The following is a 72,089-nucleotide window of genomic DNA, read 5'->3' on the forward strand; positions in this document are numbered from 1 at the left end:
CTGGTTGGCCAGGATCTTCTTCAATGCATCCTCAATGGAGGAAGGAATCTCAATAGTAGCTGGCGCTCCCTGTGCTTGTACAACAGTGGTAAATGTAGACAACTTGGATGTCACAACTGACATCCAATTGTTCAAACTGGCAAGGGAATGGGTGAGCTAGTTTGCGGTGAACCGGTGAGTCTTTGATGAAGGAACTACCAGGTCAGCTGCAATAGAAGGACCAGCTGCTAACGACGAACCTGGAGGCAATGCCTCATCCGTAGCAGGAATGATGGAAGGCTCATTGGGCTGCTCAATGACCGCTGGCTCCTCAGACTGGCCAGGTGTTCAATCCACGCGGACCGCACTGTTTTGGTGCGCGGCCGCGTGGGACTTTGTCAGAGACTTGGTACTTCTTGGTCCTCCAGTGCGGACCGCACAAAAATGTCACGCGGCCGCGCTGGGTCTTCTGGGTCTCAGCCTTTCAACTGCTCACACCTACGCGGACCGCACTGTTTTGCTGCGCGGTCGCGTAGGCCATATTCAGAGACTGACCATTTTTTTTTGCACATTTGCCCTGCACTGGTTCAACATTATCCCTGCAACACTTCACAAATTATCAGCTCAAAAATCCTACTCTTCAACAGAAAAACAAAGAAAAAGACATGGGTTGCCTCCCAAGAAGTGCCTGATTTAACGTCGCGGCACGACGCGTGTTACCATCATAGTCATTTCAAATGAAAGAGCGCACCACGTGGTTGTCATCAATCTTTCCCAAATAGTGCTTGACACGATGCCCATTGACTCGGAAAACTTTACCATTCTTATTTTTGAGATCAATGGCACCAAAGGGAGTTACACCAACCACTTCAAATGGGCCGCTCCACTTAGACTTCAGCTTGCCCGGAAATAACCTCAACCGGGAGTTGAAAAGAAGAACCATGTCACCAACTTTGAATTCCTTCCCTCGGGCATACTTGTCGTGAAGGTACTTCATCTTGTCCTTATACAAGGACGAGCTGGAGTAAGCATGAAACCTAAATTCATCAAGTTCATTCAATTGCTCAACCCGGAGATTTGCCGCGACATCCCATTCTAAGTTCAACTTTTTCAGGGCCCACATAGCCTTATGTTCCATTTCTACCGGAAGATGACAAGCCTTCCCAAACACCAACCGATACGGCGACATACCAATCAGAGTCTTGAAAGCTGTACGATAAGCCCAAAGAGCATCATCCAATTTCTTCGACCAGTCGGTCCTATTTGCATTGACAGTCTTGGACAAAATACTCTTGATCTCACGGTTGGACACCTCAACTTGACCACTCGCTTGGGGATGATAAAGAGTGGTCACCTTGTGGTTTACCCCATACTTAGCTAGCAAAGAGTCAAAAGCCCGGTTGCAAAAATGACAACCCCCGTCACTGATGATAGCACGTGGAGTGCCAAACCTCGTGAAGATACTCTTTTTCAAGAACGCCACCACACTTCGAGCTTCATTATTTGGCAAAGCTATGGCCTCAACCCATTTCGACACATAATCAACCGCTACCAAGATGTAGGTGTTGCCACAAGAACTAACGAATGGTCCCATAAAGTCTATCCCCCAAACATCAAAAATGTCAACCTCTAGAATCGTGTTAAGGGGCATCTCATCTTTCTTCGAAATCCCTCCGGCACGTTGGCATTCATCATATCTTTTCACAAAGTCACCGGCATCCTTGAACAAAGAAGGCCAATAGAAACCACAACTCAACACTTTAGACGCTGTCCTCGCCCCGCCATGATGGCCACCATAGGGCGAAGAGTGACAAGCTTCCACAATACTCAATTGCTCTTCTTCGGGAACACACCGGCGAATTACACCATCGGTGCAAATTTTGAAAAGATACGGCTCATCCCAATAGTAGTCCAAACAATCCGCTTGAGCTTCTTCCTTTGGTTAGAAGAGAGCTCATACGGAATCACACCGGTAATAAGATAATTGGCAATGTCGGCAAACCATGGCATGTCTAGCATTGAGACCGAGAGGATTTGTTCATCCGGAAAAGCATCATTTATCTCAAGGTCATCCAAAGGCCTCCCTTCCTCCTCCAATCGAGACAAGTGGTCTGCCACTTGATTTTCACTACCCTTTCTATCAATAATCTCCAAATCAAATTCTTGAAGAAGAAGCACCCATCTCATTAACCTCGCTTTTGAGTCTTTCTTCGTTATCAAGTACCTAAGGGCGGCGTGATCGGTATGAATAATCACTTTGGCCCCCATAAGGTATGGGCGAAACTTCTCCATGGCAAAAACAATGGCAAGTAATTCCTTCTCGGTGACCGTGTAGTTCCTTTGAGCTTTATTCATTGTCTTACTTGCGTAGTACACCGGATGGAACATTCTGTTGATTCTTTGGCCCAAGACCGCCCCCACCGCAACATCACTAGCGTCGCACATGAGCTCAAAGGGTAAGCTCCAATTTGGTGCGGTAATGATGGGGGTAGTCGTCAACTTTTGCTTTAGAAGCTCGAAAGCCTCCATACATTTCTCATCGAACACATATTTTGCATCTTTCTCTAGCAATTTACACAACGGGTTAATTACCTTAGAGAAGTCTTTGATGAATCTTCGGTAGAAACCCGCGTGTCCAAGAAAACTCCTCACCCCTTTGACAGAAGTAGGGGAAGGGAGCCTTGAGATAACCTCAATTTTTGCCTTATCAATCTCAATCCCTCTTTTTGAAATTTTGTGACCCAACACAATTCCTTCTTCTACCATAAAATGGCATTTCTCCCAATTGAGAACCAAGTTTGTGTTTTCGCATCGGGCCAACACACGATCTAAGTTTTGCAAGCAATCACCAAATGAGTCCCCAACCACACTAAAATCATCCATGAAGACCTCCAATATGTCCTCCACCATGTCGGTGAAGATTGCCATCATACATCGTTAGAAGGTCGCCGGTGCATTACATAATCCAAATGGCATTCGAGAGAAGGCGAATGTGCCATAAGGACATGTGAAGGTTGTCTTTTCTTGGTCTTCCGGGGCAATGAGAATTTGGTTATAGCCTGAATACCCATCCAGAAAATAATAGAAAGCCCGGCCCGCAAGACGATCAAGCATTTGGTCCAAGAACGGCAATGGGAAATGATCCTTTCTAGTCACCTTGTTCAACTTCCGATAGTCCATGCATACCCTCCAACCCGTCACAGTACGAGTCGGAATAAGTTCATTGTTGTCATTGGTCACCACCATCATTCCTCCCTTCTTTGGCACACATTGTACTGGAGAAGACCACGAACTGTCAGAAATTGGATACACCACACCGGCGTCAAGCCACTTGATGACTTCCTTTTTGACCACCTCTTGCATGGCCTCATTGAGTCTCCTTTGATGTTCAAGAGACGGCCTAGCATCCTCCTCCAATATTATCTTATGCATGCAAAACGCGGGGCTAATGCCCCGAATATCTGCCAAGGTCCATCCAATCGCCCGCTTGTGCTTTTGAAGAACCGCCAAAGTGGCGTCAACCTGCACGTTAGTCAAGCAAGAAGAAAGAATAACCGGCAAAGTGAAATTAGGACCAAGAAATTCATACCTAAGGTGAGGAGGAGTGGTTTCAACTCCAACACCGGTGGCTCCTCAATAGATGGCTTGGTGGGTGGAGTTTTGCGGTTTTCAAGATCAAGAGATAACTTTCTCGGTTCATAAGAATACGAGCCCATGCCATGTAATGCGTTCACACACTCCACCCTTCTAGCATCATCATCAACATCCATGTTCAATAGCACGGCCTCAAGTGGGTCCTCAACATTTGCCATTGCGCTTGTGTCATCCACTATCACCGCCGTGACAATCTCAACAAACGAGCACACCTCGGTGCTATCAGGTTGCCTCATTGATTTGCATACGTGGAACACCACTTTTTCATCACCAACACGGAAGGTCAATTCTCCCGCTTCCACATCAACCAAGGCCTTCCCCGTAGCTAGGAAGGGGCCTTCCAAGAATGATAGGCACCTCGAAATCCACTTCGCAATCCAAGATCACGAAATCGGCCGACAATATGAACTTATCAATACGAACAAGGACATCATCAATTATTCCCAAAGGCCGCTTCATTGACCGGTCCGCCATTTGAAGCCTCATAGAAGTTGGACGAGGTTGTCCGATTCCCAAGGTCTTAAAGACCGAATATGGCATTAAATTGATACTTACCCCCAAGTTACAAAGGGCTTTTGCAAAGTCGGCACTTCCAATGGTACATGGGATAGTGAATGCACCGGGATCCTCAAGTTCCGGAGCCATAGATTGCACAATTGCGCTCACTTGATGGGTCATCTTGATTGTCTCATACTCCATTGATCTCTTTTTTGTAACTAAATCTTTCATGAACTTTGTGTATCCCGGCATTTGCTCGAGTGCCTCCACCAAAGGCACGTTGATAGTCAAACTCTTCATCATTTCAATGAATTTCTTAAATTGGTTGTCACCCTTTTGCTTGGCCAACCGTTGAGGATAGGGCGAAGGAGGTCTAGGCAAGGGTGCCTTGGCTTTTGGCACCACCGGTTCGGGCATATCAATGACGTGTTCCCTATACGGGTTCACGGCCTCTTGAGTCTCCTCCTCACCCTCATCAATTTCAATTCTCACATCATCACTTGCACTTTGTTCAACAACATCCTCAACTACCAACGGGATCTCATCATTTCATAACTCATCTTCATCTACCGCAACTTGGTTTCCTCTTGAGGCATGCACATCACCACCTCTTCCACTTCGCGTTGTCACTGCCATCACATGATTATTGTGCCCACCCTTGGGGTTTACTACCGTATCACTTGGTAGAGCACCTTTTGGACGAGTATTTAAAGACTGAGAGATTTGGCCTAATTGCACTTCCAAGTTCCGGATAGATGTGTTATGCGAAGCTAATTGGGCCTCAGAATCTTGGTTCTTTTTCATCATTTGCTCGAACATGCTTTCAATTCTCCCCATCTCGCTTCCGGACGAACTCAGACCTTGAGAAGGAAAGGGAGGCTGGTTATTGGGTTGTTGATACATTGGGGGCCTTTGAAAGCCTTGCCCCCTATTACCTTGTCCACCATTGTTGTTCCAACCACCTTGACCACCATTGTTGTTGTTCCAATTGTTGTTCCCGTTCCAATTACCTTGATTCCCCGAATTATTGTTCCCCCAATTGCCTCCTTGATTGTTGTTGTAATTCCAATTGCCACCTTGTTGATTGCCCCAATTACCTTGGGGTCTCCATTGTTGATTCCCTTGATTACCTCTATTCCCTTGATAGTTGTTGACATATTGGACTTCCTCACTTTGGTCATCAAAACCTTCATTCGAATATCTATTACCATCATTGTTGTTGTCATATTGTTCACAATTACCTATAGGTTGTTGTTCTCTTTGCCTCCTTTTCAACATAGAAACACCTTCCATTGCGTTGACGTGGCGCGGGTTTTGGAAGCAGAAGAAGAATTAGTAGCAGGGTATCAAATCGAATATTCAGGACCAAACACCTACTAAATATTAAGGTTGAATTTTACTCTTATTTTTACAGCTTCATTGCACGTGAATGTACACAGTTTTAAGGTTCGTTTGTCCATAATTTTTTTTCTTTTTTCCAAAAATATGTTTGACTATGAAATTGTGTAAGTTTTTTGAAGACCGTTTTTTCAATTTTTTTGAAATTTTATTTTCCCTCTCACAAGATTATAATATTTTTTCAAGTGAAATGTATATTTTAAATTTCAAATATCATTTTTAGCTTAACTTCAAATACTATTTTTTTCAAAAATTATTTTTATGTTTAAACGCCTACTATCCTCACTTGTAGAATTTTATTGGGTTGTTATTATTGTATGTCCAAACACCTACTAAATTTCACCAAGTACCTCCAAAACGAAAAAAAGGATTTTTTTTAATATTCACCTCAACCTCACTAGTCATTAAACCAAATCAGTAAACAGTCGCAATTCACATGGCAGAAGCAACCACCAAAATTAAGAGCTCATTTTCCATATCTAATCAACTAACTAAAGTCATAAATTTCGCTTTCTTTACCCCAATATCTTATTGGTTTTCCTTATTTGTGTGCCCCATTAAACTTTCTTGTCTATATATGCATAATTTAGGCAGAACTAGAAGATGAGTTTCACCAATTTGGCAGCTCTCTTTTTTCTTGTTCTTGCCTTGTTCTTGTTCTATAGATACACTTCTTTTTCTTCCCCTCAAACTATGGCTGAAGGATCCCCCAAATCCATTTATGATTTCACTGTCAAGGTACATACTTTTTGGGGTTTCTTAGTTCTTTAGTTTTCAAGTCTAATTTTGATTTTTCCCCTGAAAATTGAATGAAGATCCAATTTTTATTGCATGATTGCTTTTGAACTTGAACTTTATGACATGAATTGAGCTGAAAAATGAAGCAGTGAGGATTCATATAGCCGAGCCCGACTTGTTTGGGACTGTGTAGTTGTTGGTGTAGTAATTGCTTTTGAACTTTGGATTTGCTGTTATCTGGTCTTATATTTGTATTTCCTACTTTTATATTTTATCTTTTCATGAGAAGTTGCAGGTACTGACTCTTTGTTTTTGTTTGTCCTAATGTGTACTTTTCAATTTTATAATCCACTTATTGTGAGTCTAGTTTGGATTTTGTAAAGTATTAGATTTCATATAGGAAGAATTTGGACTGGTAATTCAAGTTCCTGCTGTTTGGTGCTATATGATAACTTGGGATCTTCAGTCACTTATTAGGAATTTGAGATGGAATGTTAAACTAGTTACGAGCACAAGTCTTACCTTTTGGCATGATAATTGGATGACTTAAGTACAATTAGAAATTTTAATATTACCAGAATTCAATAGGCTTGAGTATTCAAAGATTAGCAAATTATGAGGGAACTTTTTCTTCTTTTATTTCTTAGAGCATGGTTTTGAAGTTGCTAATGAGATTGAGAATGCAGGATATATTGGGAAATGATGTACCTTTGAGCAATTATAGGGGAAAGGTTCTTCTTATTGTCAATGTTGCATCAAAATGGTAAGTGAAGTGATCTAGTTACTATTCTCGGGTGTTTCTTTGCGTATTGCTTGATCGCTGTGATCAGGTGTAAACTTTTAGAACTTGGATTCCATTTAGAAGTGTCAATTTCTTTGCTAATTAGACTTATTACGACAAGGGAATAACTGTGATTAGATTGAGTTGCTCCAGGAGACTGAATATATAAAATATTATTCTGCTATTGGGCGTATTTAAGTTTTATTGTGCAATGTTGATGTTAATTGGTGCAAACTCGATGTATTTTTTACGGGTTTATTTCTGTATTCTGATTAATATTGTATTTTGCGAGTTGGCAATTTCCTTAAGGATGTCTTTCTAATTTTAATCTTTTAAATTTATTTTGGTCCTTGTGGATCCTTTTATTGGCTTGCCTTACTAGAGAAGTTCATAGCCGGTTCTCTAAACTTCTTGTAACTATTTAACCGTACAGTGCATGTTCAAGAATGCACCAACAAAAATTTGGTTTTAGTGTTCGCTTTGGCCTGTCTTGGCTGTTAATGCTGATTGGTAACCACATATCACAATGTCTACAACTACATGCGCAGGAGTAGCTTAAGTTAGTTGAAACTAGCTGCCTCATACTGTTGAATAAGAGAATTATAAAATTTGTTTCTCCATGGTGAAGTTGATAAGTGCCGCTATTTCTTTGGTCAATAGTAAAGTTTATCGAATGCATGCCTTTTGAAACTGTAGAATAATAAGAAATACAAATCTAAGTTGTTGTCTTCTCTGGCTTTGTTGCTTTAGTGAACTTTAAAACTGTGTTAACTTATGCCTTCAATTACTGCAGGTCTGTAATTTAGAGAATAAAACGGGGTGTTTGTTAGAGGCAAACTTTCCAGCTTTAATTGTCTTAGTTATCTCTCTTCCTTGCAGTGGTTTAACAGATTCAAACTACAAGGAGCTGAATATTCTGTATGAGAAGTACAAAGATCAAGGTTGGCAAGTCATTTTTACAAGTTTGTTTCTTCAATTTCAATCTGTGATGAAGTTTTCTGGTACTAAACCATATCACGTGGTCAGAAACATAATTATAGAAGTTTTATTTCAGGATTTGAAATTTTAGCATTTCCTTGTAACCAGTTCTTGTGGCAAGAACCTGGAACAAATGAGGAGATTCAGGAAACTGTATGCATCAGGTTCAAAGCTGAATTCCCTGTATTTGAAAAGGTAAAAGCTACTGTATGATAACCCAAACGTGTGTAGCTAAAATCATGCGCCAAAATTTGATCACGCCCAACTATGCCTTATAAAAAGGACTAAGCGGTCGTTGCAAATATAATCCGGTTTACAAGTCCGGAGTCGAATCCCATAGAAAACTAAGTCGTAGCTACAGTTGTTCAATATCGCTAAGAAACACAAGTCCAAACAATTTCCTAAATATAAAGATTATAATGTTTATTTTTATCTAATTAACTAACAAAAAAAAAAAAGCAGTAAAACTATCAATTAACAAGGCTAATGATTGGAGACAAGATTAAGGAGGTCTATAGTTATGATTTCCCCAATTGTCGGAATCCTTTCCGCTATGTTTTCTATAAATTTGCCTAAGTCTTCTCTACCAATCATGAGCACTCTGACTGTCGTAACTCTCTCCCGAGTAATTACCACAATTTACTAGACATATTCTCCCGAATTACGCTAGCTGGCATTAAGTACGGCTCACTCGGATCGCACCAAGGTTTCGTTATCCCTAATCCCACTTTTAAACCCTCCGTATTGATCCCTCATATACGCTAGGAGTGATGTTGTTCAACAACTACCTAAATATGCACTCTCTCTCCCGAGTAAAACACACTAAATAGGCACAGTCGATTAAGAGCTTTTCAACCAACCACAATATAAACGTAGTCGAACAAATAGAGAAAAATCTACAACAAATCTATATTAACGTAACAGGAAAATCATCCTTCAATAGGTTCTATCAAAACCTTAGATAACAAATTAGCTAGTCATAATAGTATGCATAACTACAATACTAGAATTCATAACCAATAATGGAAATAGGAAGAAGGAAGTGAAAAACTCGTAGAAGAATTCTCCGCCTTGCTCCTAGTGTATTCTTGCCTCCTTAGGTCGAATCCCCGGTCTCCTTAGCTTCCTTAGGTCTAAATTATGTCCAAACTCGATCTCCCTCGACCGTCTTCTCTTCTCGGTCTAAATTCTGTCCAAGGTGACATTTTTAGGTCTATTTATGTGTAGGAAAAGACCTAAACGTGTAGACCAAGTCCTAGTCAAACCAGGAGACGAAATAAGTTTTCAAAATTCGAACTGGACCTGTCCCCAAGCCTAGCGTCGCCAGCCTAACGCCAGCCTCAGCCTGGCCTTTGGCTGGCCTTTGGCTGGCCTTTGCCTGGCCTCTCATTTTCACTGTTCTCGAGCACATTTTCAACGTTTAAGTATCCCTTTTGTTCTACTTTCATCTCCAATTCACCTACACATAAAATAGACTCCATTATGTGCAAATAAAGTGTAATTTATCATTAAAGCATATAAAATGCAAGGCAGATAATGTGCGAAACTATGGAATTATAGCCACACATCAAAGGCTTTCTTGCTTCTTAACTTGATCACCAACATTTTGGTTGCTTAATTTACATTACTGCATATAAGTACAGTCAGACCTCTCTATAACAACATTGTTTGTTCCAATACTTTTTGGCTTTTATAGTGAATGACTGTTATAGACAAAAATTATTCAAGAATTACTTTTTTTTCCTTTTTAATGTTACATATAAAAGATAATAAAAATTATTCAAATTTAAAATCTTAAAAGATATGCATATTTCACTAATTAAATATTAAAGAAAGCTAATACGTTTTTAATAATCCATAACTAGACGTACAAAGAACTCCAAGGCAAATATTTTAAAGCTACAAGAAAAATAAATTCTTTATTGATGGAAGAACTTTGTAATTGTAGCTTGTTTCGTAGATCCCATTCTCATACTAGCGATATAACGTTGGAGTTAGCGCAGATTTGTGTCTAAACTTTCACCAAAAGGATATTCGATAGTTTTTCCTTGAAGGCAATCTAAGAGCTTAACTGTTGAATCTTCTATCTAAATACTTTTTGGCATTTGTCTATTTGGAAAGATATTATATGCACATCTTCAAATCTTATGTATTATGCAAGATGAAAACTTTGTCAATGGAAAAAATTGCACGCAGATTTTTAAAATTATTATTAGTAATCTTAGAGATTCCATATGGCTTTTATAGAGAGGTAGTTTTACAAAGTACGCTCTGCTATAAATATGCATGTTGCTGTTATAGGTAAAAAGCTGTTATAAAGAGATAAAAATTAACTTAAAAATCGGTTTCGAGGAAAACTTGACTTTTATAGTGAATGACTGTTACATAGGGATGTTGTTATAGAGAGATCTGATTGTACTTTTTCTTTTTCCCCAACAATATTAACCTCTGAAGATTCAATAATTGAATTTTTACCTTCTGATCAATTTCTGTTGATGCATAGTTGAACCATACTACAATGTGAATGTCACACCCGGATTTTCCACCCTCTGGAGTCGTGATGGCGCCTACTAGTGGAAGTTAGGCAAGCCGACCATTTGAACAAATTACCTTTTTCCCATTTTAATTCTTTAACAAGTGTGAATCAACAGTTTATAAACAGCGGAAATTTAAAACAAGCGGAAGAAACAATTAAACCATTTAAATAATTCCAACATGATTTCTTAATCAAAAACTACCCAAGACTGGTGTCACAACTCCACAGACGGTCTGAGAATTCTAATAACAAGGTCCGAAAAATAAATGCAACACTGTTTCTGGATTACATAAGTGAAACAGGAAGAAAAGATAGAGGGAGACGCCAGGGCCTGCGGACGCCTGCAGGACTACCTTGGATCTCCGTATGGACTGAAGGCAGCCACCCAAGCTAAGGTCCAAAAGCTGCTGCTCCGGGATCTGCATACAGTGCAGAGTGTAGTATCAGCACAACCGACCCCATGTGCTGGTAAGTGCCTAGCCTGACCTCGGCGAAGTAGTGACGAGGCTAGGACAAGACTACCAAATAAACCTGTGCAGTTAAAGCATATACATATATTGCAAGTAATAATAAAGGAAACTATCAGTTAAAGATGGGAAGGGGACATGCTGTAGGGGAATATCATTTGCCAACAGTAACTCAGGAGGAAAACATAAAAAATAATTTAAAATTCGCAGCAGAAGGAATAAGGAAACAAAACAAATCAATATCCACTTTTATCCTTTATTGTTGCGGCGCGCAACCCGATCCAAATCATATATAACTGTTGCGGCGTGCAACCCGATCCAAATATAATGTTGTTGCGGCGTGCAACCCGATCCAAATATAATATTGTTGCGGCGTGTAACCCGATCCAAATATAATATTGTTGCGGCGTGTAACCTGATCCAAATATAATATTGTTGCGGCGTACAACTCGATCCAAATATAATATTGTTGCGGCGTGCAACCCGATCCCAACATACAATTCAACACCAAACACAAAAGAGTCCCAGCAAGGGAACAATAAGGAAACAACAATATCCCGGCAAGGGATTCGACAGTAAGAAGTAAATACGTCCCGGCAAGGGAATCAGCTATAACTAAACTTGTGCCAACATTTAACTTCACAAAGAAACCTCAACTAGCACCAATACTCAACCATAGGCAATTTCTACGAGAATAATCATAATTCTTTCCCAACACAGATAATCAACAACTTAAGCATTCGTAGTACTTATTAAGAACACAACAGTTTCAATTTAAGACTCACGGACATGCTTGACACCAACGTATAGATACTCGTCACCATGCCTATACGTCGTACTCAACGAATAGCACATACTCCATCCGTTCCAATTTATGTGAACCTGTTTGACTGGGCACGGAGTTTAAGTAAAAAATGAAGACTTTTGGAATTTGTGGTCCTAAACAAGTTCAAATGGGGCCCAGAGTATTTGTGTGGTTATAAAAGCTTCTCATTAAGGGTAAAGTTGTAACTTTAAGCTAAATTGTTACCAAATTTAGAAAGGGTTCATTCTTTTTGGAATGGACCAAAAAGGAAATAGGTTCACATAAACTGGAACAGAGGGAGTAGCAAATAGGACACAATTCCTAATCCCTCAAGCTAAGGTTAGACCAAACACTTACCTCAAACTTTCGTGGCCAACTCAAGCCTCAAACATCGCTTTTCCTTTAGAACTCGCCTCCAAATTACTTGTATCTAATCCAAATTAATTTAACTAACATCAATAAATGCTAAATGATCCAATTCCAAGGCTATATTATAGGTTTATCATTTTTCCCAAAAAGTCAAAAATCGACCCCAGGCCCGCTTGGTCAAAACACAAGGTTCGGACCAAAACCCGATCACCCATTTACCCACGAGCCCGAATATGTAATTAGTTTCGAAATCCGACCCCAAAATGAGGTCTAAATTCCAATTGTTCAAAAAGCCCTAACTTTACCTAAATTCCCAATTTTCTACCATTAAAATCCTAGGATTTTAGATAAAAGTTGATGAAATACATTAGAGAGTTGAAAGAAATCAATTAGTGGACACTTACTTATGATTTGGGAAGAAAATCGCCCTAGGCCTTCCATTTTTGGTGAAAATTTGAAAGAGAAAAGGCTGAAGTTTATTTTAAAAGACTTCACTGCCCGACTCTCGCACCTGCGGTGCTTGGGTCGCACCTGCGCAAGCGCACGTGCGGAAAATTGACTGCTTCTGCGGAAATGACTAGGCCCGCTGAGGCCGCACCTGCGATAGGGGATCCGCTCCTGTGGAATCGCTTCTGCGGAAGCTTGTCCGCATCTGCGAGAGGGCTGGACCACATCTGCGGCCCTATATGCGCACCTGCGAGCTCACACCTGTGGTGCATGACTCGCAGGTGCGGTTACACCAGAACTGATGCAACAACAGTGTTTTTCCTAAGTCTAAACACCCCGGAACCTACCCGAAACTCACCCGAGCCCTCGGGGCTCCAAACCAAACATGCATACTAACTCAAAAACATCACATGAACTTATTCGTGCGATCAAATCGCCAAACTAACACCTTTAACAACGAATTTAACATCAAAATCCAAGAAAAATCTCAAGAACACTTAAGTTCCAAATTTCACTACTGAGGGTCCGATTCACGTCATTTCAAGTCCGTTTCTTACCAAATTTCACAGACTCAACTTAAATCACATATAAAACCTGTACCGGACTTCGGAACCAAAATATGGGCCCGATACTATCAAATTTCAAACACATTTCATTTCCAAAAACTCGTAAATATTCCATAAAATAATTTTTTTTAAAAATTCATTTCTCGGGTTTGGGACCTCGGAATTCGATTCCGGGCATACGCCCAAGTCTCATATTTTCCTACGGACCCTACGGAACCGTCAAAATGACGGTTTCGGGTCCGTTTACCCAAAATGTTGACCGAAGTCAACTTAAATTCATTTTAAAGGCAAAATTCATCATTTTTCACATATTTTCACATAATGGCTTTCCAGCTACGTGCCCGGAATGTGCACGCAAATCGAGGTGAGGAAAGGGGAGGCTTCTAAGGCCTCGGAACGTAGAACTTACTCGTAAATTAAGTGATGACCTTTTGGGTCATCACAGTGAACCGCGTAAACTGCAAAAGTTGTGCCTTGTCTCTGTCTTTTATCTCTCTTTCTTCTATAAGCCTTGCTCGGGAATTACCCATGGGACACAACATAACTCAAAAACTGTCCTAAGATGAAAACTCAAAACTATCCCCCTTTCTCTTCGTAGTTATGTTAAATGTATGTGTCTATAATACACAGACATACATAAGATGAATGAGGTATATAATGCCATACAATCCACATTAAGGAAATTTTTTAATTCAACAGGTTGATGTGAACGGGGATAATGCTGCACCACTTTTCAAGTTCTTAAAATCAGAAAAAGGCGGTTTCCTTGGAAATGCTATCAAGTGGAACTTCACCAAATTCCTTGTGAACAAAGAAGGAAAGATTGTGGAACGATATGCACCCAGGACACCTCCTCTTCAGTTTGAGGTCACCTAAACTGTTTTTCTTTTGTTCATTTATGTTCTACCTTTGCCTGTCAGTACTGGTCATTAAGTGTTCAGGAAATAAAAGGAAAATCTTTTCTTGTCTTAAGTGGTAAACTGTTACTCGTATTTTCGAGGCTGATATGGAAAAATTTTTTCTCTACATCTCGCCCAAATTTCCATCATGTGGTATACTGCAGAAGGAACATAATAAAGATTTGCGGTTCATGAGTATTATGGTTCTTTAGATAGAAAAAATAAATATATGCAAGAAGCAGATTGAAATAAATATTGCTGCAGCTCTTTTTTTTGGTCTGTTACTAATTTCTCTTCTCATTTTACAGAAAGACATACAAAATCTGTTGGGTTCTTCTTGAGCATCCAGGTCTGCAGCTTTCTTCCTCCCCCCTCCACCCCCTCCCCCTTTCTTTTTTCCTTCCTAATTTAGAAAAAATGGCAAGTTTGTATCCTTATTATGCATTGATAGATACGCTGTGAATAGGCATCATAAACCTCTAACATCATACTTGTTGAATTAGATATGAGTACATGCAGCGATGTAGGTAAATCCAATATACTCTTCTCATCATTATTCCACCGAATCTTTACAACTTTATTAGAAGAAAATGTTCCCGACGATTTTTCAATTTTCAGTTTAGCATTTAATAGTTGCTTTGAAATGTCCCTGGACTTCCCTGGCCCTCTTGAAATTTTCCTCGTAAACTACTTGCGCATGAAACAATTTTCGTAGTCAATACCTTTTTTATTGCACACTGGTTTATCAAAAATTGGATTTCTCGTGTTGGATATTTCCCCTAAACTACATATGCATCTGAAACAAACTAGAATTTTGAGAGAAGGTTGTCTTCTACTATTAAACCAGTGCTGACAAATAAATTAGACTCTAATTCAAAGAACAAAAAACACTCTTAGAATTTACTTATTGTGTCAAAATAGTCTTATGGATTAGTGTCTGACCAGGAAACATGATTTTTAGTAGTGCTGATCTTCATTTGCATAAAGTGCTATGGATTTTACCTAAGCTAACAATTATATTCTGTTTTATCTTTCAGGACTATCGAAAAAGAATCTGTTCTTTCTATAAGGCGAGTGTGAGACTCCAGCATATGCATTGACCTTTAGTTGGAAGGTTTAATTAGTTATATATTTTTTTCATCTTTCCTGCCCATGAGCTTGTTCAACCCCCCCCCCCCCCTCAATTCCACCCTCAAAACCCCCTTCTTTTGCCTCGTTGATGTACTTTGGTTGTGTAAACTCCGTTCTTCACATTGAATTTGTGAAAATAAAAGTTGCAGTAAATAGATGGTTGGAAGAAGCTTTGTAAATAAAGTATATCGACATATAAGCATCTAGCCTCTCTACCTTGATAGGGTATGGGTATGGGTATGGGTATGGGTATGGGTATGGGTAAGGGTAAGGGTAAGGGTAAGAGTAAGGTCTGCGTACATACTACCTTCCTCAGACCCCACTTATTGGAATGCACCGGGTATGTTGTTGTTGACATATAAGCATCCAGTGATGATCTTAATAACAATTGTGTCTGCAATAGCTAATTGGAGTATTATACGTAGTGCTACACGTCAAGGTGCCAAATATGAGGACGACCTCATGCTCTAGAAACGTGAATAATATCATGTGGCCACCATCAAATGATTTGTTAGAATCGGAATAAGCTTTTTGCCTTTGGAGTAAGACTTTTTTGCTTGTTTCTTTGGACGTCTCACCCCCAACGTGTGAAATATGCTTTATACTCAACCCAATGATTTATACTTTAGGTTCAAGTTGCAAAAAGTTATTCGACTCAGAACTTCATGCTAGTTTTCTTTTTGTTCCGTCTTATAAAAGCTTTCCAAGTAGTGTCCATTCACTTTGCCATAGGCATCTAATGAATTTATAGAAAATCAATCTGAAAAGAATATTACTAAGCAGTAGGTCGCTGTTGCTTATGCGACCTACCTTAATTTTTTATTTTTATTTTAAAATCTCAAAACTAACCTATCTAATCGGCCCTTTTAAATAATAGACATGTGTTATAGTCTAGTTCATGTTTTAAGGATATTGTTAAAAATATTTACTCATAATCGTAGTGGATCTAAGAATATAAGGAGATTAATTGATTGTTTACTTTCATCAACAGAGGCAAGAGGGCTTGCTCCAATGGCCACACCTACAACCTCAACATTGTGGGTTCGAGTTATTATTTAAAGGAGCAATAGCTCCAACAAAGGGGAATCAAAGGAGAGTGGAAATAAATAAAAAAAGAAAAAAAAATCCACAGAAAACATCTCTAGAGGATTGTTTCTTAAAAGTTACTATCTCTAAAAGATCAAACACAAACACAATTCATTCTAGCATGATCTGAATTTCCAGCCTCCGTGCCATCGCACTCAACACAATTCGAAAAAAATAAGAGAACTACATTGATGATTACAAGACTCAAAGATTAACAACAAAACCAGCAGCTCAGCTGCATAACATGAACTACATTGATGATTGGGGTCACGCTGTTGGTTTACTGATTCAAAGTCTGGTACTCAACTAATCCAAGGTCTCAAAGTCGTTCATGAACGTAGGCAGTAATGACTTCGAGTTCGGGATTTTACCACAACCGATTTGATTTATTGAGTTCAAAATCTATTATTTTATACTTATTTAACGGATTGATTCGGAAAATCCCATAAATAATTACTACTATTAACTATTCGGAATATCACATAAATAATTACTACTACTATTAACTACATCCTCCCCTGTTCATGAAGGGTCTGTAAGTACTCTTGGAACTCAAGAGTGGCAAATCCAATTTTTAAAGTTGCGGGTTCTAAATTGAAAGGGTCTGTACCAGTTACAAAATTTTTAAAGTTGTGGGTTCTAAATTGAAAGGGTCTGTACCAGTTACAGCATTCCTGTATAACAATCATTCACTATAAAAGGATTTTTATGTTATTTTTATAATATATGATCTCTATAATAGCACTTAACTATAACATCCAAAAAATATCGGAATAAGCGCGTAGAAAGTTTTGACTTCATATATAAGATTCGACCAATGCACTGGTTCTGCCAAACTCGCTGACTATAGTTGGATCTGCAACTGGCACAACAGGAGAAGAAATTGATTTGTAGTCTAACCAAGAATAATTCTGTGTTTAATCAACCATACATAGTAAACAAAATTGAAACATGAAGAAGAATTGAGATTGATTTTGATGTAATGGTTTTTCACTTCAAACTTTCAATGTACTGATGATACAACAATGATGATACACAGGTTATAGGGGGGTCAGATTTATTCCATGTATTGTTGGTTAATCATAGATCTGAAACATCTCTTCCTTCCTCTTCATGTAATATTCTTCTACATGGCTTTACCCATCATTGGACAAGATTCTTTTTTTCCATCTGTCTCCAGGTAAAGCTTCTTGGCCCTGTGGCCATAGCACCCTTTTCAAGATCAGGCATTCCATAGCATGATATGAAGAAATCAACCTCTCATTTCCCTCTGATCTCTGCTTTTTCTTCCATAAACTTGTTGACTTCATCTTCTCTTCTAATTACACAACTTGACAGTGCAGGCAACAGCTTGAGCCCAGTATTTTAGCCTTGCTTTCACATCTTCAGGATCATCACCTGAGGTAAGAAAAAATGCCTTGAGAAAGTACAAGGTGGAGTACTATGTTCAAGAAAGAACAAGAATTGAGCAACAAATTGAGAGATTTCATAGATATATGCAAGACCCAAAATCTATCTAGGTACTCCAAGAAAGAAACAGACACCAAAAACAGGATCTTTTTTTGTTTCAGTTTCCATTTTGGGATTCTGAGGAGAGGGTGTTCCGGAAACAACCTCTATGTCTGATTAAGGATAGAGGTAAGGTATGCGTATACACTACCCTCCCCAAACTTTGGGATTCTAAGGTATGTTGTTGTTTAGTTTCCAGTTTGGGATTAGTCCTTTTGTTCCAGAAAAATACTATGATCAGGCCGCAGATAAAGTTAAAAGGAACAAAAGATTCCTGAATCCAATACCAAAGACTACCTTTTTCTTTATAAAAATTGAAACTTTTTCATCTTGTAATTCCAATATGTGCTTCTCAATCTAACTAGACAACAACAGACCCTTTGCCAATTCCTATTATATACACATAATTCTGAACAAATAAAAAATTCCAAATACTAGGAAAAAAGGGAACTGAAATTTAAAGGGGTTTTTCCAAAAAGAAGATAGAAACTCACCAGGACTAGAGATCTTCCAATTAGCAACATGACCAGATCCAGAAGAAGCAGTATCAGACATAGAATCAGGACACTTCTGATGTTCATCAATGTACTTTTGGCTCATTGAATAACAAAGTTCAAGAGCTGGTAAAGTATTACAAAGCTCAGGAATTTCCTCATAACTGAACCCAAAACCAAGATCCAAACACCCCTTTAACTCCTCCAAATCATCATCTGTTAAACTCTTTGTCCTCCCTAATTCATCTTCATCTGAATTTTCTACATACCCTTCAAGAAAAACTTGGTTTTTCTTCTTCTTATTACTTCTACTATTAAGCCATATTGGCTCCTCAATATTCTTGAACCAACCATTTTGTGGGATATTATTGGTATTTTCATCATCTTCTTGAATCATCCAAGAAACTTCTTCCTCCATTTGATCTTCCTCAAATTTAGATGATGGCTCAATACCATTATCATGGAAAAAGCTTTCATATGACCTAGATCTTGAAGATGTTAAATGAGAGAAAGTTTCCATTTTTCTTTTTTCAGTCTTTTTTCTCTCTGTAAAGAGTAATGATATGTGAAGGAAGACTCAGCTTATAAAGAAGACTCAATAATGGCCAGCTGTTTATGGGGTGGATGCACATAGGTCATTATGTACATACTACATGAAATTATAGACCAATATGCACATGCACATCACTTCAACATTATTTTGTCTAGAGTATATTAGTTTAGACTATACTTTATTAATTAGCTATATTATTATTTGTTGGGCTCTTTTTTTTGTAAAAAATGAAGACTATAATTTCCTAGTAACTGGTAAGTTTGTATAGAAATGACATCAGGTAGCCACTCTATTAAGCTGCTATTGAGGAATTAGCTAGTTTGTCTTTAATTTCAGTTTTTTTATTTGATTTTTCGAGAACAAAAATATCTTAAATTGTTCTAAAGTTAAGATTTTTAGTTTATAATTTCAAGAGAAAATAAATAATGGCTATTCTCTAAATAGCTTTCCCGAGAATGACTATTTGTGCGCTTGCCTATAAGTTTGTTGTATTTAAGAAGAAGATTTTGGAATTTATTATCTAATTATTTTTTGCAATCCAAATTAGAAAATGTATAATTACCTGTTAAATCTGTTCTATTAATTAATAATCCCTGCATTTATTTCTTAATTATTGCACAGAATCAATCATTAAAATTTTCTTTAAAAGATTTGCATAAATTATTGCGTGAATTATAGATTATGTAATCTGATATCTTTTCTAAACCAAGTAGGTACTAACTAGTCCCTCCATTTTATTTTATGTGAAGGAATTTATAATATGAGGATTAAAACTCTAAATTTTCAATATGAATTCATGCATAATTTCTTAATTTACATGCGGAAAGTTTTCTTAAAAAGTACCGGAAGTAGCAATAATATAATTTTTTTTTAAAATAACATTTGAAAGTCGTAATTAATTAAACAAATTATGGACTTCCCAAAGAATAGTAGTGTCACATCAAATGAAATAAGTGGAATAAAAATTTAACTTGGACAAGTAAAGTGAAAAAGCTAACAAATTAATTAGCTTCTTTACTTATTTGAAAAGTATTTGAGTAAGTTGAAAATTAAAAGATTGTTCTTTTCTTAGTGTTGGTTGAATTTTTCAAAAAAAAGCCTTTTGAATCAAACGCCACCTCAAGTAATCCCTTTCCTTGTTTCAACTCTTAATAAAATCATTAAATAATGAGATCTCAAAAACTTTTAAGTAGGACATTAAGTTAATTTCACATTAAATATATGATTACTAAAATAAGAGGTGTTTAGGTGGTCCATAGGAAAATGGCCAGCTGTGCAATAACAAGAAAGTGACAGAATTAAAATTTGAGGACACGTTGGTGATAATTGATGGACCACAAGACCTAAATGCTGGTGCCTTACTTTTGTATACTTTTTTGCATAGAATATGGTTGAGTTGTGGGGCCCGAGAAGAAAAGGACGGGAATGGGACCCACCCACGTTTACCCATGTTAGGGCCGGATTAAATTTGAATTCAGATCAGGAACATGACGGACTTGTGTAATAGTCCTCACGATTCCATCATGGCAGCGAACCCGAACTGAGCCAATGCCAACTATTGCACAAGTTGCATTATTGCCCATTACTACGGTTCCTCCACTTTTCTCGTAGCTGCTAAACCAGTCTTTTCGGAACGTCATATGCAGAGTACAAGCAGAGTCTAACACCCATTTGTTTTCATAACTACTATTATTATTACACGATGTTGTTAGTACATAATCATTATCAAAATTATGTACCTGTTCAACTGTAGATGCACTCGCCTTTTCCTTGGACTTTGACATTGGGCAATCTCGTTCAAAGTGCCCCTTCTTGCCACAACCCCAACACTCTGTATTCTTCTTGTTCACACGAGACTTTGATCTGTGCTTTGATTTGGTCTTTCCCTGTTGGCTAGTCCGGCCTCTTACAAAGAGGCCACTTGCCTGGTCATCTCTATCTCCTTCAATGTGCCTCCGCACATCACTAGAGTTAAGTGCCTGCCGCACTTGCTCAAGCTTGATAGGCTCCTTGCTATACATCATTGAATTCTCAATATCACGATATCCTGAAGTCAATGAAAATAGCAAAGCACATGCAAGCGTCTCCTCCTCCCTTTTAATTCCTGCAATCTGTAAGTCCATGACAAGTTTATTAAACGCATCTAAATGATCTTGTAACGAAGTACCTGGCCCCATCTTAAATGTGTGAAGACGCCGTTGTAACAACATTCTTGTTGTCACTGATCGGTCTTGGTATAGCCCTTCTAGCTTTTCCCACAACTGTTTGGCCGTCTCTTCGGTACCCGTACTCACTTCACAAAGCACGTTAGGTGCAAGGGATAGTTGGATTGCACTCAATGCATCCCCTTCAATCTTCTCCTTGTCGGGAGCTGATATATCCGTAGGATACTTTCTGTCAATAGCATGGATTGAACCTTCCCTCCGCAGTAACGCCATCATCTGGATCTTCCAGATATTGAAGTTGTTGCGTCCATTGAATCTATCAATTTCAAACTTCATGGAACTCATATTTGCTTGTTCTTTCTCCTTGGATCGTTAAAGAATCCTGTCGCTCTGATACCAATTGTTAGCGGAAACGTAAAAGAAAGAACACAAGATTTAACGTGGTTCGGATCAAAATAATCCTACGTCCACCAGAGAACAATTGCCCTTTTAATATTAACAAAGGAAGGGGAGATTTCCCAATTACACTTAAGAGAATTTCTCTCTTAACTCTCTACTCACTACAATGTATTGTATTATTTTGGGATGATTTCTACAAGTGAAGGAGTGCATCTATTTATAGAGGTAAAGACCTCCTCTTGATGTCATTGGTGACATCAAACTACCTCCTCTTGATGTCATGGGTGACATCAAAGGAGGAAGCTTCCTCCTAGCATCCACACCAACTCTTTCCACCAACTCTTCCAATTGGCATGCCATTGTTGACTAAACATAAACCAACATTTTCAGCATGCCATTGTTAACTAAACATAAACCAACATTTTCAATCTCCACCTTGGTTTGCGTTTCGAGCGTGTGAACAACTCTGGCCAAAACTTCTAAGCTTACTGGGCAACCCCGTTGTAAGAAACAAGAAGAATCAAACCATTGTTGAACATACCACCTCCACCTAGCAACTGTTCTCTTCGGAGTTGCATCAGTTGATGCACACCCCCGCCAAGTCCTTGCAGTGTGCAAACTTAGCGAGCGGGACTATCTTGGTCAACATGTCTGCAGCATTATCGTCTGTGATAACCTTCACGACCTTGATAGTTCCCTCATCAATAACATCTCGAATAAAATGAAATCTGACATCAATGTGTTTAGTGCGCTCATGAAATCTCTGATTTTTCATTAGATGAATAGCACTCTGACTATCACATCTAAGAGTTGATTCCAGCTGAACCAAACTCAATTCCGCTACTAAACTTTTCAACCAGATAGCTTCCTTTACCGCCTCCGCTGCTGCCATGTATTCTGCTTCTGTCGTAGACAAAGCGACAATCGACTGCAAAGTCGACTTCCAACTGACGGCACTGCCAACGAGGGTAAAGATGTATCCAGTTGTGGACCTTCTTCTGTCAAGATCTCCTGCATAGTCAGAATCCACATAACCGAGAATTGAAATACCTGTACCACTTTTTCGAAAGGTAAGACCAACACCAGAAGCTCCTTTGAGATATCTCAATATCCACTTGACAACTTCCCAATGCCTCTTTCCTGGGTTGGACATGTATCTACTTACCACACTTACAGATTGAGCAATATCTGGACGTGTGCATACCATAGCATACATAATACTACCAACTGCACTGGCATAAGGAATCTTTGACATATGCTCCACCTCATCCTCGGACTGAGGCATTTGTGACTCTGAAAGTTTAAAATGAGGAGCTAATGGTGTACTTACAGGCTTGCACGTTTGCATATTGAATCTTTCGAGAACCCTTTCAATATACCTCTTCTGAGAAAGATGTACAACATCGTCTTCTCTTGAAATCTCCATACCAAGGATTTTCTTTGCAGCTCCTAAATCCTTCATGTCAAATTCCTTACTCAATAGTTTCTTCAAAGCATTTATCTCTGTAATGTTGTTAGCAGCAATAAGCATATCATCAACATACAACAGTAAATAAATCATTGAGTTACCAGACATCTTCTTGTGATACACACAACTATCAAATGCACTCCTTGAGAATTCATGTGTAGTCATGAATGCATCAAACCTCTTGTACCACTGTCTAGGGGATTGCTTCAAACCATACAAAGACTTCTTTAGTTGGCATACGTGATCTTCTTTTCCCTCAGCTAGGAAACCTTCAGGTTGATCCATATAGATTGTCTCTTCTAGATCACCGTGTAAGAAAGCAGTTTTGACATCAAGCTGTTGAAGCTCCAAGTCAAATTGTGCAACCAATGCTAGTAGCACGCGAATTGAGCTATGCTTCACGACCGGAGAGAAAATCTCATTGTAGTCAATTCCCTCCTTTTGGCTGAAACCTTTTGCAACCAATCTCGCCTTGAACCTAGCATCTTCCACTTCAGGAATTCCCTCTTTCTTTCGGTAGACCCACTTGCATCCAACTGTCCTCTTCCCCTTTTGTCTTTTCACTAAGACCCATGTCTGATTCTTGTGAAGAGACTCCATCTCTTCAGTCATGGCTAACCGCCATTGTGCGGCATCCTTGCAAGAAGTTGCTTCAATATACGAGGAGGGCTCCAGATCTTTAATCTCTTCTTGTGCAGCTACGAACGCATATGCAATCAAGTTTGCTTGATTTATAAGGCGTTCCGGTTCTCGTGTCTGCCTCTTCTCCCTCCCCTTCGCAATTGTGTATGGTTCATTGACAGCAAGTTCTTCAACGCCTACATCTTCTGACTCATCTTTAACCTGAGTCTCTTGATCCTTTTCCTTGGCAAGCTCCACCGGAAGCTCCACCTGCTCGTTGTTCTTGTTTCCTGAAAACTCCACGGAAACTTTACGGGGATCAAGTATAGAGGATTCATCGAAGGTGACATCTCTACTAACTATAAATTTGAGTAAAGACAAACACCAAAGTTTGTACCCTTTTACTCCATCCACATACCCTACGAATATGGCCTTCTTAGCCCTTGGTTCAAGCTTTCCTTCATTAACGTGATAATAAGCTGGACACCCAAATACTCGTAAGTATGAATAGTTAGAGGGTTCACCTGACCATACCTCATTCGGAGTCTTAAAGTCAATTGCCGATGCTGGAGATCGATTGACAATATGAGCAGCAGTGTGAACTGCTTCAGCCCAAAATACTTTGGACATTTTGGCTTGTAGGAGCATACAACGAGCCTTTTCAAGAAGAGTTCTGTTCATTCTCTCGGCAACTCCATTCTGCTGTGGGGTATGCCTGACAGTCCTATGTCTTGAGATCCCATGAACCTTGCAGAATTCATTAAACTCTTCATTGCAAAACTCCAAGCCATTGTCTGTGCGAAGATACTTGATTTTCCGCTCCATTTGATTTTCAACCAAAATCTTCCACTCTTTAAATGCTTCAAAAGCATCACTTTTTGCCTTCAAAAAATACACCCAAACCTTTCGTGAGAAATCATCAATAAAAATGAGAAGATACCTCTTTCCGCCCTTCGATGGAAGTTTAGAAGGACCCCATAAATCTGAATGGATGTAGTCTAGCACTCCTCTTGTCTTGTGTTTGCCAGTGCTGAAGCTGACCTTCTTCTGCTTCCCTAGAACGCAGTGCTCACAGAAGTCAAGCGTGCTGATCTTCTCACCTTCCAAAAGTTTACGATTGCTCAACATCTCCAGTCCACGTGCGCTCATATGACCCAGTCTCATGTGCCATAGTCTTGCCTTGTCATCATTAGATAACTGCACTGTAGATGCATTTGCAGAGCCAACAATGGTGCTTCCGGCCAATGTGTAAAGGCCGTTCTCCAGCTTGCCTTTCAGCATGACTAAAGAACCTTTAGTCACCTTCATAGTTCCTGCTTCGCTCATGTACCTGTAGCCTTGTTCATCCAGAGTACCCAAGGAGATCAAATTCTTCTTCAGATCAGGAACATGACGGACTTGTGTAATAGTCCTCACGATTCCATCATGGCAGCGAACCCGAACTGAGCCAATGCCAACTATTGCACAAGTTGCATTATTGCCCATTACTACGGTTCCTCCACTTTTCTCGTAGCTGCTAAACCAGTCTTTTCGGAACGTCATATGCAGAGTACAAGCAGAGTCTAACACCCATTTGTTTTCATAACTACTATTATTATTACACGATGTTGTTAGTACATAATCATTATCAAAATTATGTACCTGTTCAACTGTAGATGCACTCGCCTTTTCCTTGGACTTTGACATTGGGCAATCTCGTTCAAAGTGCCCCTTCTTGCCACAACCCCAACACTCTGTATTCTTCTTGTTCACACGAGACTTTGATCTGTGCTTTGATTTGGTCTTTCCCTGTTGGCTAGTCCGGCCTCTTACAAAGAGGCCACTTGCCTGGTCATCTCTATCTCCTTCAATGTGCCTCCGCACATCACTAGAGTTAAGTGTCTGCCGCACTTGCTCAAGCTTGATAGGCTCCTTGCTATACATCATTGAATTCTCAATATCACGATATCCTGAAGTCAATGAAAATAGCAAAGCACATGCAAGCGTCTCCTCCTCCCTTTTAATTCCTGCAATCTGTAAGTCCATGACAAGTTTATTAAACGCATCTAAATGATCTTGTAACGAAGTACCTGACCCCATCTTAAATGTGTGAAGACGCCGTTGTAACAACATTCTTGTTGTCACTGATCGGTCTTGGTATAGCCCTTCTAGCTTTTCCCACAACTGTTTGGCCGTCTCTTCGGTACCCGTACTCACTTCACAAAGCACGTTAGGTGCAAGGGATAGTTGGATTGCACTCAATGCATCCCCTTCAATCTTCTCCTTGTCGGGAGCTGATATATCCGTAGGATACTTTCCGTCAATAGCATGGATTGAACCTTCCCTCCGCAGTAACGCCATCATCTGGATCTTCCAGATATTGAAGTTGTTGCGTCCATTGAATCTATCAATTTCAAACTTCATGGAACTCATATTTGCTTGTTCTTTCTCCTTGGATCGTTAAAGAATCCTGTCGCTCTGATACCAATTGTTAGCGGAAACGTAAAAGAAAGAACACAAGATTTAACGTGGTTCGGATCAAAATAATCCTACGTCCACCAGAGAACAATTGCCCTTTTAATATTAACAAAGGAAGGGGAGATTTCCCAATTACACTTAAGAGAATTTCTCTCTTAACTCTCTACTCACTACAATGTATTGTATTATTTTGGGATGATTTCTACAAGTGAAGGAGTGCATCTATTTATAGAGGTAAAGACCTCCTCTTGATGTCATTGGTGACATCAAACTACCTCCTCTTGATGTCATGGGTGACATCAAAGGAGGAAGCTTCCTCCTAGCATCCACACCAACTCTTTCCACCAACTCTTCCAATTGGCATGCCATTGTTGACTAAACATAAACCAACATTTTCAGCATGCCATTGTTAACTAAACATAAACCAACATTTTCATATTCTTCATTAGAATATTAAGCTAGGTTTGGATTTTTCAAATTAGAATATTGTGGTATCTTTAGCTTGAATAATATATTCCAAATTAAAACATTATGGTCTGTTTAGTTAGAATATTGTATTCCAAATTAGTATGTATGGTAAATTAGGTTTGGATTGTATTCCAAAGTAGAATATTATGATATGTTTTAGAATGTATGGAGGTATAGCGTGTAATATTTTTGGGATATTTGATGTAATTTCAAAATTTAGGTATATCATGAAAGTGAGTTTTATAAACGGGTATATCATGTAACTTCCCCTGGATTGAATGAACAATTGTGTGAAATTAAAAAAATAGCCAGATTTACATGTGGTAATTGAAAAATAGCCACAGTTTTAAAAGTAATCAAAATTTAGCCACTTTTCATGTAAAAATAAATTTGAACGAAAACATTGTTCAAAATCCGGAAAAAATTCCAGCATAATATACCGGAGTTCGAATTTTTTACATATGAACTTCTAGCATAATATACTGGAGTTCGAATCGTTTACATGTGAACTTCCAACATAATGTACTAGAGTTCCAGCATAATATGCTGGAAATTCATACAGAGGTGATCCAATCTCCAGTATATTATGCTGGAACCTTTTGTGTTGCAGTAAAATAGTGACTATTATTCAATGACTTTGCAAATGCTGGCTATTTTTTAATTCTCAGTCCGAAAACTGGCTAGCCCGTGCTATTTGCTGTGTCAAAAACAGGAAAGAATCGAAGGGTTTGATTCGTCTTTGAAAAAAGCTACTAATTATTCCACTATATATATTTTCTTTCTATATCGTGCTGTTTTTTCTAAATCTTTTTATCAATTCTTTACTAAATTAATGACAGACATTGAATAATTTTTCGGATAGTGCTTTTCGCATTTATGCCATCATAATAGATTGCTTAGTATTTAAATTATATATTTCCCGAAGCATTTAAATTGTCAGGCTTCTCAACGACTTGAATCATTTATTTTTTTGTAACGTTATAAACATTAAATAAAACCCATAGTCTTAATGGTATTATTCGATTATCAATAAATTGTGAAGTAAACACACCAAAAAACTAACCGTTTGAATTTTGATAAATCGTTGTTGTTCACTCCTTTTCTGTGCATATATTGCATGTTGTTACTTAAGGTGTAAATCGTTCAATTTTTTATTGTCTGATGATAATAAGCCAAAGTTATTATAACCTACAAAGTTCAACTGAAATATAAGTTGCAATATTTCTTTTTATATTTAATTAATGACATTTGCTTTCATTAGAATGATAATGAGTTGGGAACATGTGTGGTTCCTAATGAGGATAAAAAAGCATATAAACTTTTCTATCCAAAGGACCTATAAATCGCTTTCAAAAAGTTTTGAGGATAAACTTTTCTATGGTTTTTTCATGTGAAATTAAACATATCCAAATATAAGGCTTCTGTCTTTTGTACCTCGTCAGAGATGCATGTGGGTCTTCTTCACTTTGGCAAGATTAGATTTATATGGGGTAGATATATAAACAAAAAATTAAAAAAAAAAAAAAAAACAGAAAAGCTAATAGAATTATTTGGTAAGCAATGATTATGTTTTCAGATATGAGTTTGAAACTTAGGAGTTTAAAGTGCAGGCATTTAAAACTTATGAGTTTAAAATTTTAGTCCTTCTAAGTCACTGAAATCTAAATTAATAGTAATTTATACATATTTAATTGATTTCTTAAAATAAATATAAATTTGGACCAAAATTCCGTCAAACCCTGATCTTTATTTTTATATAATTAACCATCAAATATCCAAAATTTACTGACCCGACTAAAAAGAAAAACGCTTCATACCAATGGCTTTTTCTTTCATAGAGCTCGAACCCAAAATCTCAAATTAAATATGGAGAGATCTCATCCATCACACCGCGCTCCTTGATAGTCATTTCACTGATCAATAGAGTAATGACTGAGAAAACTTCTTCAAATAACGAATATAAGTTGCTAAAATTAATTTGTAAGGTTTTGATTTTAATATGTTTTCATGAATACATGTACAGATTAATTACTTTAATTAATACGATTTCTTTTTATCATTCTTTTTATAACGACAGGTGACTAGTGATACATCATTCTATATCAGGAAAAGCAAGAAATTAAAAAGAACATCTTAATATAATATAACAAAACGATTTCTCAGATATAGTCAATGCAGAAGAGTAATATAGTAATATAGTTTCAGAAAAGTACTCAACCAGTGGAGAACGTTAACTGTCCATGCATGGGTTTCTTGCTATTGCAGTTTGCATAGACCACAAGCTGAATCATGAATTAAAATGCTACACGTCTATATGCCCACAATTATGACATCAAGAAATAGGAATTAAAATAACTATGTCAAACGTGACTAATATATAGATTGGTCCATATTGAATCAAAACATGTACTAGAGGTGGATTCAGGATTTAAAGTTTATAGGTTCCTACCGTAATCTCAAATTAATATACAATAATAACTGAGTTCACAATTAAATATTTTATATATTTAGTGAATTTCTTAATAGAAATCCGGCGTCAAAGCAAATTATAGGGTTCCCAAGAATCCATGCACAATGCTCTAGATCCGTCATTGCTACAAAAATTTTCCCTTTTCTGGGGCCTACTGCATATATGAATCCAATACCTACACAAAATTGTGATACACAAAAGGGGTCGATTGGTTTGAATTTTAGGAGATATACTCTACACATAAAAATCAGCATATTTTTTTAGTACAATATTTAGTTGATATTTAAGTAGTTATAATTTTTACATATAAATCAGCATTGATTAATACAACGTTTAGCTGCTATTCTTCATAAAAAATACTTTGGGCTAATATATACTAATACATGAATTAAAACAATAAAATATCCAAACTAACCCTCATATAATAGTATGAACATTATGTTTAAAAATTAAGCAATACTTTTGATTTATAGAATATATACTAATATGTAATATATCAAATTAAACAATCAACGAGAAATAGTTTCTACATATACTATCATTGTATTACTAACCGTATATTACAATTTTGACATTACAAATTCTCGCATTATATAAATATTAAAACAAGAAAGTTACCATATATAATTGACATTATGGTTATGCCAAGTAGCAAGCTAATAAATGTCAATAATATATGGTAACTTTATTCTATATTTGACTATTATATATATCTAAAATTTGAATTAAAAGATAATTTTGAATTTATAGATAAAGTTTTAAAATTCGAATTTAAATTAAAAATAAAAGTTATCTTTTTTATCATGTTATCATAGTTAATTCGGTTAATGATCATATGCAATCATGTTAGGAACTTTTGTTATTTTTCTAATTATTTAAATACTACTTCGCCTCTAGAAAAAAAAAACTACTCCATATAACTATAAAACTCTTTCACATTTAAAACCCTATAAGTATAGTTCTTTGAAACACTGTAACGAGATTTGAATAAAACGAATTTCTTTTAAAATAAATGTAATATATAGCGTACACGTCTATGTTTATCCAAATAACTAAAAGGAGTTTACAAAACCAAATAAAAGTTTACTTACATATATAAAAAAGTAACCATACATGCTGGAGAAAGAAACATCACAAAATCAGTCAATATTAAAAAAAATTATTTTTTTTTCTTCTTGAAGAATATTTGTTTGAAGAGTCAATTTGCATAAATGGACATAAAACAAATAACAAAACTTTGGTTATAAAATTGCTATCATTAATTTCAATTTAGCACATTCAAGGAATTGAAGGGTATAAGCTGAAACTCCTTTATTTAGCTGTAGTCAAGCCAATATTGAAAGGGTATAATATTTTTTTCGTTGAAGAATATTAGTTTTGAATCATTAGATTATGTGAAATATTTTTTTTTAAACTCAACAAGAGAGAAATTGGTTTCTAATTGATAGTTTCTATGGCGACTTTTTAAGTGTAACAAAGAGTATATAAAAAAATTTGTATGACGTGAAATATTTTTTTTTTAAAATATAAACAAATTATTTCGAAAAAAATCTTTGGTTTTTTTACTTCAAAGATAATAAAAAGATATGATATTTTTCAACATTAGTAGAGAGTTTTAAAATTATTATAATAGAAGTTATATCATGGATAAACTCAAAAAACCGAAATCTTATGGAATATTTACATAATATCCGGTCATATTTATTATTTACTTTTTATAGCTAATATAAATAGATGATAGATAGACAACGCACGATTAGACACATATTATATATGGATTATATATAAATTACACGTCATTCAATTTTTTAGTTTAAGCGGTTGGGTGAGCACCTATTTAGGCTGATTAGATAAAGCCAAAAGAAAAATATGAAATAATTTCAACCTAAGACTAAAAATATAATTAAAGATTATATGTAGACAATTTTTATTAAAACTCATCATTTTATAGTGAAATAATTTAATTTTTTGTAACAAAAGAAAGAATGGCATAAAAAATAAGATAAAAGAAAATAAATATTGAAAAAAATATTAGAAAGATCTAAAAAACAGAAATAAAAGATGACAACAAATTTCTTCTTATGTTTCATCATTGTTAAGTATAAAAAATTTGAAAGTTAATCTCATTGATTTCATATATAATTTTTTTTCAACTCAAATACATAGATTATAAGATAAGGATATCTTTGAATATTTTTTTAATTTACATTATGTGTCGTTTTTAAAAAATCACTATTACTAACAAACTGATATGATATTCGAATTTGAATTGGAATGCAATTTGAGTAGTTTGCATTGAGGTTAAACCAAGTATGATGTCGAAAAATAAACTACTTGGCAATTTTAAGACAATATATCCAATATTTTATAATAATAATCAACTAATTTAACATTTAATGATTCAAAGAATAAAAATTTTGTATATGTAGGGTACTAAAAATTCAAATTTTGGGGCTAGAGATATCGATAAACTTAAAGTGGAGTCATACTGAAATAAATCTGGCCAAAGAATCATTTAAATTTTTAGATAGCCAATTAAAGTGAATTTTAAATTAAGAATAATATCTTCACTTGCATCATTACAAAGATAATCATTATTATAATATACATAAAGTTTTAGAAATTAAAATTTCAAAATAGAAATATATTTTGAAAGATAATATCATACCAAATAAGAGTTCAAGTCTTAGTATAAGAGTCACGCCGTAATCAAAGAATCGTTTATATCGTGTCAACCTTTGTGCTTTGCCATAAATATGAGTTATTATTTCACTTTGTGGCTATTTTTATGTTCCAATGACACCTATGAGAATAGTGCAAAAATAAAATTATCACTACGAGAATTGAGAAAATATTTGTCTTTTTTCATGTAGTGTTTCTTAATTAATATCTGACAATTATCTATAACTGTTTAGAAGGTTTAAATATTAAGGTTATTTACATATAATTCAATAACTCAGATATTTAACATGATGAATGTCAAATATCAAAATAGAATAAAAAAATTCACTAGCTAAAGAATTTTTTTATATTTTTAGATAGCCAACTAAAATGAGTTTTGAATTAAGAATAATAATATCAATTACATTATTATAAAAATAATCATTATTGAAAAATAAAGTTTTAGAAACTGAAATTTTAAGAAAGAAATATTTTTAAGAGATATCAACACACCAAATAAAAGTAAAATGTAGTAAAAGAGTTAAGTCTTATCCAAAGAGTCATTCATTATCTCAATATTTGATTGTTTTGCCATAAATATGAGTTATTATTTTGCTTCGTGACAATTTTTAAGATCCAATGACACCGGCAAGAATGATATCAGAAAAAAAAAATAGAAGAAATGGTTAATTTTTTTCATGTAGTTAATATCCAATGATTATCTATATTTACTGAGAAAGTGTAAACTTTAAGATTATTTACATACAATCCAAATAACTTAAATATTTGACATGATTAGTGTCCGTGCATCCGCACGGGTACTAATACTAGTAAATTATTTAAACCAAAAAACTCATGACCGCATAAAGTCTCGGACCCTCCCCGTAAGCAAGTTAATCGTGACCATCAGAAGTATATGACTTATTTTTTTTCCAAAATGTAAAGATTCTGCATATTTTAATTCACATAACTCATAGCATAGTCTGTATGGGTCCAAATTTGACCGATCACGACCAACGACGAGTACGACAAATGACCGGGTATCTTCGAGTCGACGTCCCAAGGGAGACGTCCCAAACTAGTTGTGGCCACCAAGAATATCAACAAGGAAAACGTGGTTACTCTCCTTCATTCAGCAATAGACCACGTCGAGGTACATTCTATAAACTTGACTTGGGACTGGCGTAACCGCTTCGCAGCCTATTTGCAGGATGGAACGCTCCCGCAAGATAAAAAAGAAGCCAAAAACCTCCGGGTACAGGTAGCCTGATACAACCTAGTAAATGGTGATCTCTACAAAAGAACGTTTGGTGGCCCCCTAGCCAAATGTCTTGGGCCACATCAAACAAGGCTAGTACTGTAAGAAGTACACGAAGGGCACTACAACGCCCACACAGGAAATCGTGCCCTCGTCCGATGACTCATCCGCGCTGGGTACTACTGGCCTACCATGAAAAATGAAATCACGGACTATGTTCGGAGATGTAAACAATGTCAAAAGTATGCCCTTATGATACATCAAGCAGGGGAACTCCTTCATTCCGTCACTTCGCCATGGCCATTCATAAAGTGGGGAATGGACATAGTCGGCTTCCACCCAGCAGGACGAGGTAAGGTACGCTTTCTTTTGGTTTTAACTGATTATTTTTCTAAATGGGTGGAAGCAGGTGCATACAATCAGATTCGTGATTAGGAGGTTATGGCGTTCATATGGAAAAACATTATATGTCGTTTTGGCATCCCCAAAGAGATCAGCTCCGACAACGGACCTCAGTTCGTCGGAAAAAGAACGATTGAGTTTTTTGAAAAATGGCACATCAAACGAATACTCTCCACGCCATATCACCCTACCGCCAATGGTCAATCCGAATCCTCCAATAAAATAATACTGAATATATTGAAAAAGAAGTTTGAGGATGCTAAAAAGGCTATGGCCCGAACTACTACCGGAAGTATTATGGGCATACCGTACCACGCCAAAAACCAGTACAAGAGCAATGCCATATTCACTGGTCTACGGGACTGACGCAGTTATACCCGTCGAAGTCGGAGAACCCAGTTTGAGATACTCCAACGAGAGCGGAACAAGCAACGACGAAAGTAGGCTACAAGATCTGGATGAAGTCGAAGAACGGAGAGACATGACCCACATAAGAATGATAGCCCAAAAGCAGCAAGTAGAAAGATACTACAACAAGAGAGCCAAGGTGCGACCACTCAAAGTCGGAGACTACGTCCTCAAGGCCAAAACACAAGCATCAAAAGACCCTAATGAGGGAAAATTGGGAACGAACTGGGACGAACCATACAAAATCATAGCTGCAGCAAACAAAGGAGCATTCCAGTTAGAAACAATGGAGGGAAAACAACTCCAAAACAACTGGAATGTCGCCCACCTTAAGTACTTCCACTTCTAAAAGAAGGCGTCACCTAAGTCGTACTCTTTTTCCCTCACCCGGGTTTTGTCCCAATCTAGTTTTCCCGGGAAGGTTTTCAACGAGGCGGCAAGGGAGACACCCCAAGGGTCGAAGTGCAGTTCATTACCTCGATCCATCAACATGATCTCCAGAGCGAAGTAATGAAGGGACTGGATATAGATAATCGAATCTCCATTGTATGTGCAGAGTCGACATGTGATTATCACAAGAATTTAATCAAATCTCCATTATATGTGCAGAGTCAACATGTGATCCTTACAAGTATATAATTAAACCTCCATTGCATAAACAAAGTCGTCTTCCTACGGGAATACGATCAAAACCTCCGAGAAGAAATGGCCAAGGCCATCGACGATACTATGAGTTCGACCTCGTTCGAACTACGACGGGATCCTACTCCGACGACAGCTCGTAGCAACATCCCAATGGCCAAGGCCATCGACAATAATGTGAGTTCGACCTCGTTCGAACTACGATGGGATCCTACTTAGACAAAAGCTCGAAGCAACATCCCAATGGCCAAGGCCATCGACGATAATATGGGTTCGACCTCGTTTGAACTACGACGGGATCCTACTTCGACGACAGCTCGAAGCAACATCCCAATGGCCAAGACCATCGACGATAATATGAGTTCGACCTCGTTCGAACTATGACGGGATCCTACTTCGATGACAGCTCGAAGCAACATCCCAATGGCCAAGGCCATCGACGATAATATGAGTTCGACCTCGTTTGAACTACGATGGGATCTTACTTCGAGGACAGCTCGAAGCAACATCCCAATGGCAAGGCCATCGATGATAATATGAGTTCGACCTTATTCGAACTACGAAGGGATCCTACTTCGATGACAGCTCGAAGCAACATCCCTATGGCCAAGGCCATCGACGGTAATATGAGTTCGACCTCACTCGAACTACGACGGGATCCTACTTCGATGATAGTTCGAAGCAACATCACAACAACCGAGGCCGACAGCAATAACAGGGGTTCAATAAACACAAGAAAGGACAAATCGACGAAATAAAGTTTATATTACATCAAAATATTATTTACACTTGCCCTTAGAGGCGGGCTCAAGTATGCCCCGCAAAAACCCCAAAACAAAAGTAAACATAAACAAAGACTACACATCACCCCCGGGGGGAGGGGGTAAGCATCTTCGTACCACGAATCAAAGGCAAGGCAGTTCGCATCATTAGAATTGATGTCGTCCCTGTCAAGTATGAGGGGGTCATACCCTCATGTTGCGAGCTGCATGAGCTTCGATGTGCACGGGCCGGAGCTCCGCCTCAGTAGCCCTTCTCTCGGCGTGAAAAGCCTTATACACGTCAACCCGAGCCTCCGCGTGGACCCATAACTCATATAAACGACGAGGCACGACCGGATCGGCTGAGGCACGAGACGTAGACGACTGAGAATGTTGACTTACATCCTCCACCCTCAGCATGGCCATTTGTCCAATCAGCTCAGCCTCCAGCTCTTTGATACGCCCTTCGAGCCCGGCAGCCTTACGACCAGAGGCTTCCTTCTCTTCGGTCAGTTGATCACTTCAAACTCCACACTACTAAAAAGTAGGAAGAGAGGGTTGCAATAGCTTTTACCCTATATGAGGGTCAGGATCGATTTCCATAGGGAGCTAGGAATGGAGTCGAGTATCTATCTAGACTAGAAGTGTGTATTTGTTCCAAATGTCACTTCCATACATTTTTGGGTTTTTAAATTATAAACTACTATTACCAAGCTATTAATTGAAACTAGATTATGCTACAAGATAATTGTTAAGTTATATCTAATAGGAAGAAGGGCACTAGGGTCGTGACATTACCTAGGTGGCTAATTGACGGGTAGAAGTTACTAAAGTTTGATTGATATAATTGGGGCTTATGCTATAACCGTTGCACAATTTTACCCACTCTCACACCTCTCGGTAAAGAGAGTGATTTTGCCCAATTGACTCTCTCAAGACCAAGCGGGTAGGCAAATTAGCTCAAGCAACTAGGGTTCAAGTGGGGTAATTACTCTCTCGAGGTTTAACCCTTTAATTGGGACTATCAATTCTCTTGAGTCCATCCCAATTCCTTGTTGGGTCAATTTTGGAGACTTGGGCTCTTTTTCTCAAGAAGAGCCAAGTCAACTTAGCACAACCAGTGTTTGCAACCACCAATTTATAGATTAAACCATAAAATTGACCCAAATAACAAACACTCATAGTCAATCTAACAATAAATGGCAACACCCATCAATTACCCACACTAGTGTTGAGCCACAACCCTAGCTAATAGGTTTAGCTACTCATGCTTGAAGAAGAAAATAGAGAAATAGATAAAGAACAAGGCATATTAATTAAATGCTAAATGAAAATACAAGAATCTATCGTTAACTTGAAGCTAAGATGCCAAAAATGGCTACAGATGAAGTTCCCACGAGCGCAGCTAAGTTTTGGATATATCTCATAACCTAAAAATGATAAATTGTTATATTTATACTAGGCTAGAAAAACTAAACAAAAATACCCCTGCAGGGTCAGCGCGGGCCGCGTAAAATGGACCGCACAAGAAGGCATTGCGGCCGCGGAACCTTCACCGCGGACCGCGCACTGTGGACTGCGGCCGCGTTGCCTGAGGCCTGGCTTTTGTCATCTCTCTGAATACCTCTTCCGCGGACCACACAAAAAGGCAGTGCGGCCACAGAACTTTCACCGCGGGCCGCACAGAGTGGATTGTGGCCGCGTTGCTTGAAGCCTGATCTTGCCATCTCTCTGAATCACCTAGTGCGGCCGCATTCCATTTTGTGCGGTCCGCACTAGGCTTGTTTGCCCTCAGTTTACTTTGTCTTTGATACTTGAGTAGGTTTCACTCCGTTTGAGCCGATATTTGACATTTCGTCACTTTGTCGATCAAACCTACGATCAAGCACAACTTATGAGCCTTTTGGGACTATTTTGTAATGATTTATAATCAAAGCATAAGCAAGAAGGAGCATAAAACTCGTTAAAATCTCTACTTATCAACTCCCCCAAAATTAAGCCTTTGCTTATCCTCAATCAAACAAAATAAGACCCACCCCTAAAGGAAAATCCAAGTATTTCCAACTATCCTAAAATAACCTCAACAAGCATCAATTGGGACTAACAACTGCCCTCAATACGAATGAATTATTAACAACATTTTAACTTTGAAAAACTATGGATCAAGTGTGACACAAGAGCATCAAGAGTTGACTCATTACATCAAAGAACTCTCTCCATTTACTTTGGCCATTGTGGAACACCAAACTCACACATCTTCAACTCTCCCTAAGCAAACCTCGCCTTTTAGAGTATTAGCACACAAACCGAGGTTAATGGGAATTAACTAATCTCTCTCAAGGAAAAGTCACAAATCCGGCTCTAAGTACCATATGCTTTCCCCTCATGTAAGTATCCACTAATGTAAGCGTCCTTCAACTCAAGATCATATAGGGCTTTTGAGGAGTCAATGTGAAGGCTTTTGATTCAGGGTAGGAAAAGTTTGGTCTAAATGGGTTCCATCTTCCCTTAAGCACTTCTTTTGATTCATTTGGCACAATTCTCTTGACTCTTTGAGTATCTCACTTCTTTTTAAGGGGTTAGAGAGACGTAATGTCACTCTTTTTATTGCACTTCAAAGCGTTTCTCCTTTTTCAACTTTTTCCACACCTTTTTCTCTTTTGTTTTTTTCTTGAATCCCTTTTTATTCTTTTTCACATTGGGCTTTCTTTTTATCTTTTTCTTTTCTTTTCTTTTCTTTTTCATTGCCTTCCTCTTCTTCGCTTTAGTACCTTTTACCACTTGTTCCTTCTCTCGTCTCTCCCCCCAAACTTAGACTTATGCCATTGCTCAAGGGAAGTTCGGGTGCCGAAAGAGGGTATATTTTAGAATGGATATAGGCTGATAGTATTGGTTCTTGAAAGAAAAAGGTTTAAGGCTCAAAAGGATTAACTAGGGAGTATATCATTGGTGGGCTATGGAATTGTTCAACTATCATTTGGATCAAGGAGAGCCTATAATCACTTCTCAAGCCAAATTTCACTTAAGATTTCACCTCAACAGACATTCAGGGAAAGTTCTAGACCATTGGCTCAGAATTTGGACTCACAATTCAATTTCTCACCACACAAGCTCAAGGATTGTTAAAGACATAGAGTCGGGGACCCACAACAACCTTAGACACGATTTGAGCACACAATGGTCCCGAAAGACCACATGATGATTGTTTAGTCAACACAAGAGTCTCAAGGTCACGACTTTCACTATCCTAAACACAACGACTTGTCTTTGAACATGGGATCAAAGGCAACTGTGTTAGGCCCAAGTGAAGCTTTGCTTGAGGAAACCTTAACTACAAGCTACCAAAAATAGAAACAAAAACGGACTCAAACCCTTAAGAAGGTTGTCACGCCATCCATCATCGGGAAGAGCCACCCGGTTCACACAATACTCCACCTTTGGAAAGAACCGTGGCACTAAGAAAATCAAAGGCTTATTGAAAGCGCCAAAAACAAAACAAAAAACTACGAGCCTATCTAAGGAACTAAAAATGATTTTTTTTTACGAAAATAGATAATAGAATAATGTGTACAATAGGGGATTTGAATATACAACAGGGATGAATATATACAATAATGTAACTTTATATACAGACCAAATGAAAGATAAAAATTGCGATAAAAGTAACTAAACGTAAAATTATATACAGACCAAAGATGAAAATCAAAAAGACATAAAATGTAACAATATATACAGTCATCCAAAAATGTAGAGCGCACCCCGTCAAATAAAAGCTGGCATTGTTCCTAATGCCAACTAAACAAATAAGCACCAAAAAGTATAAGGAAAGGATATGTGAACTCCTTAAGTTGTGTCCGTCTGCATGGGATCATCAGTGGTCCCTAGGTCCTCTGTATGCGCGGGAACCTCAAACTGGTTCCCGGTCTCCTGCTGCTCAGCTGCTGGGACTGGGGCCTGAACCTGGACGGGCTAAATATCAGGAACATCCTGTGGCTAACTAGAGGGAGCCTCCGATGGGTCCGCCAACTGGATGATCGCCTCATCTGCACTAGGGAACTTCATCTTCTTCTTTGGAAGCCTCTGTGTCTGCTCCTGCTGTGCTCTGCTGCTGGAGCTGGATCCTCAAATAGCAAGTCTAAAGGCAGCTGGTCTGCCTTCAGTTTGTCCACATCTGCTCTAAGCTCCTTCACAGACTCCTTGGAAGCCCGAGTTTTGCGCAGCTTCTTGTGCTCCCTGGCAAGCTCCTCCAGGGCCTTGCCATGTGAATCTACTGCCTTAGCCAAGGCACCCTGATTACTGATGATCTTTTCCTGGTTCTCTAAGATCTTTTTTAAGGTATCCTCAATGGCATGTGGAAGTTGTGCTAGCTGCGGTGCCGACTGAGCCGCAATGGTAGAAGTCAAGGTAGACAACTTGGATGACGCAGCTGACATCCAGTTGTTCAAGCTATGAAGTGTCTGGCTCAGCTGGTGGGCAGTGATAGGATGGGCCCGGGAAGATGGAATCCCCGGGCCAGCTGAAGTAGAGGGACCAGCAGTAGTGAAAGGTCCGGGAGGCATGTCAGCAACTGTAGAAGCAGGCTCAATGGAGGGCTCTACCGCAACTGGCTCTTCAGACTGGCCGGTTGGGGTAGAAGCAGGCGGCTTGTAATTTTTGTCTTTAGGGTTGTCTGACCCCTTCAGACTGTACCATGAAAACGGAGCCACAGGTTTGACCTTGATGTCAAAAGGTCTCTTCTCCACCTCCAAGTCCCTAAAATACATAGTGAGGGTGCTGGGAAAAGGGTAGTTCCAGTCATGCTCAACCCCCACTGCAAAAATGACGCGGGACATCACATTGCCCACGTTGATAGGTATCTCGCCATAATAGATGCAACAAGAATAGCCCGGGCAAGCGGAATAGTCTGCTCATGGGTAGTGGGTCGAGCCGACTGCACACAAAAGTCAACCACCCCTAGCCTCAAAGTTAAAAGTCCTCCGAAGTATTTTGACCCCTGCTTGCAACCACTCTGGAACCGTACCCGGGACTGCTAGGTATGAGGCTAACCACAGACGAACCTCCTCGCCCATTGCCAACTTTTCATTGTAAAGGGACTCATCTTCTTCATTGAACCCCAGGTATTCATTTATTGCCTTCTCGGTAAATACCACATTTTTGTTTCGCACTTTGGTCACTTTAGTGCCCTTCAAGATGTGGGCCACATTGCTATAAAACTCCTTGACCATGTGCTCATTTGCTTTCACACAATTATCTTTGAAGTGCTCCCAACCCACTCGAGCTCGAAACTGTCTATGTACATTGGGGTGTAGGGGTAGAAGGTCTCTGTCAATGAAGCTCCTCTCAAGAATCAACTTTCGTGCCATCCACCATTCCCTAAACTTGTGGAACGCCACCTGGCTGACGAATCTATCTTCCCAGACAGTGCGATTTCTAGTCCGGTCAACACCCCTAACCTGAGGCACACCACCCCTAGGTAACTCCTCATCTCCCTCATCACCTCTAGCACCCTCTCCAAATATTGACGTTGTGGGAAAGGTAGAGTATTCATCCCCACTACCTGCCGCTGAGCCCTCAGACGACCTTGAAGAAATGTTGATTGAAGCTCGAACATCGGGGAAGAGGGAGAAGTGTCTCTATGTATGGCTTTCTCCGGATACGGGATGTATAGTGGGACTGAATCTGAAGAGATCTCCCGGGAGGGCTCGTACTCACTCCCCGAGTTGTCAATGGCTCTGTCAGCCGCTTTGATTGCTTTCCTTATGTCTTTTATGTTTTTTCTAGCCTGGGGAGTGAGTTTTACCATCCTTTGCTTCCCTCCCCGGGAGGAATTACCTCGGCCAGGTTGTTTCGAGTCTTTGCCTCTTTGTTTGACCATTGTCTGCAAGCATAAACATCTAGCTTTGTTAGTATCAACACAAACAGTGAAGGAGATGTGGAAAATGAATTTGCAGAACAGAAGCCACAAGCTGCAGAACATGTTGCAGAAATAGTCCGCGGGCCGCACAAAAAGGAGTGCGGCCACACTGGGTGCACCGCGGACCGCATAAAGGCGACCGCGGTCCGCACTGAGGCAAGGTCTCTAACACCACCTCTCTGAATCCAGCCACCATGGCCGGCACAAGGTAGCACCACGGTCGCGGTGGGCCAGCGCGGACCGAACAAAATGCAATGCGGCCGCACTGGGCAAGAGTTCAATTTCTGAAAAATTCTCACCGCGGTCCGCACAAAATGGCACCGCGGACCACGTCGAAGCACCGCGGACCGCATAAAAACGATCGCGGTCCGTGGTGGGTGCTTGGTCAAGGCACTGAGTTAGGGTTCTTGGTCTTGTATTTTTGTTCAAATTTTCACCTAACTTTGTCCCTACTCAATTTACCGAGTTAATAATATTCCTCAGGCACGCAAAACTTAACAGTTAAACTAAACTAACATCAAAATTGAAGAATTACGGGGGAAAGAAACCTACACAGTTAATAGAAAATGATATAAAATAAAATTAACTAATTAAAATAACAAGAAGTGGTTGAATTGTTACCAGATATTGAGAAGAAGTGAAAAAACACAATGCAAACAAGCTAGTATAAAGAAGAGGGAAGATGAACAGTGATTTTTAGGTCTCTGAGAATCAATTTTTCGAAAAGGGTAACCGGTGACCTCAAAGGTCTATTTATAGAAAAGCACGTGGGACCCAGCCTCACCTACCAGCGCAGCCGCACAAAACGAACTGCGAACCGCACTGGGTTTGTTCAAAAGAAGCTTGAGAAGGCAACCACCGCGGTCCGCACAAAATCGACCGCAGCCGCGGAGGTCCACCGGGGTCCGCACTGAAAGGAATGCGGCCGCGATGACAATCATCAGAGAGCACCTCACTTGTCCTTCACCAGTGCGGACCGCACAAAGTGCAATGCGGCTGCACTGGCAACTTCAGAGACTGTTCAATTTTTTCCAAATTATTTTGCACCATATCAACACAGTCCCTGCAACATCTCACAACCAATTAGCTCAAAAATCAATCCTACACTACAAAGAAAATGAAAGAAAACAAGAAGAAAAAGACATGGGTTGCCTCCCAAGAAGCGCCTGATTTAACGTCGCGGCACGACGCATGTTACCATCACATCACTTTAGATGAAGAAGTTCCACCACGTGGCTGTCATCAAATTTTCCAAGAAAAGGCTTGACCCGGTGCCTATTAACTCTGAAAACTTCACCATTTTTGTTCCTTAGATCAAGAGCACCAAATGAGGTCACAAACACAACTTCAAATGGCCCACTCCACTTTGACTTGAGCTTACCCGGAAACAGACGTAACCGGGAATTGAACAAGAGAACCATATCTCCAACCTTGAACTCCTTACCCCGAGCATATTTGTCGTGAAGGTACTTCATTTTGTCCTTATACAAGGATGAACTTGAGTAGGCATGGAATCTAAACTCATCGAGCTCATTGAGTTGTTCAACACGAAGATTTGCCGCAACATCCCATTCCAAATTCAACTTCCTCAAAGCCCACATGGTCTTGTGCTCTAATTCAACTGGAAGATGACAAGTTTTTCCAAACACCAACCGATACGTAAACATACCAAACGGAGTTTTGTAAGCCGTCCGATAAGCCCATAGAGCATCATCCAATTTTTTTGACCAATCGGTCCTATTAGCATTGACAATTTTTGACAAAATGCTCTTAATTTCTCTGTTGAAGACTTCCACTTGACCACTAGCTTGAAAATGATAGGGGTAGAAACTTTATGATTGACACCGTACTTGGAAAGCAACGTGTCGAAAGCCTTGTTGCAAAAGTGAGACCCCCCATCACTAATAATCGCACGAGGAGTGCCAAACCTTGTGAAGATGCTCTTTTTAAGAAACACAACAACACTCCGGGCTTCATTATTAGGCAAAGCCACGGCTTCAACCCATTTTGAGACATAATCAACCGCCACGAGAATGTAAGTATTCCCACAAGAGCTAACAAATGGACCCATGAAATCGATGCCCCAAACATCAAAGATATCCACTTCAAGAATCGTATTGAGAGGCATCTCATCCCTTTTTAAAATTCCGCCCGCTTTTTGGCACTCATCACATCTCTTCACCAAATCGTCCGCATCTTTGAACAAGGTAGGACAATAGAATCCATAACTAAGAACTTTCGAGGCGGTCCTCACCCCACCATGATGGCCACCATAGGGTGAAGAATGGCAAGCCTCTAAGATACTCAATTGTTCTTCCTCCGGGACACATCTACGAATCACACCATCCGTGCAAATCTTGAACAAGTATGGCTCATCCCAATAGAAATCCAAACTATCCCGCTTGAGCTTCTTTCTTTGGTTAGAAGAGAGCTCACACGGGATTATTCCGGTCACAAGGTAATTGGCAACATTGGAAAACCATGGCATATCCTTCATTGACACCGCAAGGAGTTGTACATCAGAAAATAAATCATTGATCTCAAGGCCGTCATAAGGCCTCCCCTTCTCCTCCAAACGGGACAAGTGGTCCACCACTTGATTCTCATTATCCTTCCGGTCAATAATTTCTAGATCAAACTCTTGAAGAAGTAGCACCCATCTCATCAATCTCGCCTTGGAGTCTTTCTTGGTCATCAAATACCTAAGGGCGGCATGGTTGGTGTGCACTATAACTTTGGCCCCCATAAGGTAAGGTCGAACCTTTTCCATAGCAAACACAATAGCCAACAACTCTTTCTCGGTGACTGTATAGTTCCTTTGAGCCTTATTCATGGTCTTGCTTGCGTAGTACACTGGATGAAACATCTTGTTGATTCTTTGGCCCAAAAAAGCCCCAACCGCAACGTCACTAGCATCACACATGAGCTCGAAAGGCAAGCTCCAATTTGGTGCGGTAATGATGGGGTAGAAGTCAACTTGAGCTTGAGAAGCTCGAATGCTTGCATACAACTCCCGTCGAACAAGAACTTTGCATCTTTCTCTAGCAACTTGCACAAAGGGTGTACCACTTTAGAAAAATCCTTTATGAACCTCCGGTAAAAACCCGCGTGCCCAAGAAAACTCCTCACCCCTTTGACAAAAATAGGGGGAGGAAGCCTTGAAATCACCTCTATCTTGGCTTTGTCAATCTCAATTCCTCGCTTCGAGATTTTGTGACCCAACACTATGCCCTCTTCAACCATGAAATGACATTTTCCTCAATTGAGTACGAGGTTTGTGTCTTCACACTGGGCCAATACTCTATCCAAATTTTTTAGACACTCATCAAAAGAATCCCCAACCACACTGAAATCATCCATGAAAACCTCCAAGATATCCTCCACCATGTCGGTGAAAATAGCCATCATGCAACGTTGGAAGGTTGCCGGAGCATTACACAATCCGAATGGCATTCGAGAGAAGGCAAATGTGCCATAGGGACATGTAAAAGTTGTCTTCTCTTGGTCCTCCGAGGCAATTAAAATTTGATTGTACTCCGAATAGCCATCCAAGAAGCAATAGAAAGCATGCCCCGCAAGATGATCTAGCATTTGGTCAAGGAATGGCAATGGGAAATGATCTTTTCGGGTCACCTTGTTTAGCTTCCGGTAGTCCATACATACTCTCCACTCGGTGACCGTGCGAGTAGGAATGAGTTCATTATTGTCATTGGCCACCACAGTCATACCACCCTTCTTCGGCATACATTGTACCGGAGAAGTCCAAGAACTGTCAGAAATAGGATAAACCACACCGTCTTCCAACCACTTGATAACCTCTTTCTTCACCACTTCTTGCATCGCCTCATTTAATCTTCTTTGATGCTCCAAGGAAGTCTTTGCATCCTCCTCCAAGATGATTTTGTGCATGCAAAATGCGGGGCTTATTCCCCGAATGTCATCTAGAGTCCATCCAATTGCCCTTTTTCGCTTTTGAAGCACCGCCAAAGTGGTCATCATAACCATCATTTTGACACCCATCATATTCATCAACAAATTGCTTAGAATTTCCTTGATTTTGTTTCCTCCTTTGCCTTCTCTTGTTGACAAGCATACTAACACCCTCCATGGCATTCACTTGGTGAGGATTCTGAACTTGTTGCAACTGTGGCTTAGCCAATTGATTCATCGTGGTGGTAAGCTCAGCTATCGCTTGCCCGTGATCATATAATTCCTTGTGCAAATGGATAACCGTAGGATCACCTTGAGGCACATTTGCTCTACTCTGCCATGCTGAAGATGTGTCCGCCATTTCATCAAGTACATCACATCCCTCCTCATAAGAAAGTTTCATAAAATTGCCCCTGGCCAATTGGTTAACAATGCATTGATTTGTAATATTTATGCCTCGGTAGAAGGTTTGTTGGATCATGGCCTCGGTCATATCATTATTTGGGCACTCCTTCACCATTGTTCTATATCGCTCCCAAATCTCATGCAAAAGTTCTGTTGGCTCTTGCTTGAAGGCTAATATTTCATCTCAAAGTGCCACAATATGACTAGGAGAGAAGAATTTGGCAATAAACTTATCCGCCAACTCATCCCAAGTTGTGATGGAATGGTTGGGGAGTCTCTCGAGCCAATCCAATGCCTTTCCCCGAAGTGAGAACGGGAAAAGTCTCAATCTCAACGCATCCCCGGACACATTCGTCTGTTTACTCCCCCAGCATGTATCTACGAACCCCTTGAGATGTTTGTAGGCATTTTGATTTGCAGCGCCCGTGAAGTATATACGTTGCTCAAGTAAGGTCAACATCACATTGGTTACCTGAAAGTTGCCCGCCCGGATTCGGGGTGGGACAATAGCACTTGCGTAGCCATGGTTCGGTAATACTCTGGGAGCCACTCTTGGGGGAACCGGGGGAGGGTCTGGAATATTGTCATTTGGAATAGCATTTGTATTCCGGCCTCTTCGTTGACCTTGAGGCGCAAGAGGCACCTCATCTTGTTCAAGATCATCTACCTCCTCCCCCGCTATCACTTTTCCAGGAGGATCATTAGCGTTGTTTAAATCCATGTTGGTACTTGAGTAATGACACAAACAAGTAAGTAACAAGGAAGGAAAGAAGAACAATACACAAAACTAACTAAATAGATAGCCAAAACTATTAGCTCCCCGGCAACGGAGCCAAAAAGTAATCACTTCAAACTCCACACTACTAAAAAGTAGGAAAATAGGGTCGCAATAGCTTTTACCCAATATGAGGGTTGGGATCGATTTTCACAGGGAGTTAGGAATGGAGTCGAGTATCTATCTAGACTAGAAGTGTGTATTTGTTCCAAATGTCACTTCCATACATTTTTGGATTTTTAGATTATAAACTACTATTACCAAGCTATTAATTGAAACTAGATTATGCTACGAGATAATTGTTAAGTTGTATCTAATGGGAAGAAGGGCACTAGGGTCGTGACATTACCTAGGTGGCTAATTGACGGGTAGAAGTTACTAAAGTTCGATTGACATTGGGGCTTATGCTATAACCGTTGCATAATTTTACTCACTCTCACACCTCTCAGTAGAGAGAGTGATTTTGCCCAATTGACTCTCTCGAGACCAAACGAGTAGGCAAATTAGCTCAAGCAACTAGGGTTCAAGTGGGGTAATTACTCTCTCGAGGTTTAACCCTTTAATTGGGACTATCAATTCTCTTGAGTCTATCCCAATTCCTTGTTGGGTTAATTTTGGAGACTTGGACTCTCTTTCTCAAGAAGAGCCAAGTCAACTTAGCACAACCAATGTTTGTAACCACCAATTCATAGATTAAACCATAAAATTGACCCAAATAACAAACACTCATAGTCAATCTAACAATAAATGGCAACACCCATCAATTACCCACACTAGGGTTGAGCCACAACCCTAGCTAATGGTTTTAGCTACTCATGCTTGAAGAAGAAAATAGAGAAATAGATGAAGAACAAGGCATATTAATTAAATGCTAAATGAAACTACAAGAATCTATCGTTAACTTGAAGCTAAGATGCCAAAAATGGCTACAGATGAAGTTCCCACGAGCGCAACTAAGTTCTGGATATATCTCATAACTTAAAAATGATAAATTGTTCTATGTATACTAGGCTGGAAAAACTGGACAAAAATACCCCTGCGGGGTCAGCGCGGGTCGCATAAAATGGACCGCGACCGCGCTAGGCTCTTGGACTTTAATTATGGGTTCTCTGACTTGGGCTCCGCGGATCGCGTAAAATGGACCGCGGCTGCAGAGGCAGCTATCGTTGTCCGCACAACAATGACCGCGGACCGCGTTAGCATTTTCCATCACTCTGAATATCTCTTCCGCGGACCGCACAAGAAGGCATTACGGTCGCAAAACCTTCACCGCGGACCGCGCACTGTGGACTGCGGCCGCGTTGCCTGAGGCCTGATTTTTGTCATCTCTCTGAATACCTCTTTCGCGGACCGCACAAAAAGGCAGTGCGGCCGCGGAACTTTCACCACGGGCCGCGCAGTGTGGACTGCGGCCGCGTTACTTGAAGCCTGATCTTGCCATCTCTCTGAATCACCTAGTGTGGCCGCATTCCATTTTGTGTGGTCCGCACTAGGCTTGTTTGCCCTCAGTTTACTTTGTCTTTGATAATTGAGTAGATTTCACTCTGTTTGAGCTGATCTTTGACATTTCGTCACTTTGTTGATCAAACCTGCAATCAAGCACAACTTATGAGCCTTTTGGGACTATTTTGTAACGATTTATAATCAAAGCATAAGCAAGAAGGAGCATAAAACTCGTTAAAATCTCTACTTATCATCAGTTCCGACCAGCAAACGCGGAGGGCATTCTCCAAAGATGCAGTTCCAGAAATAGCTGCCGCCTATTTATCAGTACCGATGCTCAGCTCGCCCTTAAGCCCCTCCACCTCTGTTGCTTTCGCATTCAGCTCAGCGGTCAAACCGGCCACCTTTGCTTGCAAGTCAGCATTTTCGGCCATCACCCCTTACTCAACTCCAGCTCGTCGTCTTTCATTTTGAGGGAAGTGTCGAGTTTGCTGTTACGAGCGACAGTTTTCATAAGCTTCTCGTCCCGCTCCTTCAACTCTTCAATCTTACGCTCTAATTGGTCCTCCCGCTGTTTGAGCCCCTCGCAAAACAATTGGAACTCAGGGTCCTGATGATAAATGTCGGACATTGCCCGATGCTTAGCACGATACTTCTAATAAAGGCCCGTCCTTCTCCTCTCTCGACGCTCTCTCTCAACCTTCATGACGAGGGTCTGGCAAAAAAATAGAAAGGGATAAGTTAGAAACAAGATACAGAACGACGATCACTACACAAACCCAACGATGAAAAGGGAAGAAAAGGCACCTACCTGCAGGGCCATACTAGCAACCTTCTGAGACAACTCTACGTCGCTCATCGCCCTAAGCACCTCGCTTTTAGGAGCGGCACATAAAGGCGCTAGGGCAGACGCCACCTGCTCGGTGTTCAGCAGCAAGTTGTAGTCCCCCAGGACGACCATATGACGATCAGATCCGTCCATCCTAACCTCCACATGGGTATGGCGACCCACGAACTCATTAACATTCTTTGGGTCAACATCCAAACCTGAGCCGTCACCCTCAACATGACGGTCTCCAACGTTGGACGACGCACCGCCCTTAATAGAGGGCACTGAACCGGCTCCTAGGTAAACTTCTTCCACTTGGGGAGATTTCCCCGATAAAATGGCATCGGCCATAAATACGGGCACAGGGGCTGTCAGCGACACCCCTCTTCTATCAACATCCGTGGCCACACCCTTCCCAAGTTCTAGCCTTTTTTTTTTCTCGACAGTGGCTCGTCTCCGTTAGAGGTTTCGTCCAAAGGGAGTGAGGCCGACACCGAAGAAGCCTCTTCCCTCACGACCACGACTCGAGGTGGACCTTCTAATTGAATAGGTTGAGGACGACCCTCTCGAACAGACTCACTTAGAACAAACTGCGTATCTGCAATAGCAACGGCTTGTCGGAAGGCGTGGACTGGCGCCCGTCGCCTAGAAGCTCCTCGACCTGTTATCATAAAGGGTCGTACCATTAAATAAGGTCGCACGGCCAACAAAGTAGTAAGTAAGACATTTACCAGAAGGGACTTTAGGGCTGTAACGCTTCATGTAGGCGGACCAATCTCGAGTTTCTGTTGCATGAGGCAACAGACGGGTTACCCAACCCCTGATATCCACAATAGGGCGAGGCGGACGTCCCATAGCTGCAAAAGGGAAGCTAATAAACTTTACAGTAAACACGGAAGAAAGGAGAGTAAAATGAGTGACGACACTTACGAGCTTCATTCCACCGCTCCGGGAACCTGGCAGAGTCAGAAACGACATGTTCGGTTTTAACAAAGAAATACTTGTGCCAAACTTGCGACTTCCCTGGTCATCAGTCCCGACCACTAGCCCCTTCGTGCCGCGGAGCCTCAAGTGCATCATGGTGCTTCTGTGAAAACCGGGCGTGAACATGTGCAAAAGGTGGTGGATAGAAACGCCGCACTCTGCCAATTCTGCATACTTGGTCAGTAGTAGAAGTATCTTAAATGTATATGGCGAAAGCTGTGCTGGACAAACTTGGTAGAACCTACAGAATTCTTCTGCTAAGGGGAAGAGAGGAAGAGTATAGCAATCATAAAAGGGTACTCGTAGAAAGCGCAGTACCCAAGTCTGTGGACATCCACATAATCTCCCCCCGCCGGAACCATTTCTACATGGGCAAGAATGTCATACTTTACACGAAGAGCATCGATATGAAATTGCTCCGTCTCAGAAATTACAGGGTTTGGGGTAGGAGGGGGATCTTTGAGGAAGTCACTTCGGGATGAAGGGTGTCTCGGTAGTAACTCCTCTACCGTAGGAGGGCTGTCACCTTCTTCTACCACCACATCTTCGCCGCCAGAAAGGGGCGCCGCAGATAACAGAGTAGCTTCAGGAACCTCTTCACGAGAACGGCGAAACCTCAGAATAATATCAATCAGAAGAATTTCAACATGAAAAGAAGAAAGAAGAAGAAGCTTCGAATGAAGAACGTGAGAAGAAACAGAAGGATATAAGAGCAAATGTGGAAGAGTGAAAGAAGTTATCAAGAATGAAGTGGCTAAAATCTTTCGAAAAAACAAAGCCTTCACCTATTTATAGGGTTTGGTGGCACCAGAATCGAGGCAGCAGGTCACAAAGCAGCGCAGGAATCGAAACACCAAGCCGTCATTTCTGCCTCGAAAATCTGCGTGATGATGACGCACGTGAAACTGACATCATTTCCCGGTAAAGTACACCACTCGGTGTCTTGCTGAACACGATGACCGTTCCTCGTTGGCCATGACGTAACGTTTCAGCGGATTAAATTTCTCCATAATGAATCCATGAAGTCCGCTTATTGGGGATGCACCCGGTCACAACCCCGATAAGCGGAGGGACTAACTGTATGGGTCCAAATTTGATCGATCACGACCAACGACGAGTACGGCAAATGATCGGGTATCTTCGAGTCGACGTCCCAAGGGAGACGACCTTAAGGCAAAAGAAGAGATTGTATGACCCTTGTAATAGTGTAAGCCGATTAGGGGACATTAGGAATATTCCCTCAAATATTCCTGGTATTTTGCTTCTTACAATTTAGAGATTTTTCTCTCTTAGCATAAAAGGGTGATAGAGAACCTTGTAACAGGACATTCGGACTTGGGGGAGATTACTATTCTTGAACGAAAAGAAATTTAACAACAATCTTCTCTTTATCTGTTATTCTCTCTAGAAAATATTATATTCAGCTAAGATTTACCCCTTCATCTTAGATTGATTTTTCCAAAAAGATTTTCGTATCTTTTAAGTCAAACATAGTCATTTGAGAATATGCTCTCTTTCTCTTGGACAATATTAGTCTCCTCTTGGCGAGATTTTGTTTATAAACTGAAAAATCCTGCATTTTCTTAAAAAAGAAATAAGTATTAAAAGATCAGTATTTTGGTTAGGAGGAAGATGTGGAAGATGTAGACATCCATAATAATGTAACACATAAGATATGTAGTCAAAGACTTTAATTAGCAATTGTGATATATCCATAATGTATGCTATATAATATAGAAAATCTCATAATTTAATCAGCCATTTTTTCCCCAAGTATCGTCCAGAATCCGTGGGAAATATTCTTTAGACGACTTGAACGTCAAACTTCAATTCTTGCAAATTTCTTTAGGGATATATACTGATTTAATTCTATTCACATTTAATGCAACAAATAAATCTTTCTTCGATAACAACCATACACTCACTAATTACTTATATTTAAAGAAAATAAACTGGCACGACAGCCACGCAAATATAAAACAACGGTCTGTGTGGCATCTTGGTCTAAAATATAATAAATTAAAGAAAAAATTGTGACATGGAACCGAGTTGGAGTTTTTGCTTATTTTTGTGGTTTACTTTTATTCTTGTGGTGCAGGTGGCCTGCAATTTAACAGAAATAAGCTTCGTATGGAATCAATTGATACTTAGAATATGCTTGAAGTATATAGAAGTATAGAAATATTCAAGTTGGCCACTGGCTGATTTATAACATTTAAGTGAATTGAATTATATCTTATACTATAGCAAAAAATGTAACTTGATGAAAACATTTTTCTCCCTACTTTTGTTTTTCAAAAAATTATATATAGAGCCCATTTGGATTAGCTGATTTGAAGTAGCTGATAAGCATTAGGTGCTGAAAAGCAATTTTAAGTGCTGAAACTTATTTAATAAATAAGCAGTTACATGTTTGGGTATAAGTGTTGAAATTGATAATAAGTTGTTGCAGTATTTGATAAAAAAATGCTGATAAGCTCTTTTTCGGTCAAAATGACTTAAATAACCTTAGAACTGTTTACACTTATAAGAGCGTAATTTCTTTAAAATTTTAGATTTCAAATCGATTCAAATACAAAATATTCTATTTGTCATTTTATTTTAAATACAATTGTGCTTAGATAAGATAATTTTTATGATAAATATAATCTTTTTATGATAAGCATATAATCATAAGTTATAATAATTAATAAATTAACAAAAGTTTCTCAGTAAAAAATAAACCTAAATAGGACAAAATATTTGAGGCAGTGAGTATCGATGTAGGAGTTTTGTTCGAAAAAGGAATGTTTTAAGGATAAAATAGTAAAAAATTTGGTCAAACTTAAAGTGCTTATAAGCTAAAAATTCATAAGATGCGGATGAACAACTTATGACTTTTGGCTTATTTTTGACTTATAAGCACTTGACTTATAAGTACTTTTAACTTTATCAAACGCGTAAATAAGCTGAAAAGTACTTATAAGCTAGTTTGACCAGCTTATAAGCTTAGCCCTTCTTTTATCGTAATTTTTTCCTTGTTTCTCTTATTTCAGTTATTATATAGGCTATGATCCGGATATTCTGGGAAAAATATTGGCACTTCCTGATATGTTGGCTGTTATTATGTGCAGAAGACTCAATCAAGTTGCCAATGATTGAGTAAATAATAAAGATCTCATAATAATTAAGTAAAATAACACCTACTAGTATATATTACTCGGACATTATAATCAGATTCTTTCTCGAATATGTAAACCAATTCAATCATTCTATTTACCTAAACTAGTATTAGTACCCGCGCGATGCGCAGATTATTAAAAAGAACGATCTACACCATAAAGTTTAATATGTTAGTGTTAATACCATCTTTACAACCAAACATTAAAAATATTTTAAGACTCCTGTAAAACTTTCATTACGTCTCCTAATAAATGTTACATAAAAAATAATGATACTATACAATTTGTTTGATATGAATGTTCCACAAAAAATAATGATGTTATACAATTTGCTTGATATGAAACACGTACTTAAGGGAACATTTTTGTAGCAAATGTTCATGACATGTTGCAGTGCATTTTCCATAAGTTGTCATTTGTATTGAGGTTTATCACTACAAAAAGATATGGGTAAAAACTCAAGAATTTCTAGTGAACCCTTGTCACTAACATTTTGGAAATTTGAAAACCTAATTATGCGTAAGACACCTTACATTTCCTGATGCTTGTATTGAAAGTACGAAAATCCCAATAATTGCATGAATTCGACTCCCTAAAATAAAAAATTTGAAAAGAAATTTAATTTAATAAGGCGCATAAGTTGAAGAAAATACATCACAACTCGAAAAAAATAACATGTAAAAGAGTATGCACATTTTCATCTTGAATAATTAATTCAATTAAATTAGAATTTTCTGGTTTCTCGCGGTCTGGAATGTGCCATAATCTAACAACACGACCCTTCAAATTCTAACTCATTTTGGACATTAATATTTCGCTGATATAGTTATAGTTTGGAGCTATACTTTGCAGAAGTTTGTGTGGAAGCTAAACCCTAAGTAATGTAGAGAAGCCAAACCTAAGCAAAAGTTGTTTAAATAAATATTTCTAAGGAAGTAAATCAATTTTTAAGTATATGAAATCCTAATATTTAAAAAGGTATGTGTAAATCAATTTGTATGAGTAAGTGCGCAAAAAATGATACGAATCTTTATTTTTTTAGTTTGGCTTATTTTAATTTTCAACGTTTTTTTTTGTAGTTAATTAAAATTTGTTAACCACCAAGCCTTAATTTTTCTTGTCTTTTGCCTTTGTCCTCTTGTTCATTTTTCAATATTATTTCCTTTAATATAATATAGATGTAAGATACAAAATATTTATTTAATTATTTCTTTCTTAAAAAAGAATACTTACAATAACTGAATTATACACAAAATTTAATTAAAGATATTTATAATAATGTATATTGTTCGTAAATAAGGTCATATACAAAGCCTGTACTAAATATAGAATTATTATTTCAACTTAAAATTAATGTGTAAGATATAAAACAAAATTGTAATTAATTCTTTCTCAAAAAAAAGGATACCTACCATAACTGAATTATACACAAAATTTAATTAAAGGTACCTATAATTATAGTATATTGGTCTGCTTAATGAAAATTGCGTCTTTTTTTTGTGTACGACCAAAAGATTCTACTTTGGTCATTAAAAAGAGAACTTTTTAATTTAATTAATTCTTTCTTAAATTTTTCAGTCTATTTTCTTTAGTATAATATAGATGTAAGACAAAATATTTATTTAATTAATTCTTTATCATAACTGAATTATACACAAAATTTAATTAAAGATACTTATAGTAAATATACGATACCTATATTAATGTATATTATTCGCAAATAAAGTCAGATGCAAAGCTTGTACTAAATATAAAATTATTATTTCAACTTAAAACTGATGTGTAAGATACAAAATGAAATTTTAATTTATTCTTTCTCGAAAAAGGATGCCTACAATAAAAGAAATCCTTAATATTATTACAAATCGATGATCCTGTAATTTTGTATGGAAAATGTGAGTAATCATATATTGTCCTGTCACAATGATCTTTTTCTTTTACTTATTTTTGGACTTTGGTCCATAACACGTTTTTGGAAAGAATTTTTCTTTCTATTTTTATGTCAGAATATTTCATACCTTTTTCTCTTACTCATATTAACGCAAAGCATTAATTTCATATTTCAACAGAATATTTGTCATATGTAATATTACTCCAAATATGGTTATATATGTTCACGGACAGCTCTATTTCATATTTCATTCCCACCCAAAAAAATTTAATTATTAATTAGATACAAAAGAACATCAAATAATAATTTTTTGACGGAAACCATGAACTTATATATAATATTATATAGATATGGTAATATATGTTCACGGATAGCTCAATTTCATCTTTCTTTCCCAACAGATTTTTTATCCAATTAATAATTAGATACAAAAGAATATCAAATAATATATTTTTTCAATGTTATACAAATAGAATCCAACAAATAGATTTCATAAAAGTGTCAAGTAGCTTTTTCTCATTAAGCCACTTGGCTTAACCTCATGCTTCACTATTCTCCTTTTAATATAATATAGATAGATAAATTTTTAATATCATAAACAAAGTTTAATTTTATTTTATATTTTAACATACTCCAAAATATAAATAGTCATAGATTATTTCAATTTACGTATTTCTGTATTTTTTATTTTTTCTATTATATTTATTTAATTAATTTTTTACCTCTTTATTTCTAGCTAATATAGAAGAAAAATCTAAGAGTGGATCAATATATAGATACATATATACATATAAATATAAATATAGATATATAGATTAGATTTGTCTAAGATCTATTTAAATTATGTATAGGATTCATTAAACTACTTCCATTAATTATGTTTCTATTTATAATTTTTAATTATTAATGTTGTCCTAAAATTGCCAAGTGACTTCATTTTAGCTTGCCACTTGGCTTAACCACAATGCATACTACTCTCCTTTTAATATAATATAGATATTCTCTTTCCACTCTGTCAAAAATAATTTGTAAGCAATTGACCCTCCCAGCTCAGTTTTGCTGTTATTTATTTCAACAGCCATTTACAACTAATTTTCTTTAGGGAAAAAAGAAAAAAGAAAAAAGGGGGTCCTTTCCAGAGAAACTTTTGTTTTCTTAATTTCTCATTTGGTTTCAGTTGGATAATGAGATTAAGGTTCAGTTGCTATTATAAGTCTGTAGTTGCTTTCTGATTGAAAGCTTGTTATTTTTCTAATGAAGTTAGAACGCCGAAGTAATATTAAATTCTAGAAGAAAGGCGGCAGGTTTCATTTTCGTGGCTACTGACTGCACTTTTTGGTAAAAATGTAGTATTATATAGAGTTTTTTTTTGGTAAAATTGTAGTATTATATAGAGTTTTTTGTGGTAAAAATGTAGTATTATATAGAGTTTTTTGGTAAAATGACGTATAGACAATCCCTTAAGCTTGGTCGAATTTTTTTTATCTTATCACTTTATCTGAGGGCATGACTTATTAAACACTTGAAGTTGCTTAAAAGCATAAAAAATAAAGAACCTTTTACTTTTCACGCTCTCAAAACCAGTGTAAAGAAAATACTTATTTTATTAAAATGAAAGTAAATATTATTTTACATTATAAAAAGAAAATATTCATTTTGTTGAAATAAAAAAAGGTTCTTTATTTTAGTGGGGGTTGGGGTGGGTGGGAAGTTCTAATTTTACTACTTTTAATTTCCGATCTTTGTTAGTAGTATAAGATGAAAAACTATCAAATAAAATTCTAAATCCAAATTGAGAAAAAAAAAATCATTTAACATAAATAAAAATATGTATGCTTGTTTAAAAGTTATGTATGCTATATGAGACGAAATATGTACTCTAGATATGATATTTAATTTATGTATGCTTGTTTAAAAGTTGAGAATATTGTAAATAATTGGGTCAATTTGGACAGGTTGGGTTACAACACATTATTTAGCCCATCTTGATCCAGTCCATCTTAACCCAAATTAACTTTAGGTAGGGTTAAACAATGACTCATTTAATGAGTCATTCCATCTTGACCAGCCCAAAAATAATCCAAACATCCCATTTACCACCCCAAAACACACGCACACTGCCACATCACCATTGTGTATCTAATAGGTACACTTTTAACCAACTTTAGGTGTTCAGTATGTCATACTCTTAGATGAGGTGTTTAAATGACAAATTCGGCAAAGTTTAAAAGGAGTCTATGTGGTTAGTCAAAAATATAATGTCGTAATTTGAGCCTTCAATAATTGTATAATATACAGTTAAATTTTGTTTTGTATTATTTAGATCCAACTCCTATGGAACAAAAGAACAAAAATACAAAAAGGGCAACCAAAAGTAGCAACCAAGTTTGATTGAACCACAAAAGTAAAGTAGTACGTATATTCAGAGGAAGTGAAGAAGATAATGTGGGTCAATCTCAAGTCTTCTCAATCCACATTTTCACATCATTTTGTAACCCCATCATGCATTGGTCCATGGATGATAATGATGCATGGTAATAGCTATCCACATGGAGGTAAGATGACATGGCATCATAAATGTGGGTCCCATTTTCTCTATTGCCACGTTGATAACAATAATTGGGCATATGGGGTCACTGGAAGACAACTACTATCCAACAACCCACGTGGCTAGTCAGTACCAGCTCAATAATTCAACAACAAAAAACTTATACGACTCACCAAATTGCTTAAAATCCCCAACTCTAGTGGCCCCCTAAAGGACCTGCTGGGTATATGAATCCGAAACCTAAATGTTGTTGATTTTGCCTCAAAATATGTTTTTAATGTTAAAAAAACACAATTTTTTCACCACGCTATATTTTAATGGTGTTTTGGCAGTTAAAATATAGCCGGTATAAAACCGCATTATATATGTATAACACATCAAAAAATCGCGTTATACTATTAGACATTAAAGAACTGCGTTATACACATAAATGTTGGGTAGTGCAATGGTTAAGGGATAACTAAGAAGTTAGTTTTGGCCTTGAGGCTCTGGGTTCGGATCCCTACACCAGCATATACGTAAAACAAAATTATTTTTTTCTCCTTTTAAAGAAATAATAAAAGGCTTCTCTTAAAGTATTTATATCTAAATACTTAAACCAAATAATGAAAAGAAATAAAAAAAAAAAAAATAGGAAAATAAAGGAATGTTGGTGTAGGGATTCGAACCCAGAAACTCAAGGACAAAACTAACTTCTTAGCTATCCCTTAACCATTGCACCAACAAACATTTATATGTATAATGCAGTTCTTTAATGTATTGTAGTATAACACGGTTTTTAATGCGTTATACATATATAATGCAGTTTTATACCGCGCTATATTTTAACTGTCAAAATACCGTTAAAGTATAGCGCGGTGTAAAACCACATTATATATAGAAATGTAACTTATTTTTTAGCATTGAAAACGTATTTTGAGTCAAAATCAACAATATTTAGGTTTCAGACTCCTCGGTATATACCATGTTTGGGAAATAAGTCAGAAGACGAAAAATATCACTAATAATACAAAAATTTGTAACACGAGAGAAATATCTAGTCCGTTTGGCCAAACTTTGAAAATCAGCTTATTTTGAGAATTGGTTTTTTTAAAAGCATTTTTTTCAAAAGTATTTTTGGTGAGAAACAGTTTGTGTTTGACTAATTAATTTGAAAAGCACTTCTGAACATCAATTAATATTTTGCCAAGATTTTTAAAAGTGATTCTAAGTGTATTTTTCTCAAAAGTACGTTTTAAAAAAATACTTTTGGCCAAACACTTTAACTTTTTAAAAAAAAAAGAATTACAAGAAAATACACATGACTTCACACGATAACAAAAAATGGCCCATATTTTTAAGTTTTACCCCACCTAGCCCACATTGTACATATTTTAAAAGCACTAGCAAATTCAAAATCTCTGTTCTTACAACCATTGCTTCTAAAAGCTATGGAGTTAAATCTGTGTTCTCGCAATCATTGTTTTCACTCTCTCTTCTCCTCACATTTTCTACATATACTTCAAGGGACCATGTATTTTCTACTTCTCCTATTGTGTCACATGCTTGCAATGTAAGAAAATTGAAGAGTAAACGTCCACCGTTGAAGACCATTCAAAGTTTTGCTTTTGAAAATGGTTTTTTTTTGAATTTGTTAGTTGTTTGGATTAGGTGTTGTTCCAATTGATTGAAAATATCAAAAAGAGTTCAAAATTTAAAATTGAAGTGATTTGGAGTAGATTTGAGCAAGTTTTGAGTTAAATTTCAGAAAAGACGCAAGGAAGAAGACGTATTCAGTTTTTTGTATAATTATGTATAATCTTGTATAATATTGTATATGAGTGTAGAAACACACCTTATACACTATTATACACTTTTATACATCTTTATACAAGCGTCTGTAGACGAACTTCTTTCACGATTTTCAGTTGCAATTCTTGTTCAAAACCAGTCCAAATCTTCATTAAATGACTTCAAATTTTATATACAATATCCTTATACTATTTCTAACAAGTCTAAATAACACCCACTCCAAAATTGTCACAAAATAAATTCGGAATTTAAACCCACATATTTAAGCTTGTTAAAAATCTAATTTTCACCACCCAAATGAATTTGATTTGTTGAATTAATATTTGAGTCACAATTACTGATTCGAAAATTAATTTAAAAGCTTGAGGAATCTTTTTTAAAAATTAAATAGTAATTTTGAGAACCTATTGGAGTTGGATGTTGAATCTTAACCTATTATTTTTGGGCTAGTTGATTGTAAATTGAAATATGGGCTATAAAATTGAAAAGTAGGGAACCCAATTATTCCAATTTTTCCCTAGAAAAAAGGTACTTTTAGGTATGGAAAAAACTAATAAAGGTATATAACAATAAAAAAATCCAAGAGATACTTTATTTTTAAGGAAAAAACAAACTTTAAGTACATTAGATGCTCGAAATGAAAATATAAAGCACAGTTTTAAATATGAATGTTAAACTAACTTTAAGATGTTAAAAGGCGTTTATTCTCATTTTGTAATTATTAGAAGTTTATATAGTGCATAGTTAAATAATTATTCAAGTAGGGTCTATTCAGTATGAAGAAAAATATTCTTTAATTTTCTCTTGTTTAATTGGCTTAAATATTTTAAAAATATATTCAGGGAGAACATTTTCTAAAACTTATTCTCAACTTTCCCCTCCCCTACCCCCAGCTACCCCCACTCTCCACCCCCAACCCCTCCCCTCCAATCGCCACCCCATTCCCTAGATACCGACTTACCATTCTTCCCGCTCTTACATATTTCGTCTCATATAATATTTGTCTAAATTATATATTTCAAAACTATTTTTGCTACCTAACCAAATATCAAAATAAAGAAAGAATTAGCATCCAAAAATGGTCTCACATACTATGTGAATATTAAAGAAATCAGGATTTAAATTTCAATAAATTTGAAGAAAAAAAATGAAAATGCGCCGTATGAAACATGTCAAGTCACATAATGTAAGAGATAGGTCTGAATTTGTGGGGAAAAGACATGTGATTGGTTTTGGGAACAAACTGTTTGTGAACACAATCATCAATTTCTCCTGTGGTTCTGATGCTTGCAATTGCAACTACATTTTTTTTTTCTTTGATGTGATTGGGTTTATTTAATGATTTTGGTCCACATGCCACATTTGTAGTAATGTGAATCCAATTTCTTTCTCTCAATTTTTTTTTGATTTTTATATTCGGTGTTCCGATTAGCACCGAGACTCAATTAAATTTGAATTCGCATTGAAAATTTTCTAACAATTTCATATTCAGGTTCAAACCTGAGACTTCTGGTTAAGAATGAATCAGTTCACCGCAACACTTGTTTGTTCTCTTACAATTGTTCCTGCATGACACTACTTTGCCTAATCTATTTATTCTGAAGTGTTTATATTTTTTTTTTTTTTTTTCATTTGTGTGTGAATATGAATTTACAAGTGACATAAAGATTTTAAACTATGGTATTTATTAGGTGACTTACTCTCGATTCAACCAATGAAAATTGTGATTCTCTATTTCTATGTGCTAGACTATCGAGTTCGACTTAATTCAGCGATTTTTGGGTTGACACAGTATTTAGTGCAAAGGCAAGGTGTGTATTATTTGACATCAGTCAGCTTCAAAAACATCTACAACCACAAGTTATGTTCGATTTTGATGTCATTTTCACATTAAAATTAGACTATTGCAATTGTGGTAGTGAACATTTATTAGCAGCTTAATGATAATGGCAAAAATGGAATTATTGTAGTTAGTGAATCAGAAAAATTTCGATCTGTTTCAAAATTTACTCACATATCTATTATGTTTATATTTTCCCATTCTCACACGGATACTCATATATACATGATTACAAAAACATTGGGTCTGATTGAATTCACTGCAAGTGGCTAGATCATTTTAGTTCCCGAAGGGCATAAAGATTCAACTAAAGGATTTTTTTGTTTTGTTTTTTCTCATAATCAGTGGAGTATGGAATGCTCAACTAGATATTCCCTTTGTGACGAGGGACGTATATGGCAGTCCGGTATACGAAATATCCTGTATCCACATAGGGTCTAGGGAAAAGTCGCACCCTAAAGGGTATGATGTAGACATTTCACTCTAATACAAATATCAGTGACTGATTTCACGGCTCGAACTGGTGACCTAAGTTACACAAGAGACAACTTTGTGACAAGGGATGTGCAAGTTGAAAATGCTCCCAACTTTTTTTTGTTTTCTTGATGTCAACTTAGTATAAAAACAGAATCTTAGGAATTGGTTTGTGGATGGTTGCTATTAACCAATATTGATCATTCTAAGGAAAAAACATAAATTTTATCCTATTGTACAAATGGGGATTAATTCAACGTTGAAGGAAATGGCTAGCTGCTCCATTTGACTGAAACTGACTATCAAAACTTGTACAAATTAAGAGGACCCTAATCCTTCTCCTACTACATAAAATGGTGATTACCCAGAAACTCCAACTTAATTTTCAACTTCACCCCCCCCCCCCCCCCCCCAAAAAAAAAAAAAAAAAAAAAACCTTTTTCAACTTGTTATGATATTTCACATAGAAAATGACACATTTAAGAACCCCTGAAAAAATAAAGTATTCAGCATTCAAATTCAATGGATATGTGCATAAAACTAATGCTTCAAGAATGAGTGAGAAATGTAGCAAAACACCAAAAGAAAAACAACATACGTAAACCCATTATGACTAATGATTACCAAATTGAAGACATAAACACACGATATATTCAATGAATCTCCTTGAATTGGTCTAATACATATGGTTTGGGATTGTTTATCCGGTTAATAAAAAAAAAATTCTGCAATGATTAATTATGAAAGGATTTGTGGTGATTAATAATTAAAGGATTGTTATGCAGGTAACGATATTTTTTTTCTTCTCTAAATAGCTTAATCCTTGTATTGTTAATTAATACATGCATTCTTATTCCACAATTTGTCGCGCATGAGAACATCTCACATAACTTAGCGTGAATATTGTACTATTTAATATCGTCAAACGTAACGATGCATTAGTTATACTTAAGTTATTTTTTCTTATGTAACTAACCAAACATTACATTACTTATACTACAAGTATTTGTTTTTGTGAGCTGACCAAACAATGTACTACTATTCTAGATATACTGAGACTAATTATACTAATACAATCAGCCAAACCATTTTGCAACTTGAATACCTTTCTTTTTTCTGCAGTTCAGAATATTCCTTAAGTTGTTCTAGCTAGCTGATAGGCCGGCCAGGTGCTTCATCAATATGTTATACAATAATTGTTTGATGTCAACCTATCAGTAGTTAGAGACTTGGGTTAATTTTGACCAGTTATTTTCTTGAGTCTGCCCTGTGATCTAGTTCATTCCACATCTCTTTGGTTTTGGCCTGAGATATATCTAAAGACTGGTGTAAAATAGAGACGGATATAGTGTTACAGTACTGGATTTATTTCATGAACCTAATACTTTTACAGTGCAATAACATTTTCAAGTTAGAATCTGACTATCTCTATTCTAAATAGCACCTAAGAAAGCACACTCTAAGCAGATCTTTACCAAAGCCATATCTCCATAAGCATCCAAACCTGCTTACTTATTGCTAGTGAAAAAGCAACAATTAGGAGATTACTCATAATCGATCCGGTTGTTGGACCCTGACCCATCTGGCCCGTATGAACTAGACTTTTTCATCGTCCCATCCAAGGCAAACCGAACAAAACATCTAAATAAGAGTAGTAGATACGAATCTATAATTTTAAAAATACGATAAATTCTATGAGAAACCCTTGTTTTAATCAGCACGTCCTCTTGTGAATATTCACGAGTTATTCCACGCAAAGACGACATCTTTGATTTCTAGAAACTAACAGGAAAGACAATATCTAATCAAAACAAAAGGAGTAGGAGCAAAGAAACTAAAGACTGGAGAACTGATAGATCGGGATCCATTATATTGCCTACGCCATTTTTGTTGACTATGCAAGATAATGGAATACATGGATTGGCTTTATCACTAAAACAAACATAATACGTACTAATTAATTTCCAATCGGGAAGGTAAAAAGTTACAATTGGTTTTACTGGTATTGCTGATTTTGTTGATTGTCTACTCTTGTTTCTTTTATATTCTTCGCTATTTATCTTTTGATAACAACTAGGTCGGGAATCCAAATTAGAGTAAGAATTTGAGAAGTAAATGCGGAAGCAATAACAACAAGGAATTGAACAAATAGAATTAAAGAGACGAAAATAAAGGATATGAGACGAATTCAAGGAAAGAATTCCAAGAACTTCCAAGAACGTAAGTTCTATAGCCTTGACAAGATCAAAGTAACAACGTCTTGATTTATGGAAGAAATCAAACGCCTTTACTTAAAAAGCAAATCAAAACAATAGATTCGGATCTTGACCACTTTACGAGTAACTTGAGACAACAATTAATAACTAGTATTAATCGCCTTCTAAGAATACCACAAAGGAATCAAAGATATCATAAAAGAGAAGTAATCTTACTACCTTGAACTAAGAACTAGTAAAGGTTGAAAGATAAATCTCAAAGCACAAGTAACAAAGGTTCAAAAGAACTCTCAAAGTATGATATACTTAATCAATAAATGTTGTGTCTTATGAATGAGAAGAACTCCTTATTTATAGGAGTTAAAAGCACTTAAAATAATGTAGGGGGTTGCTAAAAAGTCATCTAAATTGTTACTTTGATCTTGTCAAGGCTATAGAACTTACGTTCTTGGAAGTTCTTGGAATTCTTTCCTTGAATTCGTCCCATATCCTTTATTTTCGTCTCTTTAATTCTAGTTGTTCAATTCCTTGTTGTTATTGCTTCCGCATTTACTTCTCAAATTCTTACTCTAATTTGGATTCCCGACCTAGTTGTTATCAAGTGGTATCAGAGCGGTTTTTATCAAGATTTCGTTCTTGGTAAGTCTTGGGATTTCTTGAATACTAAGAGCAAAGAAAAGAAAAGAAAAAAATTAAAAAAAAAACGAAAATCAGTTTTTAGAACAAAAAATAGAATTGCGTGCTCTCCGGGATATTTCTTTTGTATCTAATTTGTTACCAAAAATTAACAAAGGAAACAAGAAGAGGGGATCCTAGATTTTCTTACTCTTTCTAATCTAAACATATAATCCTTTCCTTTTTGTTCGCGTCATGTTTCAACCGAGCCTAATAGTTCTAGGATTTGGTTTTTCTTTCATTAGTTCCCCAAAAATCTGAATTTTACTACTAAGAATTTCATACGAGTTGGGTTTAATTATAAATCTACAAAGTATTTTGTTCAAAGGTTATTCTGAGAAAAAAAAAGAGAGCTAACTTTTGTGATACAGTTTACACTTTTTTTTAAAGATGTCGCGTACAGGTAGTGATGATGAACGAAGGGTTCTCCAAGAAGCTGAAATCAAAGCAAGAAATGATTTTACCTTGCAAGCTATGCATCAACAATTTGAAAGGTTGAATTTGCAACTCCAAGAGATGAGGGATACCATTGCTGATCAAAATGATACAATAGCTGAACTTAGGAGGGAAAATAATGTTAGACCCCAAGCTAGGAGAAATGTACCCCATGCTCCCATTGTAAATCAAGAAAACCCTATAGATGATTTTAATGATATTGATTTTGATAGGGTGGGAAGAGATAGGAGGGGACAAAGAGGTAGAGTAGAAGATGATAATATAAGTAGTATAAAGATGAAGATGCCATCATTCAAGGGAGCAAGGGACCCAGACTTGTACCTTGATTGGGAGAGAAAGGTTGAAGCCATCTTTGATTGTCACAACTACTCTGAGGGTAAGAAAGTTAAACTTGATGTTGTTGAGTTTTCTGACTATGCTGCTATTTGGTGGAAAAAGCTTGCTAGGGACAGATTGCAAGAAGGACAAGCACCAGTTGCTACTTGGGCTGAGATGAAGAGGGTGATGAGGAAGAGATTCGTGCCATCACACTTTCAAAGAGAGCTACAACAACGTCTTCAAACATTGAAGCAAGGGTCCATGTCTGTGGATGAGTACTTTAAGGCTATGGATATGGCTATGATCCAAGCTAATTGTACAGAGGAAGAAGAGGCTACAATGGCTAGGTTTTTAAATGGTTTAAATAAGGAAATAGCTGATGTAGTAGAATTACAACATTTATTGATTAAGTATATCATACTTTGAGAGTTCTTTTGAACCTTTGTTACTTGTGCTTTGAGATTTATCTTTCAACCTTTACTAGTTCTTAGTTCAAGGTAGTAAGATTACTTCTCTTTTATGATATCTTTGATTCCTTTGTGGTATTCTTAGAAGGCGATTAATACTAGTTATTAATTGTTGTCTCAAGTTACTCGTAAAGTGGTCAAGATCCGAATCTATTGTTTTGATTTGCTTTTTAAGTAAAGGCGTTTGATTTCTTCCATAAATCAAGACGTTGTTACTTTGATCTTGTCAAGGCTATAGAACTTACGTTCTTGGAAGTTCTTGGAATTCTTTCCTTGAATTCGTCCCATATCCTTTATTTTCGTCTCTTTAATTCTATTTGTTCAATTCCTTGTTGTTATTGCTTCCGCATTTACTTCTCAAATTCTTACTCTAATTTGGATTCCCGACCTAGTTGTTATCATCTTTCAATAGATATATTTGGGGTTTGGTATCAGCATATCACAAAATGGAGATGCTACATGGACGACCATACCAATAGGCAATAGGAGCTATCCAAAAACTTGCCAATGATTGAGTAAATAATAAAGATATCTCATAATTATATTAAGTAAATAACACCTATATATAATAAATTCGGACGTAATCAGATTCATTCTCGAATATGTAAACCAATTCAATCATTCTTTTTAGGTAAATCTTCTCTTTCCACCCTGTCAAAAATTATTTGTAAGCAACTGACCCTCCCAGCTCACTTTTGCTGTTATTTATTTCAACATCCATTTACTAGTAGTAATTTTCTCTAGAAAAAGAAAGAATATAGCCACCATCCTTTACCAGAGATGCTTTTATTTATTTCCCATTTGGTTTCAGTTGGATTATGAGATTAAGTTTCAGTTGTCTGTAGTTTCTTTATGCATTGGTTTTCATACTAGATATTCACGATGTTTCATTCATATTGATGATGCATCGCCTTCATAGTTATACAACAACAATAACAACAAACTCAGTAAATTCCTATAAATAGGGTCTAGATATAGTAGTGTGGGGTTCATCCATGAGCCTATATATATTACTTGGCTATTACTCATTCTTGGGGACCAAGTTTTGGAATGTGTGGAGGAGTCTGTAGAATACTTTGAGCCCATAGATCTTTTGCCTTATAAAAGGAGAGCTTTCTCACTTCTTCAGATACACCAACAAAAAGAGAAAGAAAGAGTGAGGCATCACCGGCAAGGTATAAGAAAATAGTTTGTGAGAAAAAATAAAAAGTGTGAGCGATATTGTAGTGAAGTGGAAATATCAAAAGAGGATTATTTTTGTTGAGTGTTGTTGTAGTAGTCTTTGTAGTATTTTACTAGGGCCTACAAAGTGTAAAATTCCTTACTATAGTGATATCAGTTGCTCCTCTCGGGGTCGTGGTTTTTTCCCTTATTCAGAAAGGTTTTCCACGTAAAAATCTTGGTGTCGTTGTCGCTCTTTTATTATTGTTGATTATCATATCTCGGTGATACGTTATTATTCCGCTTTTATTACCGTAAGTATTATTTTTGTGGGGGGTTTAGTCCCAACAACTAGTATCAAAGCACAGGTTCTGCTCATACGTAGAAATATTATTCACAGTCAGTAGTACTATACTCGGGAAAAAATGTCTGGAGTAAAGTACGAGGTAGCAAAATTCAACGGAGATAGCTGTTTCTCAACATGGCAAAGAAGGATGAGGGATTTGCCCATCCAACAGGGATTACACAATGTACTAGATGCTGATGTCAAAAAGCCTGATACCATGAAAGCTGAGGATTTGGCTGACTTGGATGAAAAGGCTGCTAGTGCAATTAGGTTGCACTTATCAGATGATGTGGTAAATAACATTATTGATGAAGATACTGCATGTGATATTTGGACAAGGTTAAAAAGCCTATACATGTCCAAAACGATGAAAAATAAATTTTATATGAAGAAGCAGCTATACGCTCTACACATAGGTGAAGGTACGAATTTTTTGCCATATTTAAATGTATTTAGCGGACTAATCACACAACTGGCCAACCTCGGAGTAAAAATCGAGGAAGAAGATAAAGCTATCTTGCTATTGAACTCGTTTCCATCTTCGTACGATAATTTGGCAACAACCATCCTGCACGATAAGACTACCATTGAGTTGAAAGGTGTCACATCGACTCTTCTGCTCAATGAGAAGGTGAGAAAGAAGCCTGAAAATCAAGGACATGCTCTCATCACAGAAGGTAGAGACATGAGTTATCAAAGGAGTTCAAGCAACTATGGTAGATCTGGAGGTTTTGGGAAGTCCAAGAAACGATCCAAATCAAAAGAAAGAAATTGCTACAATTGCGATCAACCAGGTCACTTCAAAAGAGATTGCCCAAATCTAAGGAAGGGAAACGGTGTGACGACCCAAAGAGTCATCTTGTGTTTTAGAATTCGAATCCGGGTTCCGAGACCTTGAAAACCTTATTTTCTTTCTCCTCGATTTACGTGCGTAGTCCGGGTGCATTTCCGGAAAGCTTTTATGTGAAATTTAAGGAAAATAATGAATTTGGCCTTAAAATTGATTAAAGTTGACTTCAGCCAATATTTTTGGTAAATGGACCCGGACCCGTAATTTGACGGTCCCGTAGGATCCGTAGTAAAATATGGGACTTGGGCGTATGCCCGAAATCAAATTCCGAGGTCTCTAACTCTAGAAAAGAATTTTTAAAGAAAATTTATTTACTGGAAAATATAAAGACTTTTGAAAATGAATTGGTGCGTGTTCTTGATGGTATCAGGCCCGTATCTTGGTTCAGAGTCCGACACAGGTTTAAAATAATAATTAAGTCGAATCTGTGAAATTTGATAAGAATCGGAGTTGATTTGGTATAAATCGGACCCTTAGTTGAGAAAATGGAAATTTCAATGTTCTTAAATAATTTCATGAATTTGAGGTTAAATTCGTAGTTGTTGATGTTATTTTGATGATTTGTTCGCACGAGCAAGTCCGTATGATATTTTTATACTTGCGCGCATGTTTGGTTTGGAGCCCCCAGGGCTCGGGTGAGTTTTGGATAGGCCACAGGGTGAATTTGGACTTAGAGAAATGGTTGTTGCAGGTTCAGCTTTGTTGCAAGCTCTGATCTCGCAATTGCGAGGTCAGGCTTGGCAATTGCGAGGGGCTTTATCGCAATTGCGAAGAAGCCATGGCTAGCTTTGTTCTCATTTGTGAGCATTTCCTTCGCATTTGCAAAGTCAACAGGGCAGGAGGGACTTCGCATTTGAGACCAAAACGTCGCATTTGAGATTGCAGCAGAGATGTGAGGAGTTCGCATTTGCGATACTTTCCTCGCATTTGCGAGCTTCACAAATGCGAAGCTCAGGTCGCAAATGCGACATCTGCAGCAGTTAAGTCGAGATTTTAGATGGGATTTCATCATTTTTCAAATTCTCTCAAACCCTAAACATCCCTAGGCGATTTTTCAAAGACCCAAACTTATCCAAATCATAGGCAAGTGATTTCTAACTCATCTTCATCAATCTAATTCATCTTTTTACATGATTTCATCTCAAAATCTAGGGTTTTTCATGGAAAATTGGGTGTTCTTGGGTAGAAATTAGGATTTTCAAATTTTGGTGATTTGGACCTCAATTTGAGGTTGGATTTCGAAACCAATTGCATATTTGAGTTCGTAGGTGAATGGGTAGTCGGGTTTGGGTTTGAACTTCGAGTTTTGACTAAGCGGGCCCGGGGTCAGGTTTTGACTTTTTGGGAAAAACATTGGAAAATCTATATTCATGCATTAGAATTGGTTTATTTAGCATATATTGATGTTATTAAGTAAATTATGACTAGATACAAGTGGATTGGAAGTGGAACCGAGAGGTAAAGCGGTAATTGAGGCTTGATTTTGTCCGTGGAATCAAGGTAAGTGTTTGACCTAACCTTAGCTTGAGGGAGTAGGTGTTGCAGTCTTATTTGCTACGTGTTAGTGTTGAATACGATGTATAAATGTGGTGACGAGTATATATACGTTGGTGTCAAGCATGCCCATGGGTCTTATACCATTATTGTTGTGACTCTTATTATGTAATACATGCTTAAATTGATGATTATCCATGTCGAGCAAGACTTATGATATTTCTTGGTAACTGACCATTATTGAGTATTGGCTCAATTTGAAATTTATTATGTGAAGATAACTGTTGAAACGAGATTGGTTATTGTTGATTCCCTTGCCAGGACGTTATTGTTTCTATTGTTGATTCCCTTGCCGGGATGTATTTGCTTTTATTGTTGATTCCCTTGCCGGGATGTATTGTTTTTATTATTTGGGTGAGGAGGAGTGTAAAGCACGAATGTTGATGCCATGCATGATATTGTGACTGAGTGTTAATGCACGAAAGGTGATGTCGTGCCGATAATGTGAGAGTTAATGCACGAAGGGTGATGCCGTGTCATGAATTGAGAGTTAATGCACGAAGGGTGATGTCGTGCCATCATTTGAGAGTTAATGCACGAAGGGTGATGTCGTGCTATGATTATGAGAGTTAATGCACGAAGGGTGATGTCATGCATGTGTTACTATTTCATTATTCCTATTGATACAAATATGGTGTTCATTATTGCTTCTCTATTGAATTACTGCTAGAATTTGGTATTCCCCGCATCATGTTCCCTCTTCCCATCTTTATTTGTTATTTCTTGTAATTATTGTTCCGTTCGTATATGATTTAACTGCACAGATTTATATGGTTGTCGTGTTTTAGCCTCGTCACTACTTCGCCGAGGTTAGGCTCGATACTTACCAGTACATGGGGTCGGTTGTACTGATATTGCACCCTGCACTTTCTGTGCAGATTTAGGTGCTGGATCCTGTGAGTAGCTTGAGGTAGTTGCCTTCAGTCCAGAGAGACCATGGTAGTTCTGCTGGTATTTACAGAGCCTGAAGTCCCCTTACCCGCTTTAGTTTTCTTCTATCTTTTATATTTCGAGAACAATTGTACTTTTTTCAGACTTGTATTTGTAGTAAATCTTAGTCGTTCGTGGATTGTGACACCAGATTTTATGGGGTAGTTATGTACTTGAGTGGTGGCACTGTTATTTTACTTCCGCATTTCTTAATTATTTTGCTTATCTAATATCTGATTCTGTTTGATTAATAAAAACGGTGGTAAAAAACTGTAACTGTTGGCTTGCCTAGCTTTCACAAGTAGGCGCTATCACGACTCCCGAGGTGGGAAATCCGGGTCGTGACAAGTTGGTATCAGAGCACTAGGTTGCCTAGGTCTCACAATTCAGGAACAAGCTAGGTAGAGTCTGAGGAATCGATACAGATACGTCTGTGCTTATCCCCTAGAGGCTACAGAGTTTAGGAACTACTTCCCTTCTATTCATCTCTGTCGTGCGATTTGATTTCTCAATGCTAATTGAACTTCTACTCTGTTCTTATGCAGATGGCGAGGACATGTACCACTTCATCTGCTGATCAACAGCCCGAGCCCCCAATGACAGCTCCTACGAGGGGCAGGGGAACCGAGGCCGAGGCTGGGGCAGGGCTCAGCCTAGAGCAGTAGCACCAGCGGCGGAGCCTCAGGTAGAGTTTGATGATGAGGTTCCAGCCCAGACCATTCCAATAGGGCCAGCTCAGGTTCTAGAGGGGTTCATCGCTACCCCGGTACTCTAGGATGCTCTGGTCTGTCTAGTGGGCCTTATGGAGATTGTCACCCAGGCAGGCTTACTTCCTATAGCACCAACCATCTCTCAGGCTGGGGGAGGAGCACAGACTCCCGCTACTCGCACTCCGGAGCAGACGACTCCTTAGTTTCAGACTCCAGCAGCTCAGCCAGTTGGGGTAGTTCAACCGGGTGTTGTAGCTCAGACCGGTGATGGACCAGCTATGTCTGCTGATGCCTTGTGGATATTGGACAAGTTCACCAAGCTTTTTACTACTACCTATGGCGGTACATCTTCAGAGGATCCCCAGGACTATTTGGACAACTGTCATGAGGTTCTAAGGAACATGAGGATAGTGGAGACCAATGGGGTCGACTCTGCTGCTTTTCGTTTGTCAGGTTCCGTTAAGACTTGGTGGAGGGATTATTGTTTGGCTAGACCAATTGGGTCACCGGCTTTGACTTGGGACCAGTTCTCTCAGCTATTTCTAGAGAAGTTTCTTTCTATCACTCAAAGGGAGGACTATCAGAGGTAGTTTGAGCGTCTCTAGCAGGGTTCTATAACCGTTACTCAATACGAGACTAGATTTATTGCCTTGGCCCGTCATGCTCTTCTTATACTTCCCATATATATAGAGAGAGAGAGGGTGAGGAGGTTTATTGAGGGACTAGCTCAGCCTATCAGATTGCAGATGGCAAAGGAGACATGGAGTGATATTTCTTTCTAGGATGCGGCCATTGTGGCCAGACGAGTCGAGATGGTTCTATCATAGGGGAGTGGTCAGGGGTCTGACAAAAAGCCTCGTCATTTAGGCAGGTTCAGTGGTGCCTCGTCTGGAGGCAGAGATTCTTTTGGTATGGGCCATCCTCCCAGGCTGTTTCATTCAACACTTCAGACTTCTCACAGTGCTCTAGGTGGTCGTAGTTCTCATATGTAGTATTCTGATCAGCTACCCTACAGTGCACCACCAGCTCCTCTTAGTGCACCTCTGCTCTAGAGTTTTCAGGGTGGTTACTCAGGCCCTCAGGGTCAGTTTCAGGGTCACCAGCAGAGGTCTTGTTATACATGTGGTGATCTGAGGCACATTGCTAGATTTTGCTCTCGAGCATCGAGTAGTTCTCAGCATCAGGGTTCTCGTGCCATGGTTCCGACACCGGGCGTTCCACCACCCGCTTAGCCAGCTAGAGGTAGGGGTCAGGTAGCTAGAGGTGGAGGTCGAGGTGTTAGAGGTGGAGGTTAGGCCGTTAGAGGTTGAGGTCAGGCCGCTAGAGGTGGAGGTCAGCCAGCAAGAGGCCCTC

The 72,089-nt window shown here is 37.9% G+C and overlaps 3 protein-coding genes across 4 annotated transcripts; 2 read left to right on the forward strand and 1 right to left on the reverse strand.

The window, feature by feature from the left end:
- Positions 1-6,030: 6,030 nt before the first annotated feature.
- LOC104226582 (probable glutathione peroxidase 2) lies at positions 6,031-15,429 on the forward strand. 2 transcript variants are annotated; one of them, XM_009778610.2, is made up of 7 exons: positions 6,031-6,267; positions 6,954-7,030; positions 7,928-7,989; positions 8,103-8,221; positions 13,916-14,083; positions 14,424-14,464; positions 15,153-15,429. In XM_009778610.2, exons 1-6 carry the CDS (start codon positions 6,133-6,135, stop codon positions 14,454-14,456), a joined length of 594 nt encoding a protein of 197 aa, XP_009776912.1. In that variant the 5' UTR covers positions 6,031-6,132; the 3' UTR covers positions 14,457-14,464; positions 15,153-15,429. The 2 variants fall into 2 exon arrangements, with proteins under 2 accessions (XP_009776912.1, XP_070003659.1); XM_070147558.1 differs by lacking the exon at positions 15,153-15,429 and having other exon boundaries at positions 6,119-6,267; positions 14,424-14,468.
- A 1,875-nt stretch (positions 15,430-17,304) lies between these two features.
- On the reverse strand, positions 17,305-18,898 carry LOC104226581 (uncharacterized). The gene is made up of 2 exons (XM_009778609.2): positions 18,336-18,898; positions 17,305-17,730 (listed from the first exon to the last, which is right to left on the reverse strand). The coding sequence occupies exons 1-2, from the start codon at positions 18,853-18,855 to the stop codon at positions 17,651-17,653; spliced, it is 600 nt and encodes a 199-aa protein (XP_009776911.1). The 5' UTR covers positions 18,856-18,898; the 3' UTR covers positions 17,305-17,650.
- A 14,696-nt stretch (positions 18,899-33,594) lies between these two features.
- Positions 33,595-34,014, forward strand: LOC138871363 (uncharacterized). The gene has a single exon (XM_070149235.1). It carries the CDS (start codon positions 33,595-33,597, stop codon positions 34,012-34,014), a length of 420 nt encoding a protein of 139 aa, XP_070005336.1.
- Positions 34,015-72,089: the final 38,075 nt, after the last annotated feature.

This window comes from Nicotiana sylvestris, chromosome 6, assembly GCF_000393655.2.
Source record: "Nicotiana sylvestris chromosome 6, ASM39365v2, whole genome shotgun sequence".
Taxonomy (NCBI): domain Eukaryota; kingdom Viridiplantae; phylum Streptophyta; class Magnoliopsida; order Solanales; family Solanaceae; genus Nicotiana; species Nicotiana sylvestris.

Bases quoted from the DNA above. Each gene is read 5' to 3' on its own strand.
- LOC104226582 (XM_009778610.2), top strand. From the start codon at position 6,133: ATGAGTTTCACCAATTTGGCAGCTCTCTTTTTTCTTGTTCTTGCCTTG. The intron at 7,031-7,927 runs GTAAGTGAAGTG...TCTTCCTTGCAG, and splicing joins GTCAATGTTGCATCAAAATG to TGGTTTAACAGATTCAAACT. The intron at 14,084-14,423 runs GTCACCTAAACT...CTCATTTTACAG, and splicing joins CACCTCCTCTTCAGTTTGAG to AAAGACATACAAAATCTGTT.
- LOC104226581 (XM_009778609.2), bottom strand. From the start codon at position 18,855: ATGGAAACTTTCTCTCATTTAACATCTTCAAGATCTAGGTCATATGAA. The intron at 17,731-18,335 runs GTGAGTTTCTAT...TTCTTACCTCAG, and splicing joins TTGGAAGATCTCTAGTCCTG to GTGATGATCCTGAAGATGTG.
- LOC138871363 (XM_070149235.1), top strand. From the start codon at position 33,595: ATGCCATATTCACTGGTCTACGGGACTGACGCAGTTATACCCGTCGAA.